The 68,044-nt window shown below is 39.0% G+C and overlaps 2 protein-coding genes across 4 annotated transcripts; one reads left to right on the top strand and one right to left on the bottom strand.

Annotated features, from left to right (window-relative positions):
* Window positions 1-988: 988 nt before the first annotated feature.
* LOC115232299 (apoptosis regulator BAX) lies at window positions 989-14,968 on the bottom strand. 2 transcript variants are annotated; one of them, XM_029802124.2, is made up of 5 exons: window positions 14,559-14,962; window positions 11,715-11,898; window positions 5,629-5,769; window positions 3,067-3,229; window positions 989-1,723 (listed from the first exon to the last, which is right to left on the bottom strand). In XM_029802124.2, exons 2-5 carry the CDS (start codon window positions 11,843-11,845, stop codon window positions 1,628-1,630), a joined length of 531 nt encoding a protein of 176 aa, XP_029657984.1. In that variant the 5' UTR covers window positions 11,846-11,898; window positions 14,559-14,962; the 3' UTR covers window positions 989-1,627. The 2 variants fall into 2 exon arrangements, with proteins under 2 accessions (XP_029657984.1, XP_029657990.1); XM_029802130.2 differs by lacking the exon at window positions 3,067-3,229 and having other exon boundaries at window positions 14,559-14,968.
* Window positions 14,969-40,700: 25,732 nt separating this feature from the next.
* On the top strand, window positions 40,701-57,161 carry LOC115231144 (3-oxoacyl-[acyl-carrier-protein] reductase FabG). 2 transcript variants are annotated; one of them, XM_029801228.2, is made up of 2 exons: window positions 40,701-40,928; window positions 56,323-57,161. In XM_029801228.2, the coding sequence occupies exons 1-2, from the start codon at window positions 40,901-40,903 to the stop codon at window positions 57,108-57,110; spliced, it is 816 nt and encodes a 271-aa protein (XP_029657088.1). In that variant the 5' UTR covers window positions 40,701-40,900; the 3' UTR covers window positions 57,111-57,161. The 2 variants fall into 2 exon arrangements, with proteins under 2 accessions (XP_029657088.1, XP_029657096.1); XM_029801236.2 differs by lacking the exon at window positions 40,701-40,928 and adding an exon at window positions 41,087-41,641.
* Window positions 57,162-68,044: the final 10,883 nt, after the last annotated feature.

Raw genomic sequence — 68,044 nt, 5'->3', positions numbered from 1 at the left:
ATGACAAGGGTCATTCTGTCTTTCTCTGTTGTTGTTGCTGAAATGGCAGGCAGAACATTAGCATCATTCTGTCTTTCTCCTCTATTTCACCGTCTCTATTACCCTTTAAAGGTTTATTACTACAACTAACGACATAAACAGTAACCAACAACACAAGAAGAAAATGGTAAGAGCGACTTCCCTTTTGCAATGAAACAAGAAAATCCACCTGTCTTTAAGAACTGATATATATTCAACTATTTGTAACAGCTCTGTGCTTGAACTCTGATATTTTATGACGGCTTGTGTTTTGGACTCAGATGATTATAACAGCTTTGAGCTGCATTTGATCTGTGTGTTTTATGCCATTCATTTAATACACATCTAAAATCCTACAGGTTGTTGTTTAATTTGCTGTTGCCTTTGTCTAACCCATAACGAAATATACATGCACGCACGCACACACACACATATAAGCACTTCAATTAATCAATGCTCCCCATCATGTCACCCTCCCCTACATCCTATCATCCACTGCAGCTCTCCTCCCTCCATGACTTTTTCCCCCCCGCTTGCAACCCAGAAACCTCTCACTTGTTAACCATTCTTCACTCATTAATACTTTTTTCCATACCTTCATGTTACAGTAGTCATCGTTTTCCCTCCCCAGACCACCAAGTTATTACCCCTCATGCACTAAGCCTGTTTATCTTTACTCTGCTCCTTCAAGGCTGTGGTTTAATGGCTAAAACAGGTAAAAGATAAAAGTTTAATGAAAAAATAAACAAAAATAGAGGAAGAGGCATAAATTCCTTTTTTTCCATTTTACAATGTTAAAATCTCTGCAGTTGTCTAAATTTGAAATGTTTACAACAACAAAAAAGAAACAAAAAAGATGAAACAATTGATAAAATATTATTTATTATAACATGGAATACTTTACACTTTTATATAAGTTTGAAATGAAATTTTATTACTATTATTGAAATTACAATAGTTAGGCAGTCTTCGGCTATTTGATAAATCAATTTGTTTTTGTTTTAATTTCTTGTTGAAATATAAATGGAATGAATTTTAAGACAATGTAAAGACATATATAATGAGTTAAAGTAACATAAAGTGATATATAATTTCACAAATGAAAAGCAGACTACGGATAGCTTCTAACCATCTAGAGAGGAAAGTTGAAAAACCTTTATATATTCCAGGTACAATGACCCAATTTTCAGAAAGATAGAGTCAAAGAAATGTGTCAATGAAGACTCTGCTATTTGAATAGCTGAATGGGCTGTAACCTCGTTTCAGTCCAGTGATTGTGCTAACAGTAGCTGACACAAGTGTTGTTGGCAATGATGATAAACAACATTGTAGTAGCTGGTGATGGCATTGGTGGTATATGTCCTTTTAGCAGTCATTGACAAGGTGGTGGCTGATAATAGCAGCAATAAAAAGTATTATATAATACATTTTAAGATGAAATAAACCGAGATATGAATTTAAAAGATTATATGGTATAAACTTGATTTACATTATAATAAAACTAATATATTTATTCCACCCAATTCAGTTTTTTTTTTAAATGTGCAATATAAAATATAATTATGATTTTAAAAACAGAATATCACATTAGAACTCTAATGAATTTTGTCTATGATTTTCTCCACACCAAAAAGCCAGCTATTACTGCAGTAGCTACACCTGCAACCATAATCCATTTCTTAGTTGGTTTTTGAACAAGTGCGGTCTGCAAAATTTGAAAGAGAAATTAATTTTAATTATCATTATAAGCAAGAATATATAATTATGTTTGGGTAGTATAAAGTAATTTTAGTTTGAGATGCTGGTGCCACATAAAAAGCACTCAGCTCATTCTGCTGGATGGTTGGAAGGGCATCCACTCGTAAAAACCCTGCCAAAACAGACACAGAAGTCTGGTGCAGTCTCCTACCTGGCCAGCTCCTGTCAAACTGTCCAACCAAAGCCAGCATGGAAGACAGACATTAAATAACAACGACGATGGCGGTGATGACGACGACAATAGGATGAAGTAGAAAAAATTGCCTCTTCATGTAGATCTTAAGTTGTCATTTAGCCTTAGGCCAGCCTTGGAGTACCATAACTGGTATTCCATGCTGCATCTATTTTAGCAATCCAGACTCTATGCAGTAACTCAACTTATAAGCAACAGAAAGTAAATCTGCCTCAAACCACACATTATTTATATATATAAAAAAATTAAAATAAAAACAAAACATAAAATAATGTAGTTCAGGTAGACTGTCTGAAGAGGAAAAAGACTTGTCGTCTTTTTAATGTTATTGAACTTAGGTATGATATTGTTTGAGGCAGATTTAGCTGCTATTGCTCATAGGCTGAGTAACTGCATGGAGTCTGGATTGCTGGTCAAGCAGTTCTCTTTAATGAAATACTGAAACAGATGCAGCATGGAATACCAGATCAATAGGTATTGAATTAAAAAATGCTATATGCATTTTATTTTGAATTTATTTCAATTCATAACCATACATAAAGCAATACTTGTACTTATGAGGCAATATACCCCCTCATGAAGAAACACCCACTTATACCCAATGACGATGCAATATTCCTATTCATGAGGCAGTTTTATCAGCAATCAGAAAGTGAAGATTACAAAAACTTTTGCACATGAAGTAAATATAGTCATAATTTAAAATTATTAAAACATTTAGAACTTTAAGCCTCCAGGAAAGTTAGCCAGTATTTCATTAGTTTGTAGCACTAAACTCACATCCTCCTATAGACAAACTCCTGCCAATCTCAGTTAATGAGGAATTGGGTGTGATATAGAGAATGCTGAAGACTGCACCTTACTTCTAAATTCTACAATATTTCTAAAACACTCACAGTAGACTTGCTGAGGTCTTTCTGCTGAAAGTAGACTATAAAAATCAATCCTAAAACTGAGTAAATTCTATAATGAGTACAAACATAGACAATGATTATAATTGATTTGGAAGTTCACTATATTAAAAAGATAGAGGTAGAGACAATGAAGCTAGATTTGAAATTATTTATCAGTTTAGCAATAATGTAAAATAAACTTACCCATCCACCTTGATTATGTATCCATCGTGCAAGACTAATTCCCACAAAATTCGTAATACACTTCAGAATTATTTGAAATATTTGTTTCGTAAATTGTTTTAGCAGATAGTATGCAAAGCAGAACACTACCAGTATTCTTCCTAGATTTGAGCACTTAATTAGGCTTTATGGGAAGATGAAAATAGAGAAAATATTATATCAGAATTTCATTTGATATATAACTTTTTAAAAGTAAAAAAAAAAAAAAAGTAATTTTATGATAGATATTTTATTCCTCCTGCCTCTTGTAATGACTGCATTTTGAGGAATAAATAAAATGGTTCAAACTTTATGGATAACCTTGATATATTTAAAATCATATTCTATAAACTTAGTAAGTGGTACAATCACTAGCTATGTTGAAAATTTCTGAAATGTCTTGATAGTGGTAAACAAATATTTTGTAGTATCAAAATTGTATTTTTATAGAAAATGAAGGCAAAAAAATCAGGTTAAAAAAGATATTCCCAACAGTGTTCTCCAACTAATTCAAGCAAACCATAGTAGATTGATAAGCAAATGTTTGTAGATTTATCAACTAGCAGACTTGGTCAGCAGCAGTAATGGATCTTAATGTAGCAATGTTAAAAAGATAGAGGTAGAGACAATGAAGCTAGATTTGAAATTATTTATCAGTTTAGCAATAATGTAAAATAAACTTACCCATCCACCTTGATTATGTATCCATCGTGCAAGACTAATTCCCACAAAATTCGTAATACATCTGTAGATTTTTGAAGTTACTACCCTTCTCTCTAGATATAATAGTGATTTCTTTTGACCAGGAGCAAGAAGCAAGAACAATTTTTACAGGAGAGTGACAATAATCAGTTTAATAATCCTATTTTAATAATGGTACAATAGTAATGGAATGTTTTGAACAACATTTCTATATTGCTCAGATGGAGTAAATACTACACAAGGTTTTCTTTTAATTTGAAAGCACTAGTTTAGGTCTTTTTTTTTACTCATATAAAAAGGAAAGATATAGGCTAAAGCATACATACACACACATATGCACTCACACACACATGCATTTCACCCCCACACAGTTCATCTTCCATCTTTGAAATTTTATTTTCATAACATTTGTCAACCAAAGGTTATGGTAGAAGATACTTGCTTTTCCTCACCCCACTCCAGATTCCATATTGTGGATTGAACCTAGAACCATATAGCTGTAAATGCCTATGCCCATTTACAACATTACAATTACTTGAACTCATTGATTTCTTTTGTTTAATTAAAAGATCCTAGTGGAAGCATAATGGCATTGTGAGGCTTTCATGCTTTTAACATGTGCATTTATTGTATAAATGAAGAGAAATAGTTTTGAGTAGAGAATGAAACTTCATAGTAACTGTAAGAGGTAGACAATAATTTCTTAACCAAGAATCGAAACCTCAGTTTTCATATTTGCTTCCACTGTTCTTGGAACTTGTACTTAGAATTTATTTGTTTAGCCTGTTATACTTGCCACTGTCTTAGGTGATACAGAGTTTAGTTTAGATAGGTGCGTTCAGTTTTAATGTCAGTGACCTAGTTCAACTTGGACACAAGTGTAAATTTGAGATACCTTTGAAAAATATTCTCTTTCCTCTGCAACTTCAAGACAGTTTACTTCTGTCATTTATGGCAATCTCACATGAAACTTGCATCATTTACCTTCCTCCTTCCACATAAATTTAGTGGCAAACTGATTTAAGCACTGGACAACAGATTCTCAACCAAGATTGATTGTCATCCACTAAACAATTTCTGGAATTTCTTTCCAACTTGTCATAGTTGTGTAACTACATAATGGTTGAGTAAAATCTCTATGTTACCACTAACTCATGATGAGTTATGTAACTGTTACTTAACTTTTCTTGTTGGGAATATATCTCTTACTATATACATCTCTTTGCTGCAATCACCAAAACATTTTTTTCTTTTTGGTCCAACCTATAACAGCGTGACAAAGTAGGTGTTAACTAGTGATGAGCAAATCTATATCCAAACCCTATAAACTATCTCACATCTTAACTCTACAATAGCTAAAGTTTTCCACAAGCAAATGACTATATATGTATATACTAACCAGAATACATATTTTCTAATGATTTAATAGCAGTTATAGAATATTTGAAATAGTACTGGGGAAAAAGGCAAGTCTTTTTATAGAAAATATTAATAGGAGCAGGTGTGACTGTGTGATAAGAAGCTTACTTCCTAACCACATGATTCCAGGTTCAGTCCAATTGTGTGGCACCTTGGTGAAGTGTTATCTAATATAGCCTCAGGCCTTGTGAGCAGATTTGGTAGACAGAAAACTGAAAGAACCCGTCATATGTCTGTGTTTGTCCCCCTGCCATTGCTTGACGACTGATGCTGGTGTGTTTATGAGACCAATAGAATAAGTACTAGGCTTACATAAAATAAGTCCTGAGGTCAATTTCTTTGACTAAAACCCTTCAAGGTGGTGCTCTAGCATGGCCACTGTCAAATGACTGAAACAAATAAAAGAATAAAGAATAAACTTACTCAACAATATTTATAAACTGTACAACTAATGAATCACTGTTTATATTTAATAGATTAGCCATAAACTCAAATGTTTCTCGATGTTCCTCATACACTTTATCTCCAATTTCAGCCAGCTGATTCCCAACTAATACACAGTTTCTGCAAAATACAAATGATTTTTGAAAGTTAAGTTGATAAATAAATGAATAAGTAAAAAGATAAAAAAGAAAGAACTTTTCATATAAAGATTCACTGTTGTGTGATATTTAGTATTAAGAAGAAACTAAAGTGAATTATTCCAAATATAATAATAATCCTTTCTATTATAGACACAAGGCCTGAAACTTGGGGAAGGGGAATAATTGATTACATCGACCCTAATACTCAACTGGCACTTAATTTATCGACCCTGAAAGGATGAAAGGTAAAGTTGATCTCAGCGGAATTTGAACTCAGTATGTAGCGACAGGTGAAATACCGTTAAACACTTCATCCATTGTGCTAACAATTCTGCCAGCTCACCGCCTTTCCAAATATAATAATAATGCAGACAAAAAATGTGAACATTGCCAATGAAAAGATGGACAAGATAATAAAATGCATCAAGTATATGAATTAAACTAAGTAACTACTCATTTGAAATGATTATTCTACCCAAAGTCATATTATCACCAATTTTAACATGTACACGCATATGTACTACAAGCACTGCTACCAGGCTTCATCACATCTGCCATTCTCTAAACCAGAGCCATCTTAAGGCAGGGACCTCATGGGTCCAGGGGTTCAGTTCTGATCTATATATGTTACTGCATACATAGATCAGAACTGGATTTCTGGACCCAAATGCATATGTAACATTTGCTTTCCAGAATTGGATATTACAGATTAACAAATTAAATCCATAGACAACCATTCCTCATATCACATCTGTAATCTCTATGATAGATTATATAGTTCACTTAGGCTGGTAAGCAATGAATTAAGGGAGTTTTGGCTGAAATTTCTTGCAGGTTGAGCAACTGCTTTGAAGTTCCTTCATTGGCTAGAAAAGAGAATTGTTTTGAGTATGGTGCTTTATGTAATAACAGATTCTATAGTAAGTACATGCAAAGAATCTAATTGTTAGTTTACAAACACTCATCTACCATTAAATACATCTGGAGAAATATGTGACACTACATGCTAGATATGTGTAAATTTTGAAGATTAGTTTGAATGGAAAATACTTGGGTATTTTAATAAGAGAGACCAAAAAAGGAGTGATATAAATACAAATGTGAGAAATTTTAAGAAAAAAGCTCAACAATCCACCAATAAGGAAATGTTGGCTGACTAATCTGATGTTTGTTAAAGTTTTTACAAGCAAAACATCTACTATTGCAAAGTTCAAGTTGACAGAGTGTACAGCTTAGAGATCACTCCAGGTTAAAATGCTACTTCTCTGCATTACCCAAAGTCAGGAAATTTTCAGCACCACCTCGCGTAATATAATACACACACACACTCAGGGGTTGGACAAAATAATGGAAACACCTTAAAATTTCAAACAAATTTATTTTAATATGGGGTAGGACTGCCTTTGGCAGAAATTACAACTTGAATTCTATGAGGTATGGATTCATACAAAGTTTGAATTGTTTCCAAAGGAATTTTTGTCCATTCTTCAGCTAAAACAGTCTTCAGTTCTTGTAGTGATAATGGTGGAGGATATTGACTCCTTACTTGTTTTTCTAAAAAGTACCATAAATGTTCAATAATATTGAGATCTGGGGACTGTGGTGGCCAGATAAGATGTTCAACTTCTCTAGAATGTTCCTTGTGCCATTCAGTAACAACTTTAGCTGTGTGATTTGGTGCATTATCATCCTGAAAGATTGCGTTTCCCTCTGGAAACAATTCCACAACCATAGGATGAATTTGATCAGATAAAATGCTTAAATAGTCTTGACTATTAATTCTGCCATGAAGGGAAACCATTGGGCCAGCGGATTTCCAAGATATAGCACCCCCATATCACCACTAATCCTTCTCCATGTTTAACAGTTAGAAGAAGGCAGTCTGGGTCAAATGTTTCTTTTGACTGTCTCCACATGTATACTTGGCCAGTGGTCAGAAATAAGGAAACGGATGACTCGTCCAAGAAAATAATATCCTTCCACTGCTCTAGGGACAAATTCTGTAGGTTTTTACTCCACTGTAAAAGCTTTGCAACGTTTGTTATAGGAAGTAGTAGTTTTCTGATTGCAGCCCTCCCATGAAGTCTGGCTTTGTGCAGCTCCCAGTGAACAGTTTTTGTGGTACACCAAACATTTTGGCTGTTTCCATTATGCTAGTGCCTGCCATACAAGCACCAACAATTTGGCCTCTTTGAAAGTCCAATAGATCTGTCATTTTAATGAATTTTAATTACCTTTTACTGATGATATCTAAAAATAAAGAGCAATTTTAGAAAAACATATTAAGCAACACTAATAATAAATAAAAAAACATAAAAATAAACAAGCTTTTGACAGTTTATAGATATTCCAAAATTATGAATACTATGATGGTAGGCGTTTCCATTATTTTGTCCAACCCGTGTATGTATACATATATATATATATATAATTCTGATCTGGCAATGTTTTTACAGCTGGATGCTCTTCCTAATGTCAACCACTCCGAGAGTGTTGTGGTTACTTTTTATGTGCCAGCAGTACTGGAGCCAGTCAGGTGGGCCTGGCATTGATCATGTTCAGATAGTGCTTTTTATATGCCACTGGCAAACAAGCCAGTCAGCGGATACTGGCATATACAAGGGGTTGCTGAAAAGTTCCTAGCATTAAGGGCATAACAAAAGGCAGCTGAAGGCCTAAACTTCTGAGTTCTTTCACAGGGCTTAGAAAAAATGAAGGACAGCTGTATTAAGTGTGTGAATCTGAGAAGGGAATATGTTGAATAAAATTATAATTAACTGATTCCCCCATATTTTCTTTTACCCAAAGCCATATAGTACCTTAGTGAATCTTCTAACAGTAACTCCATATCCTACATCTCTAATACATCAGAAAACTAAACAAATTTGACTATGAACCAAACATTCCACTCAATATTTTACTCAGCAATTTTCCCAACACTTTAAAGATTCTTTTAGCCCTCGACCTTATAAACCTTCTTTATAATATTTTCAAGTTGTTTACTTTCTGAATCATTTGTTAGATTTAATAGTGACTTGAAATACAAGCTTTTTGAACAATACAACAGAACAATGAAACAAACAGCTAGCAGCAGGCATGCAGTGTTAGTTAACACATAATATAAGAACATGCAAACAGACATACCTGGATACCTGGCACCTTGCTGTACTCAAGAAGACCTGTACTCTACAGCAGGAGTGTTAAGGCTGCTCCTCCAGATGAAGAGGAATGACCTGTAAGAATCCTGTGCCAGTGCCACATAAAAAGCACTCATGCTGGTGTCACATTAGAGTACTTGTACAGTGCCACATAAAAGCACCCAGCACACTTTGTAAAGTGGTTAGTGTTAGAAAGGGCATCCAGCTATAGAAACGATGTCAAACCAGATTGGAGCCTGGTGCAGCTCTCCAGCTTACCAGCTCTGGTCAAACCATCCAACCTATGCCAGCATGGACAATGCATATTAAATGATGATGATGACATAAGATTGGTCAGTATACTAGAGCAAAGACCCCCACCCCCATCAAAATTGTGCATAAATTAGAAACCATTATTATTTTTATCATGGATTTATAGCAATTGAAATAAAGATAAGCTGAATTCATTTGGAATGAAGATGATCCCAATCAGACCAAATAAGTGGACTGATAATGTTAGTAAATAAGATTTACTATAGATATATAATTCAGACTTGAAATTTTTGTTGATAAAGTTTGTTTTTTTCTGTTAAAAAATATACAAAATAGGAGCAGTCATGGATGTAAGGTAAGAAGTTTGTTTCCCAACCACACACACATACAAAGACATATACATAGATATATACATGTGTGCACCCCCACCCTATAGACCAAAGCCTAGTGAGTGGATTTGGTAGATGAAAACTGAAAGAGGCCCACCATGTATGTGTGTGTATCATCATCATTATCACCATTTAACATCCATTTTCCATGCTATATATATATATATATATACATTTATATATATGGGGAGGGACAGTCCACACACATATGTATATACAGTTGCGGCCAAAATGTTCAGAACGGCATTGTTTTCGTCAGAAAAGTAGATATAATTTTTTTATCAAAGTTGTTTTATATTCTATAATTTTCACAGACAATAAATACAATATTATTTGTTATTGCCTGAGATTTTGGTGTAATTTGAGAGGATAATACAAAAGTTATGGATGATTTAGTGATTTACTGCAAAACCCATGGCGGCCAAAATGATCAGAACGGTTGCTTTTACTCCGTGTTTTAGTATATTTAATCGGCGAACTCTAATATTTTGAATTTGTTTACGTGACAGTTCGTTTACTAAACATTAGTAAGAATATTTGCAATGTACTTAGTTAATATAATGCCACTTACTCCGTTACCAATTCGTCAGCATTTTATTAAGCTTCGAAGGAAGGACAATTTAAGTATTGGATCTATTGCAAAGATTGTTAACAAGTCAAAAAGTGTTGTACACGGTATTCTTAAGGTCTACGATGATTGTAGTTCGTGTGAAGCAAGAAAGTTTACAGGTAGGCCAAGAAAAACGACCAAGAGAGAAGATCGTGCTATGGTAAAGTTGGTTAAAAAGGACAGATTTAAAACTGCTGCTGCTGTTTCTCAGAAAATGAGCATTGTATTGAAGAAAACTTTATCTCGAAAAACTGTGTCTCGTTGTTTAGTTGAACATGACCTACAAGCAAGAGCACCTGCAGTGAAGCCACTGATCAGCTCCAAGAATAAAAAGTGTCGTCTTATCTTTGCAACCGAACATGTGTTGTGGTCTCAAGAAAAATGGCAAACGGTGCATTTCAGTGATGAATCTAAGTTTATGCTATTTGGCTCAGATGGGAAAAGTAGGTGAAAAATTGTTGCCTAAATGCCTTAAGACTATTGTTAAATTCGGTGGAGGAAGTGTCATGGTTTGGGGAATGATATCTGGAGATGGTGTGGGCCCTTTGGTGCGATTACATGGAAAGTTAAATGCAGGAGTTTATAAACAACTTGTAAAAGATCATGTCTTGCCTGTGCTGAGAAATTCAACTAAGCGACCACCCATATTCATGCAGGACAATGCCCCATGTCACAAGGCTAAGGTGGGCATGAACTTCCTCAAGGCTGAAAAGGTTATTGTTATGGATTGGCCAGCTCAAAGCCCAGATCTCAATCCTATTGAAAATGTGTGGAATATTCTAGGAGAACGTTCGAAAGCCAGAAATCCTAAAACAACTGAGCAATTATGGAATGCCCTTCAGGAAGAATGGAATAAGATCACCCAGCAAGAAATTGAAAATTTAATTTCCTCATGCAGTTGAAGATGTCAGAGTGTGATTGAAGCTAAAGGGCTTCGCACTAAATATTAAATAATTCCAGTATTCTGTCATTTTTGATTATTTTGTTATTTTTTCAACCGTTCTGATCATTTTGGCCGCCATGGGTTTTGCAGTAAATCAATAAATCATCCATAACTTTTGTATTATCTTCTCAAATTACACCAAAACCTCAAACAATAAAAAATAATATTGTATTTATTGTCTGTGAAAATTATAGAATATAAAACAACTTTGATAAAAACTTATACCTACTTTTCTGACGAAAACAATGCCGTTCTGAACATTTTGGCCGCAACTGTATCTATGTGTATGTGTCTTTGTGTGTGTGTGTATGTGTTTGTCCCTCGCCACCACTTGATAACCAGTGTTGGTTTGTTTACATCCCCACAACTAAACAGTTTAGAAAAAGAGACCAATAGACTAAGTACCAGGCTTTAAAAATAATTACTGTGGTTGATTTGTTTGATCAAAAGCCTTCAAGGCAGTGCCCCAACATGCATTTCTACATCCAGATATTCTTTCTGACTGAAACAAGTAAAAGATAAAAGCTGGAATATACTAAATAGTTCCTTCATGGAGAAACATAGTGGACTTACGCATCAACTTCATCCTTAGAAATAATATCCTTGGCTTCAGAACGAATTTCCTCATTTTCTAACCTTGCTTTCTCCTGGACAAAACCTAGAAATACAGCTTTAGCCTCCTGAGCAATCAATGCGTAAGTCATGCTTTATTTCCTGTGTTTCTAAAGATTTTTCAAATTCAAAGACCAAATATTCTCTGAAATGAAACATAAATAAATAATTAGTAAGGATATGAATTTGAAGCAACAAATTATTAAAGTAATATTATTCTTTTAATCATATTTTCTACTCCAATACTTTTAAGGCAAATGATCTACATATTAGAAAACTGAAGTAATTGTAAATCATTGGCATTGGCAGTGCCATTATTACTAAGTGCTGATCTCTAACTGTGGAGGGAAGACATGGAATGAGGTGGTGAAGCATTATCTTTGAATGTTGGGCCACATGGAGGCAATGACTAGTGACTGAGATCTTTGGTGATATGCCGTATTTGAGAAGACCGGTTAAACCAAGTGAAATCATAGTTGTGGATGATGCTGGAGTCACGTAACTGACACCCGTGCTGGTGGCATGTAAAAAGAACCATTTGAACATTGGGCCTCATGGAGGCAATGTGGCCAATACTGGTGTCACATATGGAGGCAATAAGATCAATACTGGTGGCATGTAAAAGCACCAATTATACTCTTGGAGTGGTTGGCATTAGGAAGGGCATCAAGCCATAGAAACCATGCTAAATCAAACTGGAGTCTGGTGCAGCCCCTCAGCTTACCAGCCCTAGTCAAGCCATCCAACCCATGCCAGTATGGACAACAGACGTTAAATGATGATAATGATGATTTAACATCTATTTTCCATGCTGGCATGGGTTAAAGGTTTGACTGGAGCTGGTAAGCTGCATGAAGCACCAGTCTGTTTTGGCTTGGTTTCTATGGCTAGATGTCCTTTCTAATGCCAACCACTCTACATAGTATACAAGGCATCGTTTGCATGACACTGGTACAGGTGCCTTTTGTATGTCCCATGCACTGGCCATGACCATGATTTCACTTAGCTTGATGTGTCTTCTTAAGCACAGCAAATCACCGGAAGCTTGGGTCACTTGCCATCACCTTTGTGAGACTCAGCAACTAGAGATCATATTTCACCACCTTGTCCCACATCTTCCTGGGTTTACTGTTACCACAAGTTCCCTCCACAATTAGAGATTGACACTTCTTTATGCAGCTGTTCTCGTCTATATGTATCACATGGCCATACCAGCACAGTCTTCTTTCTTACACACTACATTTGGTGCCTCTTCTACCCAATTTTTCTTTTAAGACACTTGCACTGTGTTGCACGTGCACAGACATTGCACATCCAACTGAGTATGCTAACGTCATCTCTTTCAAGCCTTCACATATCCTCTACAGTCACAGCCCATGTTTTGTTGCTATGTAGCATGGCTGTTTGCACACAGACATCATACAGTCTACTTTTCACTGTGAGGAAGAGTCTCTTTGTTACAAATAAAGGTAGAAGCTCTCCAGGACACCTTCTTCCACTGCTGAATTGGTCACCTAGGTAATGGAAGCAGGTGGCAGGAGTGACAAAAAATAAATTTTCAAAATTTTTTTTTTTTTTATTTCATGAAAAGATGCCTCCCATCATTCTGAAGACTTTGGTGAAAAACATTGGAAAAAATCCGCCAAAACGGAGAAATTCCAACTCATGTGGGCCATCCAATCTGAAACTCCTTTTTCCAGAAATCCACCCCCTTCCAAAAATTTGCCTATAAATTTCTTTGTAATCGTAATCTACACTGTTTGAAAGGTATTTGAATAAAATATCATTAAAAAATACATATTTTCCAGAAAGTTACGAGGGGGAAAATGTCGGGTCCTGTAAATTTTCCAAAACTCCTCCCCAACGCCCCGGAAAAGATTTTCCAACAAATCTTTACATACCTTCAATCTACAGGATATAAGCGATTATTTGGTGAAAGTTTCGTTAAAAAGTATTCATTTCTCTGGAAGTTATGTGAGGGCTGGATTAAGTTTTCTCACCAAAGGGGCGGGCCAGAGCCCTCATTATAGACTTACAAAACACGTATACAAGTATTTGCTTTATAATATAAAAGGGATATTAAAATAAGGGTAAGAACAAATACTTGTATGTGTGTATACAAGTATTTGTACAAAACAAATTATTGCAGCACGGATTTTTGTCAGTGAACAGGTCGCGGTCTTAAAGCGCCGAAAATATTTTGACAAATTAAACTTAAATGTTGAAGTGAATCGAACGGCTTTTGTGTGTTTCTTAAATGGCTTACAAACACTTTCCACGCTGCAATTGATTTCGTTTCAGAACACGATCTCAGATCAAATCATTTGCTATGCAAGTACGTATCCGTAACAAATTATTTATATAAAACAAAACAATTTATTATATAAAATAAATTTAGTAGAATCAGGGGCAATGTTTCGTTTGTAGTAACATTGCCTGATTATCAGCTATTCTTGATCTTGCTTTGGATTTAGTAGATTTCATTTTTGAGAATAGCTGCTCATATTTATATGTGCTCGAGTGACATTTTCTTCCTAGCAAAATCTACGATCAAGGGGAAATTTTCTCTAGGTATTTTCATTAAAAAATATCCAATTGTTTGGAAGTTATGAGGCAACAAAGTCTTGGAGTTGGGTGAGGTGGAGCACAAGTGGTGGTATAACTAAATTAGAATATTTTGGAAAAAAAAAACTCCTTATCAGGAGTTGTTTTTTTTTAACCTTTATTTTGGACAGAATTCTATTAAAAGTTAGTAATTATCACTTTCAAAATATTGTACAATAATAGGAAATTCACGAAACTTACATGGCAGTTGTTTCAGCGTTACTTGTGTAATCTTTTTCATTTACTATAAATGAAAGAAACAGGATGTTCAATGCGGCGTACAGATTTCTTGATTCCTGGATCAAACGCGCGCGCACTACCCACACACCAACAAACAAGAACAACCACATACACACAGCTAGAGGAATAAGCACGCACGCGCGCGCACACAAACAAGAACAAGCACGCACACACACACACACAAATAAGAAAAAGCACGCACGCACAACCCATTAGCTTTCTCTTCCCATTGTCAACTGTCAGTTGACAAGACTCGTAATGAACCCCATACATATAATTAGTTACAGATTGTATATTCTAAGATGTTTATGTTTGGTTGTTAGCTGGAATTCAGCGGATTAGCAAACATTACTTTGTTGTTCCTCACCCACAAAAATTATTTACTGCCGAAATCATGTCTGGTGTGAAACTAAATTTACTTTTTTTTCTCCTTTATGGTGGTGTCAGGAAGTAAATGATTTTTAGATACACTCGTTTATTCATCCGAACTTAACTGAGATGAAATATGTCATAAATAACAGGGACAAACGAAATATAACCGCCGGAAGTTGTTGACAAACAATAGCAGTAGTTTTATCCAGCTGAATACGTGTCACTGATTAGGTGAAATTACCGAAATACGATAACTTTAACATGGAATCACTTCGTAAATAGAAACTTTTTTCAACAACGCTAAGAGTAACAGGTGTTCTATAGGACACATTCTACTAGTGTCCGAAGTTCGAAAATGTTTAGTTAAAAAAAAATTAATTTATCGACTTGCCGATCAAAAGAAAAAGATCCATATATGTAATCTAGGAATTCGAAGAAATTTTTTTGAAAGAAATGCATTTTTCAAGGTGCAGTGCGAAACTGCATTAGCCCCCTTTTTTGTGTGTATGTGTATTTGTGTATGTTATGTATGTATGTGAATACCTATGTACTATATGTATTTTTGTGTATGTTTATGTTTACATTCCTAGCACCCCCTCATTCTCCCCACCACAAATTTAGATCACTTTCTGCAGCAAATTCAAAACAACTGTATTTCACAAATAAAACTTAAATCTAGTTAACCTATTTATATATATTTTTTTACGTCTATCACCCCATTGTAACCACCCTAATTATTATCCCACTTTCCACCGCCCCCTCCAAAGGGGCAGTACTGCCCAATTTGGGAACAACTGTTGTAAGTACATGAGTGTGTGCGTGCGGGTATGTTTACTCCTTAAATAAGTCTAGAAGTACTGATAGAATTGTTAGCACACTAGGCAAAATGTTTCGCGGCATTTCTTCTGGCTTTATATTCTAAAGTTCCAAAGCTTCCAAGATCGATTTTGCTTTTTATCCTTTCGCCAGTTGAACGCTTATTTTACTTACCTCGAAATTGGTGGCCTTGTGCCTATAGTAGAAAAGAGGGCAGATGTCAGCGATAGGTAGCATGCACGAGTTGAAATTTCTGTTTTGATGGGGACTTTTCAGCCTTTTTTACACAGTGCCCTTGGAAATGATGAAGAGCATCTTTTTAGCAAAAACAAGTTTTTTTAAAAAAACTGTTTCTCGCTTGTCCAGGTGGTCTTTCATTTTCAGTATTCTCGTTAGCTACATGGTCTTTGTGCATTCGTTGGTTATTATTATTAATCTGTATATATATATAAAACTGAGAATATGTGTCTGTCTGTCTGTTTCCCTAAAACTTGAGAAGTACACAACCAATTTCATTCAAATTTTACACATGCCTTACCGGGGAGTGTCATCAGCAAAAAATCTTAACTTTTTCCCTAGGGCGACCCCACAGCAATATCATATCTTCTCCACTATTTCAGTATTACGTGTTAAAAGTGAAACAAAAACATCTCTCTTTTGTAATGCAGACACTTTCATTTTAATACTGAAACTGTTAAAGTGAAAGTATTATATAACAGGATGAACCATTAACAAGTGGTCATCCATTTTGCTAGAAGAAGATCCGCTATGGTCTTATATGCTACACCACTGGTTTTCAATTCATATTAATCAAATTAATATTCAATTTTTCACCCTTATTATGTGTGTGTGTGTGTGTGTATTAGCAATTCGTATAAAATTGCATCAATGACTTGAATTTGAATAAGTGGTTTCACATAAATGGGGATAAATTAAAAAGGTTTGTTGTTATTATTATTACTGTTTGACTATTGTAATCACGTTTGTTGGTTCCTCGTCAGGGAAACGTTGTTGTATTGCATTTGTTAAATAATTGTAAACCGTAACCCTCCCCCTTTCGGAGAAGGGGCTTTGGTTATTGTTTAAAAATTGAATTGTGTCACTGTTTGGGGAAATTTACAATATTTTCACCGTCTTTACGGAAGCATTTTTGTTAAAATGCCTTCGATAAAAGAAAGTCCAAAAATGAATTTCGCTGCAGCCGTACACTTCTATACAAGAGGGAGGACAAGAACTAATTGATCGAAATTGCAAGAGACGGGCCTACAATTCCAGTCTGTTATATATTTTGAGTATTGTTATCACTAGAAATATCAAGATATAACTTTGTATTTTGTATTTTATGTGTAGATGTATATATATAGATGTACATGTAATATGTACACATATATATACACATATATACATGCATAATATATCTACCCATACACACATACGCACACACACACATACATAGGGGCAGGTGTGGCTGTGTGGTAACAAACTACGTTCCAAACACATGGTCCTGGGTTCAGTCCCACTGTGTGGTGACTTGGCATGTGTCTTCTGCTATAGCCTCAGACCAACAAAAGCCTTCCCAGTGGATTTTGTACATATATACAGGCATACATACATATATATACATGCATACGTATATATTCGGCATAAACACTCTACCACTACAACTAATAACTGTTGGGAACACTTTCAAACCTGCCTTACATTCGAACCGGAATCTCAACGCCCGAGTTTTCCATCTGAAGTTAATTTCTCTCATGGAGCTCATACAAAAAGGGCAAGTCTTTGGGCCCATACAATGTGACATGTACACAATCGAGTGGAAAAAAAGGGGCCTTCCACATGCTCATATCCTGCTTTGGCTCTCAGCGAAGATCAATTCCAATGACATCGACAACATAATCTCTTCAGAGCTTCCTGATCCAGCTTTAGACAAAGAACTATACGAAATAGTTAAAGCAAACATGGTACATGGTCCATGTGGGCGTGGATTCAACATAAACTCACCATGCTTGAAGGACAGCATATGTTCAAAAAGATTTCCAAGGAGGTTCCTACAAGAAACTCAGACAGGTGCTGATGGGTATCCATCATACAGACGTAGAAAACCAGAAGACGGAGGTTTCACAGCAACTATCGGACAGCACGATATTGATAATATATGGATTGTTCTATACTGCCCACTCCTGTCAAAGACTTTCAATGACCACATCAACGTTGAGTTTTGCAACTCCAATAAATCCATCAAGTACGTTTGCAAATATGTAAACAAGGGTTCTGACGCTGCAATGTTTGGACGGCACATATGTAGCAACGAGGCTTTCTGGCGCATCTTTGGCTTTCCAATTCACCAACGACACCGCGCCATTCAACAGCTTGCAGTGCACCTGGAAAATGGTCAAAGAGTGTACTTCACCAATGCTAATGCTTCTCTGTTGGCAGAGGAACCAAGGGATAGCACACTCACTGCATTCTTCAAGCTTTGTCAAGTGGATCCATTCGCTCAAACCTTGCTGTTTCCACAGATTCCATCGTACTACACTTGGAATGGAAAAAAATGGGCCCCACGGAAATCAGGTCAAAATGTTCATGGATACCCTGGCATTAAGTTTCACACTTGTCTTGGGCGAGTATACACAGTGCATCCCGCTCAACAAGAGTGCTTCTACCTTCGTCTACTGCATGAGGTCAGAGGGCCAACGTCTTTCCAGGCCCTAAAAACCGATCATGGACATGTCTGCACAACATACAGAGAAGGCTGCTATCGACAAGGTCTGTTAGAAGATGGTGCACAATGGGGTGCAACTTTAGGAGAGACTGCTTTATCACAATCACCTAAAAGTCTCAGGACACTATTTGCAGTATTACTACAGGTATGCGAACTGTGTGATCCGGTCACTCTATGGCTCAAATATAGAGACAACCTGGCTGAAGACCTTCAGCGCCAAGCTCAACTGCTCTATCCTGACATGGAGAGTATCAGCAATGAAATCTATAACAAAACACTCATTGACATTGAAGACAGAATTGCTAAGCTGGGTGGAAACGAATTGTCGACGTATGGCCTGCCACAAGCATTCAGGTCAGGGTCAAATAGCCTTCCCACTGCTGTCATTCGTGAAACAACCTACGACACTCAAGCGCTTTCAAAGTACATTGTTGAAAATGAGCCTAAATTACTTCCGGACCAGCTGCCGGCCTACAGAACTATTCTTAACAATGTACGCCAACGCGAGGGACGAATCTTCTTCCTCGATGCTCCTGGAGGGACAGGAAAGACCTTTATTACAAAGCTTCTCCTTGCAGAAGTTAGGCAGCATCAGGACATTGCAGTAGCTGTAGCCCCCTCTGGCATTGCAGCTACTTTGTTACCCGGTGACAGGACAGCACACTCAACTTTTAAACTCCCTCTCAACTTATCAGCATCCGAAATGCCTTCATGCATTATCAACAAAAGCTCAGATCAGGGACAAGTACTTAAAATATGTCATCTAATTGTCTGGGATGAGTGCACTATGACTCACAAGGGAGCTTTGGAAGCATTAGATAGAGCCCTGAAAGACATCCGAGACTGTCAGGCTCCAATGGGAGGTGTAACGCTTCTGTTGTCAGGTGATTCCAAGCAAACTCTTCCTGTCATTCCGAAAGAAACTAGAGCAGATGAAGTCCAAGCATGCCTGTGGCATCATGTTACAATCCTCAGTCTCACCACTAACATGAGAGCTCAGCTACACGGCGACAAAATGTCCACAAAGTTTGCACAGGACATTTTGACACTTGGTGAAGGCAAGATGCCTCTCGATGCTGCAGGACAAATGGAAGTGTGGTCATTTTCCTCTGTTGTTAATTTTGTAGATGACCTCAAAAACAAAGTCTTTCCCAACTTCATACAAAACTACCAAAATCACAATTGGCTGTGCGAAAAAGCAATATTAGCTCCAAAAAACGTCGCTGTTAAAAAAATTAATGAACGGCTAATGCATTCTCTTCCCGGCACTATACACACTTACAAGTCTGTTGATACAATTCCAGATATAAATGAAGTTGTGAACTATCCTCCTGAATTTCTCAATTCACTGGAGCCTCCTGGACTACATCCACACATATTAGCACTTAAAGTTGGAACTCCTGTAATGCTAGTCCGCAATCTGGAACCACCAAGACTTTGCAATGGAACACGACTGGTGATAAAGAAAATGATGTCACACGTTATCGAGGCGATCATTCTTTCTGGATGTGGAAAAGGTGATGACGTCTTTATTCCAAGAATTCCTCTTACTCCATCAGGAGCAGAAATTCCATTTACATTCAGAAGACTGCAATTCCCCCTTCGTGTCAGCTTTGCCATGTCCATTAACAAATCTCAGGGTCAAACCCTCTCTGTAGCTGGTCTTCTCTTGGAAGAGCACTGCTTCTCGTATGGGCAACTGTATGTTGGCTAATCAAGAGTAGGAACCAAAAGAAACCTTTTTGTATATGCTCCACAAGGAAAAACAAGGAACATTGTTTACAACGAGGTGTTATAATCTCAACAGCCAGGAGGTATATACATAATCCTCTTTTTTTTAACAACCTCTATGTACTTTCATGTGTGTGTGTGTGTGTGTATGTGTGTGTGTCCATATATATATATAACAGAAAAGTTTAATTCTTTAATTGAATGTAACCGGGCAACGCCGGGTATCTCTGCTAGTAATAATAATAATGTGTACGACTTGAGATGTTTGTCTTGCCTTAGCGTTTGTTGTCCTCTTTAACAAATATATATCTGCTATATTGGAAATCTACAATGGTTCCATAACTCCCCTCTCAGCTATGAACTTGGAGCTCTGGTAATCCGTTACAGCACTTATCCAGCGTACCTAGTTGTTTAGATCACCTGTGATCTAAACCTCCGTATTTTGTGTGTGTGTGTGTGTCTGTGTTTGTCCCCCCACCAAGCTTGACAACCGATGCTGGTGTGTTTACGTCCCCGTAACTTAGCGGTTCGGCAAAAAGAGACCGCTAGAATAAGTACTACGCATACAAAAAATAAGTCCTGGGGTCGATTTGCTTGACTAAAAGGTGATGCTCCAGCATGACCGCAGTTAAATGACTGAAACTAGTAAAAGAATAAAAGAATTGTATCTATTTCCTATCCATTTTCTAGCCTTTTCTTTCCTCTTGCTTGCAAAACCTTTCCTATCTTTTTCAATCTGTCTTTCTCTCTACTTATCTGCTTTCTTTCTCTCTTTACTACCCTTCATTTCTTCCTCGGTTTATCTATAGCTGTCAACTACCTCCTGTCTATCTTTATTTCCTTCTTTCTCTACACTCCCTCTTCCTTCCTGCCTGCTCTCCTCAGTTTGTAGGGCTCACCCCCTTCATTTTCTTTTTGGTGCCACATGACCATTCAATATTTCTATCATTCATCCTCTTTTCTGCTTGACCATTGCCTAAGTAAAAGGTTTATTTTTTCCAGCTCCAGCCTAGCACTCACTTCATTTCCTTGATCTACCTTTACACTTTTCATGTTATCTTTTTTTTTCTGTTTTTATTCCATTCTATTCCATCTTTTTATCCTTCCTTTGAGTTCTTTAGGATATAGTTCCCTCTAACCGTTACTACTAATTATATCTTAAAGCCGTAGTATAGGCAAAAGACATCATATATTGACAACTTGCATTCTTTATCTTGTCCTAATTCTGTCCTATTATCAAAAGGTTTCCTGCGCATATATATATATATTATATATATATATATATATATATATATATATAAAACAGAGTTTGTGTGTGTGTGTGTGTGTGTGTGTGGTGTGTGTGTGTGTGTGTGTGTGTGTGTGTGTGCATGCGTGCGCATATTCCTTATGGTTTTGAAAATTGGGATTCCGATTTTGACGTATGTAGTATCAAAAGATTCGGTAATCTTTTGGCTACCAAATAAAGTATGCTTTTCGCACTACTCTTTTTTACTGCAAAAATAACCTCCAAAACGAGGTCAGGTCACACAATTGAGGTCTTTAGCTAAGGGAGGCAACTCTGCCAGAACAATCTTTAGGTATTAGATATGATGAGGGAATGAAACTTCGAAGATATACTGTCAACTTTATTAGTATCATTTAGTAGATAAACTTTTAATGTGGAGTATGTTTGTCTGTGCTTTGTTTAGGCCTGAGTTGCTTTTGATGTAGCAGATCCACCACAGTTTTTTTTCTTCCTGAAATATTGTAAACCTGTAAATATTGTAAACCCTTTCTTTTGATGAAAGGGTGTGTAGTGACGCTACTGTGTAAATTTCAGCGCACATGGCGCAGAATTGGATTACCTCATGCGCATGCGCAGGAACTGTAACCTGAAAGCCTGACCGCTGAATCGGTCTTTTCTGGCAGAGCAGCGCTAGCGGTCGGACGTGGCTTGACTTTCTCTCAGGGAACAACCCTACTCACAGAGAACCTCACCCCAACGAAACGGGAACGAACACGGAATCATCTTGACTCGCACGAGAGAACATTGTAACCAGTCCTGTGGATTCGGCTGCCGGTTTCCCCACAAGAAATACATGTGTACATGTTTTGCCTGTAAACCGCAGAATAAACCACCACTTACTGTTATTGAAGACAGTCTGACTTTGTTTCTGTTTCTTCAGCAAACTTATGGTTCTAGTATATTTTACGTCAACTGACCACGTGTATTTGTTTACATATGATCGTCGATTTCTGTAAAAAAACTTTTATTTTTTTTACATATGGTGTTGCGGGGAAATGGGAGAACCGTTTTTCGTTTGACACCCAACAATTTCCAGGTATTACGGAGATGTACTTGCATAGCAAGTGATTTGATCTGAGATCGTGTGCTGAAACGAAAACAATTGCAGCGTGGAAGGTGTTTGTAAGCCATTTAAGAAACACAAAAGCCGTTCCATTCACTTCAACATTTAAGTTTAATTTGTCAAAATATTTTCGTCGCTTTAAGACCGCGACCTGTTCACTGACAAAAATCCGTGCTGCATCTGAGAAAGTAACAGTTCGTTATATACATGTATGTATGTATGTATGTATGCACGCATGTGACAGATCACAGACGAAGATAACACTAATTGCCTCGTATGAAATGGTTCACTGTGTTAACTTATGAGGCTCCTGTCAACAACCAAGTCTCTTCAATGTAAACTTATAGTAACCAAATTTCCCCCACGTAGAAATAAAACATTTCTATGAAGTAAAGGGTTACAAGAACACTACAAACCACTTGTATTTGTTTACATATGATCGTCGATTTCCGTAAAAAACTTTTATTTTTTTACATATGGGGTTGCGGGGAAATGGGATCTTTTGAAGTAATGAAAGCGAAAGAGACTAAGAGAAAGCGATTGTATGAGGAGGGAAGTTCTTTTGAAGTTACTGTGCATGGGAAGCATTGATGTACATGTGTGTGTGTGTGTTTGATGGGGTGTGCGAGACAGAAAGTATGGTGTGTAAGTGAAGTGCTTTTGTTAGTGTGTGTGAAAAGACAGAGAGAGAGATAATTGAAATTTTTTACTCAGTTTTTGTAGTGCGTGCGTGTATATGCATGTGTGTGTGTATGTATGTATGCATGTATGTGTGTGTGTGTATGTATCTATGTATGTGTGTGTATGTATGTATCTATGTATGTGTGTGTATGTATCTATGTATGTATGTATGGCCGATTCAGTGTTTACATTATTTCGAGTTAAAACGAAAGATTACCTTTGCCTGTTTATGTAACGGTCTGCTATGTAGAAAATAATGAGGTTGACTCAATGGAATAATGACAGTGATCGAAGATATAGACAATTTTTTTTTTTTTAATCGTTATATATGCCTTGTCGACTGCTATTGTGCAGCCTTAAATTTCTACTTGTCCTGTTTTCACCATTATGGCATCATGCAAGGGACTGATACAGTAATGTCCGTTGATGTGACGATGGTGAAATGGTAAGAAAAGGACGGAAGAGTTATAAAATGAGGAGGAGATATATCCTTCTCATGAGAAAAGAGTTGCATGCAAAGGAAAAAAAAAGTTAATAGTGTATAGATGTGCACAGAAACTGGGTGCAAGCATGCATATATGCATGTGTAAACATTGTGTTGTGCAGCAAAAGGAACGAACAGTACAAAATGTGTAACGAAAAGTGACAAAATCTGATTGGTAATGTCCTGTGTGAAAAGTCTATGCTGAAAAGTGAGAAAAGGTTAGTTCTCTTGGTTGGGTAGCTGTCCTAAGTGTTGCATTTATGTATGGCAACTGTTTCCCTCGTGGATCTGTGCATCGGGTTGCAGTACATGTGGAATGTAATTGGTGTGTGTCCATTGAGTCGGTGACTTCATTCCTTTCGTGTTGTGTTGGGCGTGTGACGATGGAACTGAAAACTATGCGTCGTGAAAGTTCGTGTCCTATAATTCTTGTTGATGCGACTGGCACGTCCACATCTATTCCATGGTGTTTGTGTGGATTGAGGCATCGTTGGGATCCACAAAGTTGACACTGTGGTTCACAGTCAAATGGTTGGGCAGGCTTTTTTACGCTCTCCATGAATCTCTGATAATCTTAGTTCCTAGCAATACATGGCGGATAATAATAGGCAACAATGTTGCTGCACTTCTTTTCTGCACAGGAACTAAGATACATCTCAGACTCTCACGCTCAACCATACCCAAAACCCAGTGACCTTCTCGATAAGTACCACGATGATATTTCCTGTGCATGAACTTGGATTCATCGATGCCAGAGAATCTCTACAACAACATCTTCTCCTCCAAGTTGCACAGGGTGGTCAAAACACCACATAGCACAAACATCGCGGAAGTAATTGTACCAGTTGACAATTGCCTCTGGTCCAATTCCAACTTCACCCATCACAACACTCTGTTTACATTCAATTATCGCCCAGTAATACATCAACCCGAGGAGACAAGTCAATGGTAGGTGTGAACCCGCGAAAAACGAGTCTCGCCTAATGCTACGAAATTGCTTGCAAACAGTACACCTCCACATTTTCCCATCGGATACTGTATTGCGTGATGCAAGGTACATCCGCCCATTACAACATTCCGATGAATTGTGGATCAATCCCACAGATGCCAGGAATTGGATTGTTGAATCCGCGTTACTCATGGCATGAATGTCTCGCAGATGGTGAGATCTTTGAGTTATGTCATCAACGGAAAGGACAGATTCAACAATCCTATATCGTCCAGCCATAGTGGGATCTTATGGAAGAGTATAATGATGTAATTAATAGTAATTAAGAAAATGTACAGGAGAGTCTGTTGCCAGATATGTGTGTGTGCTTGTGAGTCTGTGTTTGTATGCACAGGCGTGTGTGTGCAAAGTTTTGTTTGTGCTTGTGTCTGTACAGGTGCGTGTGTGCAAAATGAAAATAAAATAAAGATTTTACGTTCCAAAAGTCTCTTCGTTCCAAATGTCTCTTCGTTCTGCAGTAGTAAATGTGGAGAAAGACAGACTGAAATTGTTAGAGAACTGCGTTCGAGCTAGTTGGAAGTCAAAGAGTGTGGGACATTGTCTGATATCCTAGCAGCCCTTTCTTTACTAAGTCATGAAATGGCTTGTTCTGTTGATGACAAGTGACTAACTTACTTTCGCTTGGTATGTGTTTGCTTATATTAAGATCCAGAAGGATAGATATATCATTGAGAACAATAGAGTTAGGTGTAGTAGAAGAGGTTAGAAAGGGTCAAGTGGTGAAGACATTATTTCGGCCTAGCTAAAGGCATCTGGAAAATGTAAAACTGCTGCCAGAGAATAACCATTGGTCCATCGTGGGAAATGTTCTATAGCAGTGTTGATTTAAATTTGTCTATGTTGAATCGAATCCACTTCATGTATGCAAGATTCATTACACATTAAACACAAAAAAATTAAAACAATATTCATCGAAATTTCGCCTATTTTTTTTTTATTTTTTTACTTGTTTTAGTCATTAGACGGCGGCCATACTGGAGTGCTTATTTTTTTAAAGCCTGGTACTCGTTCTATCGGACTTCTTTTGCCGAACTGCTAAGTTATTTATTTTTTAAATGGCATTATTGAAATAAAAGAGCAGTGGTGTGGGCTAAGTCGGTGGAGCGTTCGACAAAAAGCCACGCGCTATTTTAGCTGTGTGTCCGAGGGAATTTCGAGTTGAGAATTTTTAGGGATCTGTTTCCTTGCTTCAGTCAATAGATTTCGGTCAAGCTGGGGCACTTTCTTGTTGAAAAAATAGTCTTTCTTCTTACAAACTTAATTACAAGTGTTCCAGAATACGGAATGATTCTTTAAAATAACGAAAGATACAGGAAAAAAAAAATTCATTTTAATTGTGGCAGTTATTCCGAAGGAGCGATGGGGGAGGGGGCAAGTTTGTAAAAACATGAATTTTTGAAAATTTTTTGTTACAGTGCAAATTACATCGAAGGATCGCCATATGGGCGAGGCTATAGAAGAAGACACTTGCCCAAGGTGCCACGCAGTGAGACTGAACCCGGAACCATGTGGTTCGTAAGCAAGCTACTTACCACACAGCCAAATGTTTTTTTTTCTTGTCCTAAACAAAAAGGGTAACGTTAAAAGTTTTTAAAAAAAATCTTTAATTAACTGTCTATTTATTCAGATAATTTAACAATTACATTTATAACACATATGTATATGATACAAACCACTTTAAAATACAAACCCCAAACTGAAGAAAACACAAACATGAGCGAGGAAAGAAAAGGAGAAAGAAAAAATATCAGTTCAGTACTAAGTGCTTCAATTGACCGCACTACTGAAGCAAACCAACATGTTCGCTGCATTACCACAGGTAATGGTGAGGCTAAGGTGTTGAAACAGCCAAGAGAGTGTTAGGTGATGCCACTCTCACTGGCGTCACCTAACACCACGGTAAAGTAAGTTACCAATGACAACAAGAACTGTGTTATTAGTTGCCCTACCCCTCCCGACGTTTCAAACGCCATAGACTGGAAGAAATAATTCACTGACAAATCCTGATACTTAAGAATTTTGTTGCGTTCAACAATGGAAGCAGTAATCCTCTGATTTACATCAGCACCAAAGATGTGGAAGGGAGCAAAGGAGTTACAGATTGTGATATCTCAGATAAGGCACCTACCTCTCACTCAGGTACAAAGGATAAGATCCTCTGGTCTCTTCCCATCACTTGTAGATAATCCTGCTGGTTCCAGAACTAAGGAGATATTAACTTGAGCTAGGGTCTGCTTAATGATTAAGTGTTATGTATTACTTCTTACATAGGTATAATACCTATGTAATCACTTGACCTGTTAGTAATAGCAGCCAAATAGTCAAGTTATACCTTGACTTCTTGAAAAGGATACACTGAATATAGAAACACTGTCCTGAAAACAAGACCCGATGGCCATTTCTGAATCGCTCCAGATGAAAATTGAGAAAGCATGATATGAGGGAATGCTGTAAAGTTCCTGGTTTTAAGGGTATCATGAAAGACCTAGCTGGAGGCCCAACCTTCTGAGTTCTTTTACAGGGCTTAAAAAAACTAAAGGGCTGCTGCAATCATTGTGTGTGAATCTGAGAGGGAAATATGTTGAATAAAATCATGATTAATCGATCCTCCTGTATTTTCTTTTACCCAAAGCCAGGAACTTTTCAGTACCCCCTCGTATATACTTTTTTGAGGATATTAACAAATGTTAAGTAAATATCAATAGCTAATAATAGAGTATGACTGTGTTTCTTACCATTTTAATCATTAATGTAATTGAGAAAGGTAATATGAATTTCAGTTCCTCCACTCCTTATACCCATCATCATCATCATTTAATGTCAGCTTTCCATGCTAGCATGGGTTGGACGATTTGACTGAGGACTGGCGAACCAGATGGTTGCACCAGGCTCCAATCTTGATCTGGCAGAGTTTGTACAGCTGGATGCCCTTCCTGTGTATATATGCTTTTTATAGTGGCCCTCTCAGATATGCCCTCAAATGCCCGGATAGTCACTCTGGCAAGCTATGCAGATGATACGAAAGTCTCGCAGAAAATACAGAACCCCAGCGATGTTGCACACCTGCAGCAGGAGTTGGACTCAATCTACAGATGGGCTGAGGATAATAATATGCAGTTTAATGCTGAAAAATTCCAGGCCCTGCGCTACCAGCATCCAAAACTGAATAGTGAACTTACGGGATACACCGGTCCACAGGGAATTTCAATCCCAGAGCCTAAGTCTGTGAGGGACCTAGGTATCGACATGAGTGATGATACCTCTTTCCAAGTGCACATTAGCAGGATGGCGACAAAGTGTAGACGACTGGCTGGATGGATCCTAAGAACATTCAGAACCAGAGATAAGGAAACCATGATGGTCCTCTGGCGGACATTCGTCCTCAGCCGCCTAGATTACTGCTCGCAGCTATGGTCACCCACCAGCGTGAAATTAACAGCGGACCTTGAAGCAATCCAGAGAAGATCCACAAAGAAGATCGTCTCTTTGCGACAGCACAGCTACTGGGAAAGGTTGAAACAGCTAAGACTCTACTCTCTGGAGAGAAGACGGGTGAGGTATGCAGTAATATATGTCTGGAAGATCCTGGAAGGAATTGTGCCAAATTTTGGCATTGTAAGCTACACCAATGCTAGAACGGGACAACACTGCATAGTACCAAAGATCCCAGCAATGCCATCACGCTTCAGGACGAGCTTCTGCAACAACCTGGGTTTCAAGGGCCCACAGCTTTTTAATATTCTCCCAAAGAGTCTGAGGAACTTGTACAAAGTAGATGTAGCGGTTTTTAAATCAAAGCTGGACATCTTCCTGTCGAGAGTCCCAGATGAACCTACCTCATGGCAAGAGGTGCAAATGAGAGTAGCTATATCAAACTCATCAGCATGGCCGCAGCTCTGAGCTGAAACAAGAAAAACGATATATATATATACAGTATATGATGGTTTGGTTTGCAGCAACCAAATGAAAAAAAAAAACACAGTATGTGCGTTCTTGGTAAACCATTTCCATCAGTTGTAGCTATTTCACTTATTTCACTTTAAAAATATCTCTGATGTCTTTTAGAAATGCAGTATTTTTCCTTCATTTCATATACTGCTAATGTTCTCCAGCTGAATATGAATGTCACTCATTTCTCACTGCCATCGTTTATAAATTTGTGATTTTTTAACTGAGTAAAAAGTCTAGTATTATCGTCACCTGATACATATACTTGATAATCTCTCTCTATATAAAAGGCAGTTTATATGTCTGTGTGTCTGTCAGGTTGTACCCTCGTCCTGACCGCGGCTTTCAACCAATTCTGATGAAACTTGACACACACATAGCTTAATGTCATAATGTCATAATGTCATAATTCAAAACTAACGCAGCTTTTGAAAAGTTCCCCCAGTTCTGAAAAAAATCGATAAATTCGACATGGGGTCGAGAATCTAAGCTTATCATATGTTTTCGCAACTTGCAATCGATTTTCACCAAAATCATGGTGAAGCTTAATGTTACCCTAAGGAATTTAATTCTGACGTTAGTTTTCCATGCAATACCTTACCATCAGAAAAAATCGATAAACTCATGCCATTTTGGGAAATCGCGTTCAAATTCAAGATGACATATTTTCGACAATATCTTTAACAAATTGGCAGGAAGTTTTTTGAAATTCACAGCGAGCATCATGTCTGCTCCAAGGAGCTATATGGCCCTTTTTATTCCAATAGGATACGTTATTACTGGAAGAAATCGGTTAATTACATCATATGTGGCACACATAGCAAACTGATTTGTGTATTAAACACAAACCACAGACGGTCTAGGGGACGCAACTCGACCTTCTTTAACTCTCTTACTCCCCCTAATAACTATCAAACAACTATCGATGATTCAATCCACAGGAGGAAATCTAGACTTAATCTTCAAGATATCCCACATACAAACCAAAGATTACATCGAAACCTCCAGACTAACCTAAGTTTTGGTGAACCAATTCCTACCAGGAAGAACTAACCTCCGAGACTTTACCACCAACACAGTCACTTCAAGCAGTCAACGAGACGAAACATGACCAGACAACATAACCTTGGCATACTTCTGCTAATCGCTGCTGCAGCTGCAAGTTATTCGAATACTTTTTTTTGTTTAAACTTACTTTATAACTACCACCCCAAACGTTTTACCTTAAATTTTTGACGTACCCTAAGGGTCGTCGCACGCTACTTGCAAACTCTTCGTTTATTATAAGCCGCCTTTGTCGTGTGCACTAAAAATACCTTTTCCATTGTTTGTTCAGTTTGGTCACTTTTCGCTTTTTCGTTGTTGTCACTCACATTGCTGCCCGCTTTTTTGCCGTTTTTGTACATTTTTATACATTTTGGGATACTTACCCCACGTGTTCCTTTTTATTACACCTTTGCCAAACACATTGCTATCCACCAAAATGCCACCCAAGAAGAGAAGGACCCTCCTCAGCCCTCGGACGGCCAAGGCATCGGCTGCTAGGGCTAGAAGGGCACGCGAGACCCACAAGGAAACTGCTTTGCGCCTCTCGCAAAAAGCTTCCCGTTCTGCCGCTGCTCAGGCATCTGAAACTACTAGCGACCGTTCTACCCGACTTGCAAGGGCCGCAGCGTACAGATTTTCCCTCCGTTCAAGGTTGACGAAAGAGTAACTGTCCAGCCAAAACATGCGGGCTTCTTCCTGTGCTTCCATCCACAGAGCTCACGAGAACCCCGAACAAGGGCCATTCGGAATGCGGCTTACGCCGCTAGCACCGCCAGGACGCGATCTGTCGAAACCCCACAGCAGAGGAGAACTCGCCAAGCTGCTGACGCCGCAAACACAGCCATGGCCCGATCTGCCGAAACACCTCAACAGAAGAGAGCTCGCCGAGCTGCTGACGCCGCAAACACAGCCATGGCCCGATCTGCCGAAACTCCAGACCAACGAACTATCCGGACATCCAGAGATGCCATTAACACTGCTTCTGCTAGGGCTTCAGAGAGTGCTGAGGCGAGAGCTGAAAGGCTTTCAAGGGATGCCACTGCTACCGCTGTCGCACACGCATCTCAATCTGCTGAGGCACGGCGCACTCGACTTGAGAGTATCAACCAATGTCGGGATATCATTCGTGGTGTACGTTCCCCTGCCCCCGCTTTCTGGTCGTCACTAGCATTCAACTACGACGCCACAATTAACTTCTTCTCTCACGCATATATCGCGGTCCTCCCGTGAAGGTGGAGGTAGAATGCATGGCTTGCCGATGTTGCGAGGGTCATTTTCTTGTTGCAAGCCGTCACGGAGATGAATGTAGGAGTCGGAGCGAAGTTTGGTCTGATTAAGTTTAATGTATAGCAGCCTTTCCGATTCCATTTTGGCGGCCATGTCGACGGCGAACTGGTTGAATAGCTGACGACAATGGGGCAATAAGTTGAACTCACCCTCCCTGACCATCTGAGTTCTGCAGCTCCATCAGGTCAATACAATATGTCAGCAAATATATCAACAAGGGCAGGATGCTGCCATGTTCAGCATCCAGAGGACCACCAGTCGCGACGAAGTGTCCAACTACTTGGCAGGCCGGTACCTCAGCAGCAACGAAGCGTTTTGGCGCATTTACGGCTTCCCGCTCCATCAGAGACATCTGACTGTGGTGCAGCTTGCTGTACACTTGGAAAATGGACAGCGGATTTACTTCATAGAACAAACTGCTGCGCAGGTAGCCACCAACCCTAAAGACACAACGTTGACCGGTTTCTTCAAATTATGCCAACGTGATGACTTCGCTCGAACGCTTTTGCACCCCCAGGTCCTATCGTACTTCGTGTGGTCTACAACACCTGGCTTCGACGGAAATCCGGCCAAAACGTCGAAGGCTTCCCAGGCGTCAAGTTTGACTCCTGCCTGGGTCGAGTTTACAACATTCCGCCAAACCAGCAAGAATGCTTCTACCTCCGTCTCCTTCTACATGAGGTCACTGGTCCAACAGGTTTCGGCAATATACGCACCGTCAATGGAATTCTGTGCGACACCTTCAGGGAAGCATGTATGAGACTTGGCCTTCTAGAGGATGACTCCCAGTGGGACGCCACTATGGCAGAGGGCGCTTTACTGCAAGCGTCTTCGGCCCTACGACATCTTTTCGCAATCCTTCTTCAAAAATGTCAGCTTAGTGACCCACTAAGTCTCTGGATGAAATACAGGGATGACATGTCGCAGGACTTCTTACGTACGGCTCAGCAACACTGCCCTTCCGTCGAGATCACGTTCACCAACTTCATTTATAATTTCACGCTTATTTAACTCGAAGACGCTGTCATCGATATGGGTGGCTCTGCTTTAACGGAATACGGCCTTCCACCACCCACACGTGAACACGCCAATGTTATGTCTGCTGAATTGTTACGCGAAACTTCCTACTGCACTGAGGAACTGCACCAGTACGTCCAAGATAATGAACCACGATTGCTTCCAGACCAGCGCATAGCCTACAACACCATCGTAGACTCTGTCAGACAGCAACGTGGGGTGATTTACTTCCTTGACACACCTGGCGGCACTGGCAAACCCTTCGTCACGAAACTAATTCTGGTGGAGGTCAGGCGCAACACGGACATTGCCCTGGCTGTAGCTTCCTCTGGTATCGTGGCCACGTTGCTTCCGGGTGGCAGAACCGCCCACTCTGCCTTCAGACTCCCGCTTGATCTGGCAAAGTCCGAGTCACCAATCTGCAACATCACCAAGAACTCAGAACAGGCCGACATTCTGCACAGATGCAAACTCATTGTATGGGACGAGTGCACTGTGGCGCACAAAGGCGCCCTTCAGGCACTGGACAGGTCCCTGCAAGACATCAGAGACTCTATGGCCCCCATGGGAGGATTGACTTTACTTCTTTCAGGAGACTTCAGGCAGACTCTGCCTGTTATTCCTAAAGGAACCCGTGGCGATGCCGTGCGCGCGTGCCTTAAGTTGTCAGCTCTTTGGGCACATGTGCGGCCCTTGTGCCTCCAATCTAACATGCGCGCGCAGTTGATTGGTGACAGCAGATCCGCTGCATTCTCCAGGGACCTTTTATCGCTCGGTGAAAATAGGATGCCGGCTGATGCGGATGGCTGCGTTCAATTGGACTCACTTTGCACCACTGTCAACACTCCTGCTAGCCTCCGGGACGCTGTCTTCCATGACCTACAAAACAATTTACGCGACCTAAAATGGCTGGCAGGCAGAGCTATTCTCGCACCCAAAAATACAACAGTCAACTCCATCAATATCCAGCTACTTGAAGCTATTCCTGGTGATGTCCACATCTACAAATCTATAGATAGGACAGCAGACCCCGCCGAGCTTGCCGATTATCCTATTTAATTCCTGAATTCACTTGAACCGCCAGGCTTGCCACCACACATCCTGAAGTTAAAAGTCGGTGCGCCCATTATGCTCATCAGGAATTTGGTTCCACCTAAACAGTGCAACGGCACACGTCTGGTTGTGAAACATTTGGCACCACATTTAATAACGGCCACAATACTTACCGGTTGTGGGAAGGGAGAGGACGTCTTCATTCCACACATGCACCTTCAACCGTCGAGCGCTGACCTACCAATCCACTTCAGGTGTTCTCAGTTTCTTGTTAAACTCTGCTTCGCAATGTCCATCAATAAATCCCAAGGCCAAACGCTACAAGTCGCTGGGTTACATTTGGGTGAACAGTGCTTCGCCCACGGTCAACTCTACGTGGGCTGTTCACGCGTTGGGAGACACAATGATGTTTTCATGTTTTCGCCCAAAGGGACAGCTAGGAACGTCATATACACAGAAGTATTGGAGTGAAGAGAAGGCATTGCAACCTACACATGCGCCTTCGTTCCCTAGAGGGAAAGGACTAGATCGGGATTAGTCGTTGCTTACTAGAGGCTCCCGAGCCCCCTTTCGCTAGACTTAAGTTAGGATTAGGTAGGGCTTAGCTGTGGTCCGAACCCAACTTGGGTTCGGGGGGGGCGGCAGTGTCAAAAGGGCTGGCATGTGCAACCTTATCACCTCTGCCAGTCAAACTCCCAACCCATGCGTTCCTGTCGCGACACTGATCCAGCAGAACTGGGTTGAGTGTGCTAAACAAAACCAGAAAATGCACTTTGACTGTCATAGATTTTTTTCATGCATGCAAGGGAATGGTGCCTTGAATGCCTTAATGCCTTTTAGGCTTCATTTTACAAAATAACGGTTCAATGAGTACAAAAGAGGGTAAAAAGGTAAAAGGCACTGCTTATCGACAAAGTTTCTTACATACCCGGGCAACGCCGGGCTATGCTGCTAGTCCTTAATGAAATTAAAATGTCAGTCAGACTGTACCACAAAACCCAAAATATAACCTAGGAATTCTTTCTGATAGACGTTTAACAGTTTGACTGACTGTTCCTATTTCATCTGAGATATTCTTTAATGTACAATTGTTGCCCGTCAAAACCATTTTAATTAAAATTTTATAGATTGACACAAAACCATTAATTTTTTTTTGTTTGGAGTATGTGTGTGTATATATATATATATATATATATATATATACATATACAGAGACGTCAGTGGCGGCACCTGCTAGGTCTGACTACGCTACATTGACAAGGGGCAAATACCCTGAAACGCGTCTGTAGCTGTCGGACTGGCAGTGTGAAGCGGCTGACCTCCCTTGTTCGAAAGTTATAATGGATACAGATTGTGTATCAATAGCTATCTTAAGGCGATGGCCTCATGGAGCTAATCAGCGGCAGCGTTTATTCTTATATCTATAAGAATGCCATATTAATATGGCGATAACAATTAATATATATATATATATATATATATATATATATATACATATATACATATATATATTTATGTGTGTATTTGAAAGAAAAAGTGAACTTTGACAGGTATTGAACTCAGAACTCTGAGGTAAGAGAAGAATTAATATAAAGCCTTTAGTCTAGCACTCTACCATTTCTTCCATTCCACTGCTCTGAATAACAATAAGCTGCTTTATTCCTAAAAGACTCCGCCGGTTATGACGACGAGGGTCCCAGCTGATACAATCAACGGAACAGCTTGCTCGTGAAATTAACGTGCAAATGGCTGAGCATTCCACAGACACGTGTACCCTTAACGTAGTTCTCGGGGATAATCAGCGTGACACAGAGAGTGACAAGGCTGACCCTTTGAAATACAAGCACAACTCATTTTTGCCAGCTGAGTGGACTGGAGCAACGTGAAATAAAGTGTCTTGCTCAAGAACACAACGCGTCGCCGGGAATCGAACTCACAACCTTACGATCATGAGCCGAATGCCCTAACCACTAAGCCACGCACCCTCAAGCTGCTTTATTAGAAGCCTATTGATTCTAGCATATATTACATTTTGAAAATAGAAGTGCTGAAAATGTGTTATGGTGACTTCCTGGCATGTCTCAGTCTGCAATTGTTTCTATTTTCAGTTACCTATTCTGCTAATGTCATTGAGGAATGATATGATCATCACAACTTCCTATTTGTCATTCTTTGAATAAAATTCTGTTTTGTTATTTTTCTAAAATAAATATATAAATGTTTGTCATTTGTCCTTTTAATTATTTTATATTACTTTTTCTCTATCTTGTGTTATTGGTTTTGCAAATTGTCAGAACAAGTAACTTCAAAGAATCATGCTCGTCCTATGATCAATGAAGTGGGAATAAAATCTTTCAGCCGAGCAGTCTGAGGTTAGTACGGTTACGTAGATTTGACTAGAAACAAAATACGATGCTTCTAATTAGATTAGCATTTTTTAATTAAAAAGAAAATATGATATAGAACAATTAAGTCCAATTATCATCATTATCACAAATCCTTTAAACAGGAAGTGATCTTAGAGTTTACTCCTGAATACACTTTTTGTCTGAAGTATCTATTGAATAATTTCATTCTACATTTGTCAATCTTTTGACAGATATTCAGCATCAATAACGATTATATTAAGTTTCTGCAGATTTATTTCAGCACCCTGTTGTATTCTTTCCATTTTTATTATGTGAGATACGTGACTAGATTACATAACAACCAAGAATGTCTAATTCAATTCACTTAGAAAACTCTTATATAACAACTGGAGTTTTTATAAATTGAGTAGTGACACCAGCAAAAATCTAGTCAAGGATATTATATGTAAACAAGTGCTGGTTGTTTGAAGGATGATATCACCATGGATCTGTTCAGTTAGATTTGCTGTGAAGCATATAAAGGAAACTAGTTCTGAAAAGACAGAGCTTCACAGGCAGCAGCGTGAATGTCAGGGGTTTAGTGTTGTAAGCTATAGAATGTGATAGCTGGTAAATTCTTACATTTGGCAAAGTTTCCACAGTTATGAATGTCAAAATGCTGTGTTGTAAAAAGAACCATTTGCATTGACGCTAGCACAGGCATATTCTTGTTTTTTTTTTCTTAAGACCCTCTTCTGCTATGAAGAGAACTAACTGATATTACTTTTTTTTTTCTTGGAACTGTTGCATTCCATACAAACTTTTAACAATAAAATAGATTATGAATTGAAAACATACAAGTTCTCTTCTCATTCCTCCATCTTATTGTGAGATCCACTTAGTCATTTTTGTATCTAGAAGATTCTATTCCAGCTTATTTTTGGCAAAGCTGCAATATATTATTTTGGAAAAGCAATATATTATTCAAGCATTTTATGATATTACCTTTTTAAAAGAAGAAAATGAAGAAATTGTCTCATAAATTTCATTCACCTTGTGAGGGACAGTACAAAATATACAAATATATATATTTTTTAGGGTACAAAAATTGAGTTAAGGATGTTGATTTATAGGGTCCAAAACTCCAGAGTACAGAAGAACAGACAACTCTCAAGCACAGCCTGTGCTACTAAAATTCATTTCTTTGAGTTCTGTGGATTTCATCAATCCAGAAACTTTACATGCATCTTCTTTTGGGTGGCATAGCAAAAGTTTTTCAAATAAATTGCAGAAAGAAAGAAAGAAAAAACAGCTGCTGTTATCAGAAATCACATTACCTTCTTCATCAGGTGAAGAAAGCAAGATGTAGGTATATACTTCTTCACAAGATCTAGATGCTGGTTCATGACTATAAAGGTTAGAAGTATGAGAACATGAAACTTCAGTTTTCTTGTTACAATCATTGATTAACTGAAAGATATTCAAAATTTTGTGTAATTTTCTGACACTTTCAAGGGATGATCTATTAGAAGTGAATCCCCAGCAAAGAACAGTCCACGAATTTCACATATCACAATACTCGTTGATCTTAGATTAGATAGGTTCCATAGCCTACCACTCCATCTGGGAAGTTGCTATATTTTCAAACACAGTATCCAGAAATATACAGCCCTACTTTATTCTGTGGGCAACTGGGATGGACAAATGAGCTGTTCCTAAGAGAGATGAGGGCAGTCACACCACTGCATAACTGCTTGACTATCTCCACCTATTTGTCCAGACATATATTTTGAGCAGAGTCCTCTCTTATACCAGCATTGAAAGCCTTTGTAAAAGTCAATAAATACAAGGAAAAGTGAGACATGATGTTCCATTGCAAGGTGAAAATCATATTGTCAATAATGCTAGACACTTGCTTTTGAAAAGAATTTACTGAATATGTTTGCTAGAAAGGAAATTTATTGATAATTTTCTCACACTTGTCTATCACTCTTCTTGGAGATGGTCGTTATCTGTACATCATTGAAATGTTGGGGAAAGTTACTGTATTGCCAACATTCATTAACAGGTTTATCATAATCATCATTTAATGTTCGTTTTCCAATGATGGCATGGGTTGGATGGTTTGACTGAAAACTTGTAAACTGGGGAGCTACATCAGGTTCCACTCTGATTTAGCACAGTTTCTACAGCTGGATGCCCTTTCTAACACCAACCACTCCAAGAGTGTAGTGGGTGGTTTTTTACATACCACCAGCATGGGTGCCAGTTGTGCAACACCAGCATCAGCCACAACTATGATCTCACTCGGCTTGACAGGTCTTTTCAAGCACAGTATATCACCAAAGGTCTCAGTCACTTCATCATCATCATCATCGTTTAGCGTCCGTTTTCCATGCTAGCATGGGTTGGACGGGTCAACTGGGGTCTGGAAGGCTTCGTCAGGCCCAGTCAGATCTGGCAGTGTTTCTACGGCTGGATGCCCTTCCTAACGCCAACCACTCCGCGAGTGTAGTGGCTGTTTTTTACGTGTCACCTGCACAGGTGCCAGACAGAGCTGGCGAACGGCCACGAACGGATGGGGCTTTTACGTGTCACCGGCACGGGGCCAGGCGATGCTGGCAACGGACATGAACGGATGGTGCTTTTACGTGCCACCGACACGGGGCCAGACAGAGCTGGCAACCGGCCACGAACCGACGGTGCTTTTACGTGTCACTGGCACGGGGGCCAGTCGAGGCTGGCAACGGACGCGAACGGATGGTGCTTTTACGTGCCACCGACACGGTTGCCAGACAGAGCTGGCAAACGGCCACGAGCAGATGGTGTTTTTACGTGTCCCCGGCACGGGGGCCAGCCGAGGCTGGCAACAGACATGGACGGATGGTGCTTTTATGTGCCACCGACACGGGGCCAGACAGAGCTGGCAAACGGCCACGAACGGATGGTGCTTTTACGTGCCACCGACACGGGGCCAGACAGAGCTGGCCAATGGCCATGAACGGACGGTGCTTTTACGTGTCACTGGCACGGGACCAGGCGAGGCTGGCAACGAACACGAACGGATGGTGCTTTTACGTGCCACCGACATGGGGCCAGGCAGAGCTGGCAAACGGCCATGAGTGAACGGTGCTTTTACGTATCACCGGCACGGGTGCCAGACGAGGCTGACAGCGGACACGAACAGATGGGTCACTTAACCCCTGCTTTCTGATATATGATTTGATTTTGATTGTTCTCACTGGTCTTGCCGGGTCTTCTCATGCACAGCATACTTCCATAGGTCTCGGTCTCTGGTCATTTCCTTGGTGAGACCTAGAGTTCGAAGGTCGTGCTTCACCACCTCAACCCAGGTTTTCCTGGGTCTACCTCTTCCACAGGTCCCCTCAACTGCCAGGGTGTGGCACTTTTTCACACACCTATCTTCATCCATTCTCACCACATGACCATACCAGCGCAATCGTTTCTCTTGCACACAACATCTGATTCCTCTTAGGTCCAACTTTTCTCTCAAGGTACTTACACTCTGTCGACTATGAACACTGACATTACACATCCAACGGAGCATACTAGCTTCATTTCTCGCGAGCTTACGCATGTCCTCAGCATGGCTGTTCGTACACATGCATCATACAGTCTGCCTTTTACTCTGAGCGAGAGGCCTTTAGTCACCAACAGAGGTAAGAGCTCCCTAAACTTTGCCCAGGCTATTCTTACTCTAGCCGTTACACTTTCAGCACACCCACCCCCACTACTGACTTGGTCACCAAGATAACGGAAGCTATCAACCGCTTCTAGTTTTTCCCCCTGGAAAGTGACGGAAGTTGTTTTCTGCAGATTTTCAGAGGTTAATGCTCCCGAGCATCTGCCACATACAAAAACCATCTTCCTAGTTAGCCTTCCTATGACATTGCTGCACCTCTTATGTGTCCATAGCTTACACTTGGTGCATCTTATAGAGTTTCTACCTACACCTTTTCTACAGATCGAGCAGGGCCATCTACCTGAAGGCGTTTGTAAAGGAAAAATTTAGGTGAAAGGAGGACAAAAATATTTTTTAATGAAATTTCTCATTTTTTCACAAAACTCTAATCTTTCTTATTGAAGTCTAAAATCTGAAGGAAAGATAAAATCAGTCTCATTCAAAACTCAGAACATAGAACCATGTCACTAAGCATTTCATCCAGTACAATAACGATTCTGCCAGACCAATAATAATACATCCACAGTGTCAGTTTTGACAGCACCAGCTGGCAATAGGCTAAACTACTTGTTAAATTCAGTGGCCTTGGCCCCTGTTCTGCACTGAACTTGGCTCTGTTGGTCCATGGCTAAACCTGTCCTCCAGAATACAAATGTCCACTGTAACTGGGATGACATCAACTGCAACTCTGCCTTGAGGCAGATTGAGACATACTAAGACCACCCTGCCTCACCTGCTTCCATTCCATTTCACAGCCAAACAGCAGTACATGGCTCCATTTGGTGCCCTCCTCATCAACTAGTACCTTTCTTGATGGTGAGTGCATTTGTATCAGAGTGGCTCAGTATTTAATTGTCCATGGGTGTGAGCCACAGAAATGCTGTTGTGGAGCAGTAGACAATGAATTTTGCCTACAGTCAAAGCATGGGTCAGTTCCCCCAACACTCTGAATGACACAATTAAGAAGGGGCTTCAACATGGATGGTTTCCCATCACAACTGGAGCCAGTAGATCTTGACCATAGGGATGGTAAGTACCCTGATGGAATAACCCTCTTCCTAAACCAGGATGCGATGTGCTACTACACTCTCTCCGACTCCAACCTTGCTGCGTCAACAGCAGACCTGGGTATCACCACACTTAATGCAGAGGAAAGGAAAATGAACGAATACAGTAGCCTGACTGGCTGCTACTTGTTTGTGCAGGTTGCTGTCAAAACTGCAGGTGTTCTTGGACCCTGCACTGTTGATCCCCTCGGAAAAATTGGGTAACGGCCCATCTGTGAAATGCACCCTGTGAGGTGGGGTGGCTGTTGCTGCTCATTCTCCATAGCAACGCCTTTGTAATAATGCACATGTTACTCCCCCCCCCCATGTTCAGCTTCTTAATTTCCCTCTCCCAGCTACTGCTTAATTCGTCCTTTTGTTGTTATTTTCCTTTGTGAAGTAGTTATGGGCTGTTTTCTCTATAGTTTGATAATTTATGCTTTTATTGGTTTTTTTCACTCCTTTTCTTCCGATGAAAATATATTGTTAATAAAATACAATATGTAAGTTTATATTATTTTTTCTCTATCTTGTGTTATTGGACTTAAGATTGAGTTTCAAATAAACGGAGGAGGAGTAAAAGAAAGGAAGTGAGAGGATGAAACAACAAATTAACAAACATCGGTCATATGCAGGCTAGTAGCAGCGCGTTACTGATTCCGAAATCTAGGTCTGTGCAATAATTATGTCGTCGCAAGAATCATGTGTTGCTGGTAAGTCTATATTATCATCTGTTATCTACAAGAAAAAGTTTGATGTAAGTTGCTTTAATTTTGTGTGAGTTGGGCAATGTATTTTTCGATATCAAACACTTCGCTTCTCGGATAGTTGCATATTTATTCGATCCACGCCACCTCCATATTTATTCTCTGTCCTGTTGCCTTGTTTTCAATTAAGTTGTTCTTTGTGTTAAAGTTCGATCGGATCTGTGAATCGAACTTGTAGGAGAAATTCGCTGTCGGCGCAAGTACAGTTTCGTTTTTCGTTTGACACCCAACAATTTCGGTAAAATTATACCACAATTTCCAGGTGACCTGTACGTTAGGGATGTTCACGATTGGAGCGCTTTTTAACACAGACTGGATAGGTATGGTTGAAATGTTAAAAAACAACAACAAAAAGACAGAATTGTCACGGTTGGAATACTTTTCAACAGACGCATATCTGCATGCGCAAGAATGAGCCTTTATTTTCTATTTCGGTGGCAAATATGCGGGACAGCTTATAACTTTATTCCTCAAATTCTACGAAGTAGTAAAAACGACCGCGTAATTTCGAAGAAATGTAGGGAGGAATGTATAAAAATATGGCTTACTTGAAATACCAAAACGGAGACGAAATATTGTTTACTATACGGAGCAAAAAAAAAGAAAAAAACAACTTTCATTTTATATATTACGAGGATGTATGAGAGAGAGAGAGAGGGGTAAGTATTTAATTTAAAATATCAAAATCCATTTTAGTACGTAATAATGTGTAAGATCCAGGAATATTTTTATTCTTAATGTGCGTTACGAGATGAAAATACTTTCAAAGCAAGTCAACAGAACTTATGAACTTTCTGTTAGCAGCCACTGCAGTACCACCTCTGTGGTTGCAGCATTTCTATATAATCGAAAAATCGCCTTAATTTCGAATTAAGATGTTATCACCCTTTATGTCTTTTTAGCACTTATATAGGTCCTCTTTTCCTCTCTTACTTGTTTCAGTCATTTGACTGTGGCCAAGCTGGAGCAACGTCTTTAGTTGAGCAAATCGACCCTAGGACTTATTCTTTGTAAGCCTAGTACTTATTCTATCGGTTACTTTGCCGAACAGCTAAGTCACGGGGACGTAAACACACCAGCATCGGTTGTCAAGCGACGTTGGGGGGACAAACAGACACACAAACATACACACACACACACACACACACACATAAATATATATACATACATATATACGACGGGCTTCTTTCAGTTTCCGTCTTCGAAATCCACTCACAAAGCTTTGGTCGGCCCGAGAAGACACTTGCCCAAGGTGCCACACAGTGGGACTGAACCCGGAACCATGTGGTTCGTAAGCAAGCTACTTACCACACAATCAAATGTTTTTTTTTTGTCCTAAACAAAAAGAGTAACATTAAAAGTTTTTTTTTTAATTTTTAATTAACTGTCTATTTATTCAGATAATTTAACAATTACATTTATAACACATGTATATGATACAAACCACATTAAAATACAAACCCCAAACTGAAGAAAACACGAACATGAGCGAAGAAAGAAAAAGAGAAAAAGAGGAAGCAAAAATTATCAGTTCAATACTAAGTGCTTCCATTGGTCGCACACAACAAGGTACAACAGAACCTACAGAAGCAAACCAACACGTTCGCTGTGTTACCACAGGTAATGGTGGGGCTAAGGTGTTGAAACAGCCAAGAGAGTGTTAGGTGATGCCACTCTCACTGGCATCACCTAACACCTTGGTAAGGTGAGTCGCCAATGACAAGAACTTTGTTATTAGTTGCGCTATCCCTCCAGAGCTATGTCGGTGGTGCATCCAGAATTTGTCTCCCTGAGCAGTTGCACATATTGCACCTCGACTCCTTGCCACTGCAGCAAGTTCAGCACTGCGTTGGTTTCGACGCTGTCAAAGGCCTTCTCATAGTCTACAAATGCAACACAAAGAGGCAGCTTGTACTCATTCGCCCACTCAAGCAGTTGCACCACCGACATAGCTCTGCTGTCATCACCTGTACAAGTGCAAGTCGAGAAGGGAGTAAAGCAAGGAGATGCGATCTCTCCAAAACTTTCACCGCATGTCTCGAGCAGATCATCAGAGGCATCGACTGGCAAGGCAGTGTCAACATCAATGGCGAGTTACTCACTCACCTCTGTTTCACTGATGACATCGTAATCATCACTGAAACCATGGACCAGCTTCAGACTATGCTGACGGAGCTCAACATCAAAAGCTCTGCAATAGGTCTCAAGATGAACCGCATGAAAATGAAGTTCGTGCAGTCTGACAACATACCAACAGGTCAAATTGTGGTCGGCACTGATGAAATAGAGGAGGTAAAAGAATATGTCTACCTGGGACAGGAAGTGAATATGTGCCGAGATATCGAAAAGGAGATTTCGCAGAGAGTAAGGGCCGGATGGAAGGCGTTTAATGGAATAAGGGATGTGCTCAAAGGAAGGTTGGACAGGACCACCCGCACCAACTTCATCAATAGCACAGTTTTACCTGCAATGTTATATGGTAGTGAACCATGGCCTACAACAAAGAGAAGAGCAGAGATTGGTAACGGCTCAAAGAGCCATGGAGAGGTTAATGCTTGGAATCTCGTTGAGAGAGCACATCAGTAGTGAGGTCATCAGAGAGAAGTCCGGCATGAGGGATGTCATCGTAGGATATACATGCAGTAAGTTTAGATGGGCTGGACACGTTGCCTGGCTCACCAATAATCGGTGGACCCGTGCACTTGTCAAGTGGTACCCGTGCGAGCGGAAATGACCACTCGGAAGCCCTCCACAATTTCAGGAGGGCGATTGGGATCACGTGGATGAGGAAGGCGCGATCCAGAGAGGAGTGACCAACGGTGTCAAATGGATGCCCGACGGACTGGTTGGTCAAGGTGATCCCTCCAGACATTTCAAACGCCATAGACTGGAAGAAATGATTCACTGACAAGTCCTGATACTTAAGAATTTTGTTGTGTTCAACAATAGAAGCAGTAACCCTCTCATTTACAGCAGCACCAAAGATGTGGAAGGGAGCAAAGGAGTTACAGATTGTGATGTCTCAGATAAGGCACCTACCTCTCACTCAGGTACAAAAGATAAGATCCTCTGGTCTCTTCCCATCACTTGTAGATAATCCTGCTGGTTCCAGAACTAAGGAGATATTAACTTGAGCTAGGGTCTGCTTAATGATTAAGTGTTATGTATTACTTCTTACATAGGTATAATACCTATGTAATCACTTGACCTGTTAGTAATAGCAGCCAAATAGTCAAGTTATACCTTGACTTCTTGAAAAGGATACACTGAATATAGAAACACTGTCCTGAAAACAAGACCCGATAGTCATTTCTGAATCGCTCCAGATGAAAATTGAGAAAGCATGATATGAGGGAATGCTGTAAAGTTCCTGGTTTTAAGGGTATCATGAAAGACCTGTCTGGAGACCCAACCTTCTGAGTTCTTTTACAGGGCTTAAAAAAACTAAAGGGCTGCTGCAATCATTGTGTGTGAATCTGAGAGGGAAATATGTTGAATAAAATCATAATTAACTGATCCTCCTGTATTTTCTTTTACCCAAAGCCAGGAACTTTTCAGTACCCCCTCGTATATACATTTTTGAGGATATTAACAAATGTTAAGTAAATATCAATAGCTAATAATAGAGTATGACTGTGTTTCTTACCATTTTAATCATTAATGTAATTGAGAAAGGTAATATGAATTTCAGTTCCTCCACTCCTTATACCCATCATCATCATCATTTAATGTCAGCTTTCCATGCTAGCATGGGTTGGACGATTTGACTGAGGACTGGCGAACCAGATGGTTGCACCAGGCTCCAATCTTGATCTGGCAGAGTTTGTACAGCTGGATGCCCTTCATAACACCAACCACTCACTCCGAGAGTGTAGTGGGTGATTTTACATGCCAGTGGCACGAGGGCCAGTCAGGTGGTACTGGCAACGGCTACGCTCAAATGGTGTTTTTTACATGCCACGTGCACAGGAGCCAGTCCAGCAGCACTGGCAACGACCTCACTCAAATGTTTTTTCACGTGCCGGTAAGGCGATACTGGTAACAATCATACTCAAATGCTGCTTTTTACGTGCCACTGGCATGAAGCCAGTTAGCCACTCTGGCAACGATCACGCTCAGATAGCACTCATACAGGAAAAAAAAACAATGTACAGACTCCTCATGAAAATTAATATCAGTGACCTCCTCCAAGTTCAACTTAAGTAGTGTTGTACTGAACAACATGCCCAAAATATTCTAAATTCATTGTTACAATAATAAACACATACACTGGTTCAATTTGTCTATCAATCATTTGTGTTTGCCAAAGTCCTTTCATTGTGATTCGCAGTCTCTTCAGTGATATGCTCTCTTTCTCTCTGCTCCAGGTCAGCCTCAGATCTATCTTGCAAACGATGAAGAAAGGACTTTGGTAAACAGAACTGATTGGTTGATTAATCAAACAATCAATTAATTAGTTGGTTAACTAATTAACCAATTGACAAATAAAGGGAAATTTAACCAGTGCATGTGTTTATTATTAGTGTAATGACCCATCCAAGATAAAACAAATTCTGATTCAACACACAAGTTCAGATCAAGAACTTTGCAAACTAAATACAAAAATGCAAATTGTTTCTTAGTTGTAAAAAAAAGAAGAAAATGGCATTCTTTCACTTTGTGACAACAGGAAAGTGGAAATGTCACGTAATGTCCAAATAGACAATGAGAAGTAACTCTTTTACTTGTTTCAGTCATGTGACTGTGGCCATGCTGGAGCACGACCTTTAGTTGAGCAAATCGACCCCTGGAATTATTCTTTGTAAGCCTATTACTTATTCTATCGGTCTCTTTTGCCGAACCGCTAAGTTACGGGGACGTAAACACACCACCATTGGTTGTCAAGCAATGTTCAGGGGACAAACACAGACATACAAACATATACACACATGTGCCACGCTATGGGATTGAACCTGGAACCATGTGGTTCATAAGCAAGCTACTTACCACACAGCCACTCCTACGCCATAAGAATATAAATATAAATGTAAATTGCCCATTTCCTCCTTTTTTTTTTTTTTTCTTCCAAAAAACCACCGTTTTCGGATACAGAGATTCCGGAAAATTGCCAAAAATCGGCATTTTGAAATTTCAGCCCCTGCAATTTCTTCATATTTGATATTTTTCCCTAACCACAAAAATTTTTGAAAATTTTCAGATGCAAATTCTCTGTATTTTTCCACATATTTTGAAAAACAAAATTTTTTGAAAAAAGTAGTTGTACACTGTGAGGGGAGGGGGAGGTGTAATTTTCTTTTTTTTAATTGAAATTTTACAAAAATTTGGAAATGTATTTTCAGAAATCTCCATATTTTTCCGCATATTTTGAAAAAAAAGAAATTCTGTAAAGAGTTAAAAATGTAGAGATTAGGCGGGGGGGAGGTAATTTCAAAATGCCGATTTTTGCCAATTTTTTTTGCTGATTCGTATTCTCTGTAGCCGAAAATAGGGGTTTTAGGTAGAAAAAAAAGGGTGGGTGGGGAGTACAAAAGGAAGTCTTGCCACCAAAATTTATATCCCACTTTTCTATAATTGGTAATAAGACTGTATATCAAGTTTTTTTTTTTTTGCCTACTCATGTGTATAATTATTTAATGATAGTTTTTAATTTTCTTAGTTAAAATAGAAATTAACCCTTTTGATACCAACCTGTCTGAGATTACCATTGGTTCTTTGATACAAACTTACTATTTTACATAATCTAAATAAAAACCTATCAAAAATTCATGTTACTATATTTTCCATACACCAGCTCAGTAAAGACAGTTATTTTATCCATTTCTTCATTATTTTCAAAATTAAGTATGGTACCATGTCATCAGGCTGTCATCAGGTCACCAAATGCAACTTGGGTGGCTTACTCTTAGCTGAGGACATCTATCTGTAAGTGCCTCATTAGGAAGAGGACATCAGTGGTATCTTATTTTCGCAAAACTTCAACTGCATTTCATCTAAGTTAATTCTCTTTCTAATCCATTATGCTATTACTTTTATAACCTGATTTGTAAATTTAGTGCTTTTTTAGTTGTTTCTTTCTGGAACATCTTTTTATCCTTGTAGCAGTTGACCGTGATACTACTCCCACTAATCATTGTGTATGACATATCTCTGTACAACCTCATTGACTAAGGAAGTAATGTATTTAACCATTTTTGCTAAATATTTCTCAGCATGTCATAGACTATTTCTGATGGATAGCCCAGTTGCTTTTCTTGCCTTAGTGTTTTTGACTGTATAGCTGTGAACTTTATGCTATTGAAGGATCTACCCCAGTTATTGAAGTAACTGGATTAGACCTGCTCTCTTCCGCATATTCTCTACCCCACCTTGTACAGTTATTTTTCCATGCCTCTTTTTCATCCATGTTTTTATATTCATTTTTTTTTTACATGCTATGGAGTGAATTTTTACTCATTGAAATTCTGTATTCTTGTTATCGTTATTATTTTAACATCCGGTTCTCATTACTGTGAGGTATACTAATTAACCCAGGACACATTGCTGCAGTTGGTTTATTTTTTAATTATAACTAAGCACACTAGACCAACATGCTTGGCCAGTACTGTTAAGTACTGGTGATGGGAGAAACATGCTTATTAGAGTTACTGTTTTAATGTTCTGTAATTTTACTCTGATGTTTGTGTCTATGCATTTATAAGATATCTGACCTCATTTTGTGTTACCAATATAACTATTGAGATATGGTGAAGTGATAACATTATGTATATGTTGTGTGTATGTGTGTGTAGCTAATTGGAATGATGCTTGCTGTGCAAGGGCAAAAGTTTGCTTATAATAATTTTTGTTTCTCATAAAGAATATGTATAATGAGAATGTTATTGTTAAATGATATAAGCAAAACAAAAATATACAAGCTAATGATGATGCAGACTCATGCACATGCAACATTAGTGCATAAAATGAGACCAGCAAATATAAATATGCAAATAAACAATTATAAAAATGCCATAATGACAATTAAATTGTTTCCTTTATTTTCCCACAAAATTTCAGGCAATTGACTGTTTCAGCTGACTGGATCTCTTCCACAATGCACATACACACACACAAACATGTATGCACACATATTTGTGCTTTGCTGGTTACAAAGCTCAATATAATTATAATGCACAATATTAGAAAGCTTAGACAGTGAGATAACCATATGTTTAAGAGACACACATTTAGGCTTTGTGGTTAAGCTACAGGATTCTCAGCAACCAGAACAATAAATTGGATGATCTTGGTTGTCGAAAGATCTGTGCTAGTCCACAAGGTCTATAGGCTAATCACCACCACCATCATCATCATCATCGTCATCATCATTTAACGTCTGTTTTCCATGCTGGCATAAGTTGAACAGTTTGACCAGAGTTGGCAAGCTGGAGAGCTGCACCAGGTTCCAGTCTAATTCAGCTTGGTTTTCTATGGTTGTTTACCCTTCCTAACACCAACCACTTTACAGAGTGTGTTCAGTGCTTCTTATGTGACACCAGCATGGGTACTTTTACATGGTGCCTGTACAGGAACATTTTTTTACATGGTGCCAGGACAGGGCTCTTGTAGGCCAATCTTCTTCAGCAGAGGCAGTGACATTAACAATTTTGCTGTAGAGAATGATTCTTCTTGAGTATGAAATATCATCATCACCATCATCACCGTTTAACATCCGTTTTCCATGCTGGCTTGGGTTGGACGGTTTGTCTGGGGACTGACAAGCCAGGAGGCCACACCAGGCTCCAATCTGATCTGGCAATCTTTCTACAGCTGGATGCCCTTCCTAATGCCAACCACTCTGAGAATGTAGTGGGTGCTTTTTATGTGCTACCGGTACAGGGAGCCAGTCAGGTGGCACTGGCAATGACCCATGCATGAATGGTGCTTATTGCATGCCACCAGCATGGGAGCCAGTCAGGTGGCACTGGCATCAGCCACAACTACAATTTCCATTTTCAATTGTGATTTGATTTTTGATTTTACTTGACACAATAGGTCTCATCAAGCACGGCGTGTTGCCCAACAATTCAAAGTTACTTTTGAAATGGGCTTTTTATGCGACACTGGTATAGGCTACAGCTGTGATCTCACTTTACTTGCAGGATCTTCTCAATCACAGCATATCTCCAGCGGTCTCTGTCTTTCGTCACTGGTTCTGTGAAGCCCAATGTTCGAAGGTCATGCTTCACCACCTCATCCCATGTCTTCCTGGGTCTCCCTCTACAAGTTCTTTCCACTGTTAGAGAGTGACACTTCTTCACACAGCTCTCCTCATCCATCCGCAGTACATGACCATACCAGTGCAGTTGTCTCTGTTGCACACATCTGATGCTTCTTATGTCCAACATTTCTCTTGGGGTGCTTACACTCTGTTGTGTGTGCATACTGACATTACACATCCAGTGGATCATACTAGCGTCATTTCTTTCAAGCCTACGCTTGTCTTCAGCATTCATGGCCCATGTTTCACTGCCGTGTAGTATGGCAGTTCACACACATGCATCGTACAATCTACCTTTCACTCTGAGTGAGAGGCCCTTTGTCACCAGTAGAGGTAGGAGCTTTCTGAACTTTGCCCAGACCATTCTTATTCTAGTGGCAATGCTCTCCAAGCATCCACCCCCATTACAGACTTGATCACCTTGGTAGTGTAAGCTATCAACTATTTCTAGTTTCTTCCCTTACCATGTAATGGAATCTGTTTTCTGAGCATCTGCAGCGTTTATTGCCCCTGTGCATCTGCTGCACACAAAAGCTATCATCCTGGTTAACCTTCCTTAGATGTTGCTGCACCTCTTATGCGTCCATAGCTTACACTGGGTACAGAGTTTCTAACTACACCTTTTCTACAGATCAAGCAGGGCCATCTACCCGAAAGGATTTGTGATGTGTTTGCCTTCCTACTTACTAGGACTTTGGTTTTTGCAACACTGACTCTAAGGCCCTTTGATTCTAAACCTTGCTTCCACAATTTTTATTCTCTAGTTCTGATAGCGATTCTGCTATGAGAACAAGGTCATCAGCATAGAGGAGCACCCAGGGGCAACCTGTCTTGAATTCCTCTGTTATTGCCTGGAAGACTATGATGAATAAAAGGGGGTTGAGGGCTGATTCTTGGTGAACCCCTTCTTCTACCCGGAATTCTTCACTATACTCATTGCTGACCCTTACTTTGCTAACAGCATCCCTGTACAGCTCTTATTAACTACTCGTTAATCCCTAGTTTCTGCATCACCCACCAGATAAGGGATCAGGGGACCCTGTCCAAGTCAACAAAAGCCAAGTATAGGGGTTTATCTTTGGCTAGGTATTTCTCCTGCAGTTGCCTTACCAGGAATATAGCATCAGTGGTGCTTCTACCTGGCACAAAACCAAACTGCATCTCATCTAAGCATACTCCCTTCCTAATTAGTTTGGCTATGACCTACTCTGTGACCTTTATCACCTGATCCAGCAGTTTGATACCCTGTAGTTATTTTTATTAAAGCATCACCTTTGTAGCAGTTGACTAATGGTGCTGCTATGCCACTCATTGAGTATGACTCCTTCATGAAGTACCTAGTTTACAATATGGATGACTAGACCATATCCTACACCACCAGATATTTTAAGCATCCTAGCAGTGATTCCTGATGGGCCGGGGGCTTTTCCTGACTTCATATCCTTAATTGCTTTATCTTACCATGGTGCTATCAATTCATGTATCTGGTCCCTTTCCCATTCATTCTCCACATTCAGCAGCCTTTCATAATGGCTTCTCCAAGCTTCTTTCTTTGCAGAATCATTAAAAGCAGGTGCACCGTCATCCATGCAGACACATTTCTCTCCTATGTTTATTAAGCATATGTTTGTGACTTTACAAATTCATTCTCAAATATAACATTCCTTTCAATGCAGAGATATTAGGTGTAGGTATGGCTGTGTGGTTAAGAGGTTTGCTTTGCAACCATGTGGTCTTGGGTTCAGTTCCACTGTGCAGCATCTTTGGCATGTGTCTTCTACAATAGTCTCAGACCAACCAATGCCTTGTGAGTGAATTTGGTGGACAGAAACTGCAAGAAGCTCATCATGTGTGTCAACTTTTCTATCCAATGGTTTTTTTTTAAATCAACGTTATGTGCTAATATTTATACCTTTAAGTGCTTAGCTCTGCCTCTCCAAAAAAGAATTATTTCACATTTTCTTGAAAATTATTTATTCTGTTGTGTGTGTGTGTGTGTTTGTCCTCCATCACCACTTGACTATTGATGCTGTTTTTTTTTTATATGTCCCTATAACTTAGTAGTTCAGCAAAAGAAAATGATAAAATAATTACAAGACTTACAAAAATATGTATTAGGGTTGGGTTTTTTTTTAATGAAACCCTTCAAAGTATTGTCTCAGCACGACTGCAGTCTAAGTAAAAGAATCTATATGTGTATGTCCATTGGATTTTGATTTTGACTTGATTTCAGTTGAACTTTTTAAATATAGATATGTGTCTGTGTATATATATATATATATATATATCAAAACAAATCAAAATAGATGAACATCAATGGAATCTGTATCTTTGTGGTACCAGTGCCGGGGACACAAAAGAACCATCCGAACGTGGCCGTAGCCAGTTCCGCATCGACCGGCCTCCGTGCTGTGGGCACGTAAAAACACCATCCGATCATGGCCGTTCGCCAGCCTCATCTGGCACCTGTGTCGGTGGCACATAAAAAACACCTTCCGAAGACCCGGCAAGACTAGTCAGTCCACTGTGCATACCTCCTTCTTGTGACACTTGTGAAGACCGGTTGAGGCAAGTGAAAATCAAATCAAATCAAAATAGACAAAATAGATGAACATCAATGGAATTTGTATCTTGTGGTACCAGTGCCTGTGGCCACAAGAAATCCATCAGTGCCGTAGTCAGTGCGGTGGGCACATGACAAACACCATCCGATCGTGGCCGTTCGCCAGCCTCATCTAGCACCTGTGTCGGTGGCACATAAAAAAACACCTCCGAAGACCCGGCAAGACTAGTCAGGCCATAACCCATGGCCCCTACCTGGGACATAGTCAGTCCACCTGTGTACCTTCCTTCTTGTGACACTTGTGAAGACTGTTGAGGCAAGTGAAAATCAAAACAAATCAAAATAGATGAACATCAATGGAATTTGTATCTTTGTGGTACCAGTGCCGGTGGCACGTGGCACATAAGAAAACCATCCGAAGTGGCCGTAGCCAGTACCGCATCGACTGGCCTCCGTGCTGTGGGCACGTAACAGCACCATCGATCGTGGCCGTTTGCCAGCCTCATCTGGCACCTGTGTCGGTGGCACATAAAAACACCATCCGAGCGTGGCCGTCTGCCAGCCTCGTCTGGCACCTGTGTCGGTGGCACATAAAAACACCATCGAGCGTGGCCGTCTGCCAGCCTCGTCTGGCACCTGTGTCGGTGGCACATAAAAACACATCGAGCGTGGCCGTCTGCCAGCCTCGTCTGGCACCTGTGTCGGTGGCACATAAAAAACACCATCCGAGCGTGGCCGTTGCCAGCCTCGTCTGGCACCTGTGTCGGTGGCACATAAAATCACCCACTACACTCTCGGAGTGGTTGGCGTTAGGAAGGGCATCCAGCTGTAGAAAAACATGCCAGATCTGACTGGACTGGTGCAGCTTTGGCTCCCAGACCCCAGTTGAACCGTCCAACCCATGCTAGCATGGAAAGCGGACGTTAAATGATGATGATGATATAATATGGAAATCGATCAATGGAAATTGCAGATGTGTTACCAGTGCCGGTGGCATGTAAGAGAACCTTCCGTTTCGCGACCATTGCCAGCACTGCCCCGTTTCGTGTCCGTTGCCAGCCTCGCCTGGCCCTTGTGCTGGTGGCACATAAAAGCACCATCCGTTCGTGGCCGTTTGCCAGCTCTGTCTGGCACCTGTGCGGGTGGCACGTAAAAAGCACCCACTACACTCACGGAGTGGTTGGCGTTAGGAAGGGCATCCAGCCGTAGAACACTGCCAGATTTGACTGGGCCTGATGAGCCTTCTGGCTTCACAGACCCCAGTAGAAACGTCCAACCCATGCTAGCATGGAAAACGGACGCTAAACGACGATGATGATGATGATGTATGTATAACAAAATGAAGTTGTAAGGTACCGCACGAGTGGAATTATATATGAAAGAAGTTTTGAAAATGCAATTTTAAAAGATGTTTATTCACAGGTCAAACTGGTCAAGTGAATAAACATCTTTTAAAATTGCATTTTCAAACCTTCTTTCATATATATATATATATATAATATATATATAATATATATATTTCAATATTTTAGTCTTTGTGTGGCTACTGAGCACATGCAGTAAGCTTCGCTGTGCAGAAATGTATTTATTGAATATATGCTTTTGTTCATCTTGTATATGCAATACATATTCAATCTGTTGTTTCTGTTGTACAGTGCACATGCAAAAACAAAACCAGATTGAGTCTCAATAACTATTTAGTTGAAACTGTATTGTGTACACAAGATTAATTGCATCATTTCTGCCTTATAGTAGAAAGTCATTCATGATGGCTCACTCACAATATGCAATGAATAAAGATACTTTTCTGCAATATTTCTAATATTGTTTTTTCCCCTTTATTCTTGTAATAAGTAATCGTTTAGTTTTCCAAAACGAATAACCTTTGAATAACCCTCACATCATGCACACGCACACGCGCGCGCGCACACACACACACGCACACACAAGACAGATTTTGAGAGGGAGGGAGAGAAAGCTTTAAGAAGCTTCATGTATATTCAAAAGGCAGCCAAAAGTCGTAGCAACACAACCTGCTAGAAACAGCAGCGAATCACTCAAATGTCACATCTTGCTGTCTTAAATAACAAGGACCATGTTGAATAATAAACATAGTGACCTACTAAACAATAGAATTGCCACAAGGTCACAGAAATGCCTTTTATTACCAGGATTTAGTAATATACATAACATTGTTGTAATATTAAAAATAAAGTTTCAAATAACAAAGGAGCATTTATTGGTGGTGTTACTCTATATTGAGAGTAGGGTTAAATTTATTGAAAATGTAACTGGGACAACTTAACCCACTCAAATTGATCTTCACAATAACATTGTTGTCATCAATATTGTAAGTCTGAGGTCATGTGGTATGTTCAAAATAGAAGCTGTATCTATTTCAGTTCAATTTCTGCTGTCTCATGTATGTATGTATGCATGAGCCAACAATGGAGATCTCTACAGGACAGTTAAACCTCAGAGATCTAACAGCAAAATCTCCCTTAAATTACACTCTACTTGTTCGTGAAAACTATGTTTATACATATGTATGCATCAATCCACAAAGGAGGCCTCTAAAAGGTTATGAAACTCAATGCAAAAAGGAGTCAAATCTCCCTTGGTTCATAAATTATCACAATATATTAACCAAAACAAAACGATAAAAACAAAAGCTGTTGTTACTGTTTTGTAAGAGAGCCCTTATTAAGGTTTTAAGTTGTTATTATTATCAAATATATTCCAACCATGACCATTCTGGCTTTTTCCAAATGTATGTTATCCAATTTTTTCTTTCAATTGTTAAGATGATAGAGCAGGATTTGAGACAGGTTTGGCTAATAATTTTAGGTGTTCAAGTAACCGCATTGAGTTCCCCTTTTTGGTTTATGAATCTTGAAGTAAAATCCACTGCTTTTGCTTTGCTGTTTCTAGGTCATATGTAACTCATCAATCTGGTTTGGTTCCAAAATAAGTCCATCAGTTGTTTTAATCCAGCTGTACATTCTGATCAGTTATAAACTGCATGTAATAGATGGTGCATGTATGTGCATGTGTATGTGTGTATGCACACGTGTGTGTGTGTGAACAGCCCATTCTGTATTAAATTTATCAAATGCATGCCATCCACCGCCAGGTGGTCATTCCCATCAACTGTGATTGCTTTTTATTGGGTCATCCCATAAATAATGTTTTTTTTTACAATTGCATGAACTAAAAGTTGGATGCAGATGGGATAAACTACCTGCATCAACTTGCTATAAAAGCAGGTAGTAATTTTACCTTTGAAGAGTGCAGTTCTATTTTAACAGTTATTTTTTTCGATGTTATTATGAAAATGACAAAGGAATATATTCAACATATTTTGCTTTATGAGTTCAATAAAGACAACAACACAATGGAAAGTGTGAGGAATATTAATGCAGTGTATGGGGATCAGACAATATGCGTAAGCCAGTGTCAATGGTGGTTCCAGAAATTTCAAGCTGGAAACTACAGCCTAGATGAGTCTTGTCCTGGAAGATCTGTAGAGCTTGATGAGGATGCCCTGGAGACCCTAGGGGAACAAAATCCCATTGTAATAACGAGGAACTAGCTGAGAAGCATGGATTTGGTCATTCAACCTTTCATCGACACCTGTATGCCATTGGAAAAGTCAGCAAATTGGGTTAGTGGGTTCCTTACAAACTTTCCAAGTGTAATCATGTGCAGAGAGTGAATTTATGCTCTTCTTTACTGTCACATCCCACAAATGAACCTTTTTTGGACTGAATAGTGACTGGTGGCAAGAAATGGGCTCTCTATAAAAATGTCAAGCACCGAAGACAGTGGGTAGGGAAAGGAGAAACATCGGCACCCTAGGCTAAAGAAAGTCTTCACCCACATAAGGTGTTGTTGTCTGTTTGGTGAGATATGAAAGGTTTAGTCCACTTGGAACTTTTAAACCCAAACCAAATGATAACAAAAGACATCTACTGGGAGTGCTAGAAGAAAAATGACCTTCTTTGGTTTCTAGATGAAAGGTGTTCTTCCATTAGGGTAATGCTCAGCCACATACACATAAAGGTTGGAGCAATCTGAATAGGAAATGATGCCCCACCCACCATATTCACTGGACATTGCCCCATCTGATTACCATTTATTCCACAGTCTTCAAGATAATTTGGCCGGAAGATATATGAATTCTGTTGACGAGGTCAAAACAGTACTGGAGGAGCATTTTTTGTCATGGACAAGTGAATTTTGGAAGCAGGGCCTTGCAAGTCTACCAGATAGATGGAAGAGCATTGTAGAAAATGGAGAGTATATTTTAGATTAAAAAAGAACCTTATTTATCTTAATTTTGAAAAATAAAAGAAGTATAAAAAACCCACATTATTTATGGGTTGACCCAATATTTTGTATATATGTGTAAGTAATTAAAATATTTACTACATATTTTTAAAAAGTATTTTTGTTTTCATAAATATATAAACATAATTATAATTTGTGAATTTTACATGTTTGTCTTTTGTATATTCTAGATCAAAAGATTGAAGACCGGCAAAAAATTGCCATAGTTACCGGAGGAACAGGTGGCATAGGTTTTGCTACTTCCAAAGGTCTTGCTGCCCAAGGTTATAATTTAATTCTTGGTTACTATTCTGACAGTGAAAATGCCAAGAAGTGTGAACAGGAATTAAAGACGGATTTCAAGATCCAGGTTAGGACAATTGGTGGAGATGTTTGTGGAGAAGACACTGTGAATTCATATTTCAAATGTTTGAATGAAATGAATGGCACGCTCACTGCGATTGTTCACACTGCTGGACTTTATACACCAGATTCCGTTTCAAAAAATCCAGATACCCATTTCACTACATTTGAAACGTATGATTATTTCCAGAACATCTATCCTAAGTGTTTCATACGTTTAGTAGAAACAGGAATGAAGTTAATGGAAGATGGTTATGGCTACATTGTTTGCTTATCAAGCCCTGGTTGTAATATCAATGATCAAACTCGATTAGGTTACATGATGCCAGGCACTGGGAAATGTGTACTTGAGTATTTGTCTCGTCATTATGCTAAAATGCTAGCAAAGCGGAGAATCACTTGTAATTGTATTGTTCCTGGGTATATACACACGAAACCATGGAAACAACTGGAGGCAAAACTGGGTCCTGATATTGGATGTGTAAGAACTCCAATGGGTCGATGGGGTCAACCTGAAGAAGTAGGAGATTTTATTTCATATTTATGTTCTCCTAAAGCAAGTTTTCTCACTGGTGCTACCATTCCTTTTGATGGAGGTTTGAGTCTTGGGAAGTAATGATATTTGTAAAGAAAAATAATGATAATAAAGAAAAAAAGTTTTTGGAAAGCTTTTTGTTCTGGTTTTTCATTAAAAACACTATTTCAATGACTCAGCGTTAATTACAATGGTCAATGAAATTGAATTTTTTGATAATTGCATGTTACTTTGTGGTGCTAATCGGAAATATCAAAAAAAGCTCTTTCCCATTACATAAGGTTTTCTCACAATTTAATGATAAAACAGGTAAATCTACAAATGGTAGGTCAAAATGAAACTAATAAAAATGAATTTCATATTTTATTTAGCAAAATACTATGGTACAAATATAATTGAAACATGAGAAAATAGATTTCTAAAAGAGTTCCATTTGTTTTTTATCTATTCAGCACCTTGAAATTTTTTTTTCGCTTGGAAACTATGCCTGGAATTCTTTGACTTGTGTGCATTTGATGGACATTCACACTGCATCATCCAGCAGTAGTCAGCCATCACATTGACATTCCATCTTCCCTGATATGTTCTTTCCTTCTCTTTTTATGTCCTTGATGAAACATTTCCCCTTGCTCTTCACTCACACCCCACAGATTTTCTGGAACGAAATACAAATGGGCATGTAGGAAATTAACTTTAATGCTTATTTTGCATCCTGAGGCCTCAAAATTTTCCAGCATTCTTGCCCCTATATCTTTGTAGTTTGGATCCTTGTGATTACCCAAGAAGTTCTTCATAACATCTTTAAAATTAACCCATGCATCTTTTTCAGGCTCACTATGGGAGTTTTGAAAATGTTCATCCTCGACAAGTTTCCTTATATCTGGTTCTACAAATACACCCTCTTCAACCATAGCGTCTGATAGAGCACGAAACCTGCTATGCAAATATTTTAAACCCTCTCCATCCTGTAGCAAAGCTTTTATGAATTGCTTCATGGGGCCAAGTTTTCTATGTAGAGGAGGATATTCTTTCTTCCAAATTTAAGCATATCCCTACTTGGCCATTTTTATCATCCAGTTGTGATCTTTGAATTTAATCTTGTGAAGACTTACATCAAATTTTCATGTTTCCTTCATGATCACTGAGTGTCCAACAAGGCTAGAGTTGAAGAGCTTTAAGACTTCTCTTTGAAAAGTTGTTGAAGCGTCTCCATTAATCAGGGCTGTAACTTATGCCAAATGTTCTTATTTGTCCTGATGGATCTGCACAATAAACCAAATAATTTTCTTAAGTGAAAAAAGAATGAATTCTCTTTCATTGTTACAAAACCAATAGAATGATGTACGAGGTGCTCAAAGATCCTTGGATTTAAGTCTAGAACCTAAAAGCTCTGCTGAATCCTTTGTAAGCCCTAAGTTCTTCACTAGATCATTTAATTCACATTGGTTGAATAGTTAAGTTTCTTCACCTTCACTGCTATTGAAGTCTTCTGACTCAGAACCCAAGCTTATGCCTTTAAGGTTTCCTGGTGATGATGGAACTGAAACATTGGTCCATGGGCAGCAGGTTGCAATGCAGATGGAAGATGTGGGAAAAAATTATTTTTCCACTCTTTGAATTGTGTCCCTGCACCTTATATGAGCAAAAGTAGAAGTCATCACTGATTTTTATTCTCTCTCCATAGCATTGAAACCCCCAAATAAAAAGACTTCTTTACACATTTTGTCCATTGTCTTATAGTTCTTTAACACAAATTGAGCAGCATTGAAAAAATTCACATTTTTCATAAAAAATTTGGACCTGGGTTTGCACGCCCTAAACAAATTTTGTTGCTGAGCCACTGGTTACTACATCAAAAGCTACTTCCAGACACATACACAAAGACACTAGAGCAATATTGGTTTCAAATTTTGTCACAAGGCCAGCAATTTCAGGGGAGGGGCTAGACCAAATATATTGGCCTCAGTGTTCAACTGGTTCTCATTTTATCAACCCTATTTTTCCTATTTGAATTCAGAGAATGAAGACAGATGAATTACCACTAAGCATTTTGCCTGGCATGCTAATGATTCTGCCAGCTTTCTGACCTTAACACCAGAGCAATATTATTACAGCATCCCAAAACTACAATCACTTGCATTCAACCCACAGAGATATGACAAATATAAATAAATAAAGAACTAAATTATTTACTGGTAGTGCCCCAGCATGGTCTCAGCCTCAAGACTGAAACATATATGAGAATACAATAAAACTCTTTCGACTTACTTAAGAAAGCATATTCTACACAGTTAATAAGACTAAAAATTGATTCATCATTATTGTCGTTATTTTATTGTCCACTTTTCGATGCTTGAATGGGTTGGACAAAATTTGTTGAGGCAGATTTTCTATAGCTGGACGCCCTTCCTTTTGTCAACCCCACCTGTTTCCAAGTGAAGTAATATTTACCTATTTCCAAATATGACTGTCAACAAAGAAACTACTTTCATAATAGTGATGCTCAAGACTATCACAATGATAAGGCAAGGTGACAGTAAAACATGTTTGCACATGTGAACATACACACACACGCATGGTGTGGCTGTGTGGTAAGAAGTTTGCTTTCCAGCCACATGGTTTCAGGTTCAGTCCCACTGCATGGCACCTTGAGCAAGTGTCTTCCACTATAGCCTTGGGCTAACCAAGTCTGTGAGTGTGTGTGTGTATATATATATATGTATGTATCTATGTGTGTGTCCTTATGTCTAATTTTTGTCTCTCCCCCACCAGTGTTTTTGTGTTTATGTCATCATAACTTAGCAGTTTGATAAAAGAAGCTGATAAAGTAAGTAGCAGGCTTAAAAAGTAAAAAAATAACTCTTTCTCTTTTACTTGTTCCAGTCATTTGACTGCAGCCATGCTGGAGCACCGCCTTTAGTCAAGCAAATTGACCCCAGGACTTATTGTTTGGAAGCCTAGTACTTATTCTATCAGTTTCTTTTGCTGAACCACTAAGTTACGGGGACAAAAACACACCATCATCAGTTGTCAAGCGATGTTGGAGGAACAAACACAGACGCACAAACATATACACACACATACACACACACATATATATACACATATATATATGACAGGCTTCTTTCAGTTTCTGTCTACCAAATCCACTCACAAGGCTTTGGTCGGCCTGAGGCTATAGGAGAAGACACTTGCCCAAGGTGCCACACAGTGGGAATGAACCTGGAACCATGTGGTTGGTAAGCAAGCTACTTACCTCACAGCCACTGCTGCATCTACTGAGGTAGATTTGTTCAACTAAAATTCCTTCGAGGCTGTGCCCCAGCATGGCTGCAGTCTAATGACTGAAATAAGTAAAAGATAAAACAAAATATACATATGTATATATGGAATATATCCAATATAGATTTGGGAAAACCATAGTTCAATTGAAGACCGTAAACAGACAATGTGTGTGTGTGTGTGTGTGCTGATGACTTCTATACCTTGACAACTGAAAAGAAAATGTTTCTCTAAGGAGATTTGCTTAGACTACACATACTAAAATATCATTTGTGTTCAAATAAGTCACTACATTTACATCCTTTTTATTTATCCCAAAATTCTCATTAGCGAATTTTATTCAAGTTATCGCCCTTGCAATTTTATTTTTTACTAAAATTTCAACATTCAGAGAGTGAATCCGTCTTTAAATGATAGGAATAATCTTAGTTAATTTAAGATTGTTTTAACTCTATATATCATGTATGTGAGATCTATTTTTGGTAAAAATATAAATTCTTTTACTGACATAGATTCTAAAGAAATTTGCCTGTAAAATATGGTGATAATAAGATCATGATAAAGTTGTTTCCCTTTTCTATTGGTTGTATACTAACTTTAAAAATGCAGGTTAAGAGACCTTGTGTATGGAAACAATAGTTGAGGTAGTGTGGACATATCCAAGACAGGGAAATGATTAGAGATAATTAGGAACCATTCAAAAGGTGAATGAATTAGTTTGCCATGAGAAGAGAAAAAGTCAAACATTTTAAGCAGGTAACTTCAAGCACTGATGTATGGTTTAGAAGCTTAGGCAAATGGCTTTGAACTGACCAATGCCTTGTGAGAGAATTTGCTCGTTATGTGTGTGTGTGTATTTTTGTACACGTTTCAATTAATTGACTGTGGCCATGCTGAAGCACCTCCTTAAAAGGATTTTATTACAACTGAACATCAAAACAATAGGAAATAATTATGTAGTTAGGTAAAAATATTTAATTATATTGGCAAGAATGGCAGTCAATTATGAAGAAATATGGGTCTTAATATGGTTTCGTCAATGAAACAGATTATACTAGAGTGGTAACGAGAAAATCGTTCAATTGAGGTACAAAATTGTACTTCATGCAAAAGAATAATTTAGTGTTAACTTACATGATGCTGAGAATGTTAAAAAGCTAACTAGAAATAATTACGAGGTAGAGAAAAAAATATCATCATCATCACGTATGCTTTCCATGCTGGCATGAGTTGGATGGTTTGATAGGGACTGGCAAGCCCAGGAGCCACACCAGGTCCCATTGTCCGTTTTGGCATGCTTTCTACAGTTGAAGACCCTTCCTAACATCAACCACTTTATAGTGTATACTGGATGCTTTTTATGGGGCACCATCACCAATGCTTTTTATGAGGTACTAGCACTGACAAGGTCACCAAGTACCTTGCATGGCTAACCCCTTCAACTGGGAGTGGGGAGAGTAGTATTGACGGGTTTTGGTTTTGTGCCAGTTGAGAGGTCTGAAGTATAGAGGAAACAGATATAGGTATTTGATGTAGAGCAGCTTCATGGATAACCCAGCTAGAAAAGAAACAAGAGTGATTTGGAGAGTAAGATACCGATATTGATAGTGAGAGAGATGATGGCAGAGTTTTTCTGGCGTTAAGTACATTAAAACATTCTTCCTACCTTCTCTGTAAGACATCAAGTTGTTATTACAAAATTTGTTATCTGTTCTTAAAAAATAGTGGAACTGAGGTACATAAAATTAAGTGTACTCAAGGTATATATATATATACAATGGATTTGTATTCAGCTCCACTGAACTAGTAATCATAAACTATAAACTACTAGTAGTCTTACATTAGTAATTTTGCAAAGATCACATGCACTGCCTCTTCATTCAGACCTAACTGATAAAAAAAAACCTCTAAAGAATTAAACTGCCAAACATCTCATACTCTATGTACTGGATATATGTTATAAAAAATGGAACTGGATATTTCCTCTTCTCAGCAGTAATTATCTTTTGATATGTTTGTTGGGTTTTATGACTCAGCTCTGCTTTTGATGAACTGTTATTTTAGCTTTTTTGCTCTTATGTTAGTACTTTAATCTATTGTCTAGCAGCACTAAAATCTAAGGCTTCATTTTGAGTATCTTGAGTAATTCAGCATGGTGGAGCTCATCTCTTTCTTAACTATATGTGATAATTGTCTGACACAGTTTATAATAAAATACACATCAGTTATCATAGTACTTTCCCTGCATGCAGCAGTGAATTGCTCCTCCATTGTGGTAGCTATTTACTTTTAGATGCCATAGGCAGAGCTGGATTAAGGCCAGCTCATGCCACTAAGCACAACCCAACAATAATAATCCCTTGGCTCTTCTATTTTCTGACAAGATATTAAGATATATTGGATCTGAAATGATTGATTAAAATTTCAGTTTCCTTCTAGGCTATCCTCCAGGCCTGACCACACAACACAAGTATATTACATGTACCCTGATCTATTTTTAATTGTATTATTAAATGCAAAATAGTAGTAAACAAGATGAGAAAATTTTTTCTTTACAACTACGATAAAAGGAAAACAAATGGAAATTTTTTACTTTTATTTATTTAAAAAAAATTATAATTCACCATTTGCACCAAAATAAATCTGACACTAGAAAAAAAAAAGAAGAAAAAAGAAACTCTGTGGTGTCCCTTTTTCTTTCTGCCTTAAGTAAATAATCATTCTGTTTAAAGGTCAGTTTGGCTCTAACTATGGACTCAGTAACAAGATATGAACTGTTTAACTATTGTCAGTTATCCACTACCAATTGGCTCAGCCAATCTTATGTAATGTAAATATAAATGTCTCCTTAGGTTCAAGGGACTTCAAAACATGTAAAGATAACTTAATCATTTCTACTGGGTACCAGTCTATCTTGTCATCAAAGTCATCATAGGCCTATTCCTGAGAGACAGTGAGCTGAGACACACAAAATCATACAAGATGCACTTGCATTGAACTCACAGGAATTCCACTCCTTTAACCTAGTGCTCTTGTACTGTGTAGATTTCATCATTTCATTTTTAAATAGCTTTATAGGAGGACATGCAGTCCTAAGTTCCACAATTTAGAATATATTATCTAAATATATTTCATATAATTCATTGGGGAAGATTTAGCTGTTTCACTGAATTGGTCAGATGACTAAAAATTTAGCTGTCTCATTAACATGGTCAAATGAGTATGGAGATTCAGCAGAGTGACTGATTGGGAAGATTTTAGTTAACCCACTCAATTGATGTAGTGGTCATGCAGAAAATCTAGTTTGAGCAAATACAAAATAGTTTTAGAATACTTTGTTTGCATTTGTGACAAATAGTGACATTTGATAGACATCACAGAACTAAGGAAATCCACAAATTTTCATACTAGTCACGGTCTAGTATTTACACTAATGAACTTCTTCAACGAGGAATGTTGACCACAAATTACTTTAGCTTTGTGCCTTTAATTCAAAGGAAGATCATCATTGTCGTCATCAGTGACATAGTCATTATTATTATCAATAATATTAATACGTTAACTTTTTGTTTTTATACGTACCTGTCGTGTGTGTCACACTTCATAGCGGTGGCAAAGCGAGAGAGTGGAAGTAAGAGAGAAAGAGAGAGAGTGAAAGAGACAGTATGTGGTGAAGGCGGTCGTTTTGTGTTTTTAAATGTTTTAGAGAGGACCTAAGAGAGAGAGAGAGTGAAAAAGATAGTGAGTGGTAACGGCGTTCATCGCAAGAGCAGTAGATACATAGATACCTATATACATTGTTAAATCAAAAGAGGGAGAGAAGAGGGACACAAAGGAAGAGAAAGAGAGAGAGAGTAGACACTTAAATCAGTAGATACTTACACACAGCAAATATTGGATGTCAATTTCGCTTTTGAAGACAACTAAAGCAATTCCAGTCAATTTCTCTATTAACCATGAGGTTGAGAAAAAGAAGAGACGATACGAGGACAGACAAAACAAACATTGGGGTCAGGGTATCGAATGAGACGAAACGTATGAATAAACAAACAATTAAAATATATACAATTAAATGAGAATGAGTGATTTACAAAAAATGGAGCGGAGGACGCGGTCGACCCCACAAATCACATACTCACATTGAAGACTTAGCTTTGTCCTTTTTATATTCTCGTTTAGACAGGTTCTTTCACTCACAACATACCTGCTATAGACCTCCATCTTTTACAAAACACACTTTGCGACTGGTATTTCTTCTCCAGCCTTATTTTCTGTTTCATGTGGAAAACGAAAAAGTCGATTAGCTCGAGACTGGAGATGAACATGCCTGTTGCAATTCCTTTCACTCTCGTCTTCCATACTACTTTTTTTTCCACAGCAACTACCGAGAGAAAACAGGCTCTCTCCTCCCTATTCAGGGTGGTCGGCGGAACGATCTAAATTACAGATTCGCTCAACAGTTGTACTCTTCTCAAATGTGACAGCAGGTGTTCGACATAAGCCCAGAGCTCAGTCACCTTGGGGCATTGCACAATCGCGTGCAGGACAGTTCACTGTCCTGTTCGCATCTTGCACAAACCGGCGAAGGCACACACTCATGTCTAAAGAGCTTATTTCGAACCGGTAAAGCTCCTCTGTAACATTGCCAGGCCAGGAACTTTTGGTAATTATCCATAGGGGCCCCATCCCGAATATTCTTTGGAACAGGTTGGCCAGTTGATCTTTGTCGAAGCCTAGGGTTTCTCCCAGGACGTCGTTACACTTGAACTCTACTAACCCTCTATAGAAGAACGAGGTAGTACCCTCGCCACCAGCGTTGCCCATCTGGGATAGAAGCACGAGTGCCTAATGGCACTCTGCATGCAAGTGGGAACCTCGGCCCTCACCAAATGTAAAGGCAGCTTGAATGCTGAGTGCGTCGTCCTACCTCCCGGCAATAACATAGCAGCGATTCCCGAGGAAGCAACGCCTAGCGCAGTTTGTTTCTCGCGACGAATCTTAGCAAGTATTAATTGTGTTACATAGGATTTGTCGGTACCTCTAGCAGCATCGAGGAAAAAATGCCGCCCGTCTGTTTTTCAACGGCACTGACGACAGTTTCGTACACCAGCCTCTGATCAGGGAGCAATTTCGGCTCATTTACTCTCAGGCACTCCGCAAACGATAACTCCAGAAGTAACTTTGGTGGGAGTGTATTAACGTCCTGTCTCAATGGGGATAGCAAACCGAATGTGTTCAACGCCGCCCCACCCATTTTGAGCAGGGCATTCTCAATTTCAATCAGCGCATTATTGTAGATCAGGTCATTGTATCCATTGTCAGCATTAGGGCACTGTTGCTTTGCCAGTCATCATTTACCTTGACCACCGAGAAAGCAAAATTATGTACAGAATTTCATAAACAGAAATGAATGGGAAAATGGTTGGTAATTTTTTAGATTAACACTTGCACGATTTTCACTAAGAAAAACAAATTGGATTTTTTTGCGTGGAATCAACTACCCTGGCCTCCTAATATGCGACACAACCCTTTTTGTAGTCCTAAAAACGGGGTGTGGTGTGGTGGAAGCCTCGGAAACCTCCCCCTCCCCCATTGATCTTTTCACCATCTATTTTTCAATGTACGTGGAAAAATACGGAGATTAAGAATATGGAAAACATTTGTTTTTAATCTCAAATTTACCATGAAATACTCCAGGCAAATTTTTATATAACACTCGCACGATCGGATTTTTTACGTGGAATCAACTACCCTGGCCTTCTAAAATGCTACAAAACCCTTTTTGTGGTCCGAGAAACGGGGAGGGAGATGGTGGAGCCTCGGAAATTTTACCCATTTATATTGTGTAATTCGCTGACAAATTGTTACCTCCCTCATTGTTTCTATGTTGTTAAATAAATGGATTCTCAACAAAACACTTTTTTCCTCGGCGTAAAATAAAAACAAAACTCCTTCGCGCCCAAAGTAATGTGTATGTGAGGGGAGGGGGAAGAAAGCTGAACGATTTAAAATAAATAAATGATTTAAAATAGATATATTTTAATTGTTGTGTGAGAAAGTACATATAACCTGATTATAAAATACAGTGTCTTTCAAAAACACCCTAAATTTGAATACTATATCTCGTATTTAAGAAAAAAGAACATTTTACATTTTTAGTTTTGGTGAACGCTGTCACTTACCCTCTCTCCCTCACACACACACATACATCAACACAACTTCTCCCCCCCACACACACACACAGCTTCACTTCTCTATGGCAAGAAGGGTCTTAACTCATGTTAGCAAACTTCGAAATTGGTAAAAGTTAAGGTTGAAAATCGATTTTTACCGCTACCCGCGGGTGCCCCGGGGAAAATAATTTGACGAAAATACAGCTGGGATCGTGACGAATGTCCTCCTAAAATTGGAGCGACATGCGTGCCAAATTGTGGACGTGCATAAATTACGTTCACGTACACACACATATCCTGCCTTTTATATATACAGATACACACACACACACACACACCAGCAGCTGCAACTTTCTAAGTATCCTATGGTATGTTGAAAACTTTCCAAACACGCTCCAAACGCTTTAGTATACAGTGATGCATGTATGTGTATACGTATGCAATAGAGTTATTTACGTACATAAAATTACTCATATCCACCCACTTCTAAATGATAACGGGTTGGAAGAAAATAGAAGAAACAACTGTTACCTGAAAGCTTTCAAAACATGATAGACATACAAATAACAAGTGCCTAAAACACCTTGTTATAGTGTATATTATTTAACGATCACAAATTGATCGGATCTTTTCGATTTGGACGGCAGTTTTTTTAAAAATAATTTCCACGTAACTAGACACTTTTAAACTTCGTATACTGGTAGAGTGTGTTTATAAAACATCTTTTTCTCTTGGCTTTATTGAGAAAATTCTATAGTTTGTAAGATATTTGTTGTTTTTTTCTGCAATTTCAACCAATCAATGACGTCTATTGAGGCGAAAAACATTCTGTGCCGTATGAATATGTCCCTCGTTTAAGAAACAGATTGGATTTATTTACATTTCTGAAGAAAAGAAGATACCCTTCCCTCACTCCTAACCATAACCCTAACCCTACCCCCAAAACAGATTGAAATGCAATAGATCGATACTAGGATCATAATTATGGGTGACAATTTCATATGGCACCGCTAGAAAAAACTGCCGTTCAAACCAAAAAGATCCAATTAATCTATTTTCTGATTTTTTTCCACATTCAAAATACAGCTATTTACCAAGTATCTCGGTTCAATTTGAACTCACAACTACGCAGTGTCGTATAAATTTGAAAAGTAGATAAAAGTTTGTATTATGAATAAAGTATGACTTGTTTCAGTCATTTGACTGCAGCCAGACTGGAGCACCACCTTTAGTCGAACAAATCAACCCCAGGACTTATTCTTTGTAAGCCTATTACTTATTTTGGTTAATGTTTCCAATTTGACCCAGAAACGAAAATCAGAAAAGAATAGTGCAACAGGTGCGGGGAAAATCTTGAGGTGGGGAGAAGACTTTCGGAAAATTCCCAAGATCCGAATTTTTTCTCGTTATATTCTGAAATCATATTCAACTTTCTACAGATACCCTAGCGTAGTACTACTACACTACGTAGTGTTTTCTTCTACCCACTTTCAATAATTTTTAATGTTTTGGCTTCAATTTTGTTTCATTTTATATTCAATTATTTATATGCTTTTTAAT

Source organism: Octopus sinensis, linkage group LG2 (assembly GCF_006345805.1).
Source record: "Octopus sinensis linkage group LG2, ASM634580v1, whole genome shotgun sequence".
NCBI lineage: Eukaryota > Metazoa > Mollusca > Cephalopoda > Octopoda > Octopodidae > Octopus > Octopus sinensis.
This window is presented reverse-complemented; position numbering and strand designations above follow the sequence as displayed.

What these genes read in the sequence shown, in the direction of transcription:
- LOC115231144 (XM_029801228.2), top strand. Translation starts at nt 40,901, where the DNA reads ATGTCGTCGCAAGAATCATGTGTTGCTG. An exon ending in GCAAGAATCATGTGTTGCTG is followed by an intron (nt 40,929 to 56,322) that starts GTAAGTCTATAT and finishes TGTATATTCTAG; the next exon opens with ATCAAAAGATTGAAGACCGG.
- LOC115232299 (XM_029802124.2), bottom strand. Translation starts at nt 11,845, where the DNA reads ATGACTTACGCATTGATTGCTCAGGAGGCTAAAGCTGTATTTCTAGGT. An exon ending in CAGTTTATAAATATTGTTGA is followed by an intron (nt 3,230 to 5,628) that starts GTAAGTTTATTC and finishes CTTCCCATAAAG; the next exon opens with CCTAATTAAGTGCTCAAATC. An exon ending in TACATAATCAAGGTGGATGG is followed by an intron (nt 1,724 to 3,066) that starts GTAAGTTTATTT and finishes CAAATTTTGCAG; the next exon opens with ACCGCACTTGTTCAAAAACC.